The sequence below is a fragment of the Pyrus communis genome, chromosome 4 (assembly GCF_041283825.1).
Source record: "Pyrus communis isolate YQ-2024b chromosome 4, ASM4128382v1, whole genome shotgun sequence".
Lineage (NCBI taxonomy): Eukaryota > Viridiplantae > Streptophyta > Magnoliopsida > Rosales > Rosaceae > Pyrus > Pyrus communis.
Window position 1 is genome coordinate 17,985,701 of NC_142568.1, and position 72,089 is coordinate 18,057,789.

General features: G+C 37.5%; 4 protein-coding genes and 1 long non-coding RNA gene across 6 annotated transcripts in view; 2 read left to right on the top strand and 3 right to left on the bottom strand.

Annotated features, from left to right (window-relative positions):
• The window catches only part of LOC148697569 (uncharacterized), a 1,503-nt gene extending 824 nt beyond the window's left edge, over window positions 1-679 (bottom strand). Inside the window, exon 1 of the long non-coding RNA XR_015961247.1 lies at window positions 492-679. This is a non-coding gene — a long non-coding RNA (uncharacterized LOC148697569). The remainder of the gene's footprint in view (window positions 1-491) is intronic.
• Window positions 680-1,774: 1,095 nt separating this feature from the next.
• On the top strand, window positions 1,775-3,503 carry LOC137721754 (uncharacterized). Its single transcript, XM_068460776.2, has 2 exons — window positions 1,775-3,061; window positions 3,364-3,503. Exons 1-2 carry the CDS (start codon window positions 1,927-1,929, stop codon window positions 3,396-3,398), a joined length of 1,170 nt encoding a protein of 389 aa, XP_068316877.1. The 5' UTR covers window positions 1,775-1,926; the 3' UTR covers window positions 3,399-3,503.
• Window positions 3,504-8,063: 4,560 nt separating this feature from the next.
• On the bottom strand, window positions 8,064-11,422 carry LOC137723037 (glycerol-3-phosphate 2-O-acyltransferase 6-like). Its single transcript, XM_068462190.2, has 2 exons — window positions 10,236-11,422; window positions 8,064-9,102 (listed from the first exon to the last, which is right to left on the bottom strand). The coding sequence occupies exons 1-2, from the start codon at window positions 10,851-10,853 to the stop codon at window positions 8,206-8,208; spliced, it is 1,515 nt and encodes a 504-aa protein (XP_068318291.1). The 5' UTR covers window positions 10,854-11,422; the 3' UTR covers window positions 8,064-8,205.
• A 48,707-nt stretch (window positions 11,423-60,129) lies between these two features.
• LOC137722075 (uncharacterized) lies at window positions 60,130-60,831 on the bottom strand. Its single transcript, XM_068461061.2, has one exon. The coding sequence runs from the start codon at window positions 60,829-60,831 to the stop codon at window positions 60,130-60,132; it is 702 nt and encodes a 233-aa protein (XP_068317162.2).
• A 7,882-nt stretch (window positions 60,832-68,713) lies between these two features.
• Window positions 68,714-72,089, top strand: part of LOC137722366 (auxin transporter-like protein 2) — a 5,215-nt gene continuing 1,839 nt past the window's right edge. Inside the window, exons 1-7 of one of the 2 annotated variants that reach the window (XM_068461352.2) lie at window positions 68,714-69,482; window positions 69,707-69,917; window positions 69,999-70,184; window positions 70,264-70,376; window positions 70,476-70,659; window positions 70,923-71,020; window positions 71,733-71,940. In XM_068461352.2, coding sequence (XP_068317453.2) covers window positions 69,747-69,917; window positions 69,999-70,184; window positions 70,264-70,376; window positions 70,476-70,659; window positions 70,923-71,020; window positions 71,733-71,940 — 960 coding nt within the window. In that variant the 5' untranslated portion in view covers window positions 68,714-69,482; window positions 69,707-69,746. The remainder of the gene's footprint in view (window positions 69,483-69,706; window positions 69,918-69,998; window positions 70,185-70,263; window positions 70,377-70,475; window positions 70,660-70,922; window positions 71,021-71,732; window positions 71,941-72,089) is intronic. The other variant, XM_068461353.2, reaches the window with a different exon arrangement.

Consider the following 72,089-nt stretch of genomic DNA (forward strand, 5'->3'; position numbering starts at 1 on the left):
AAGTGTGAGTGCCTTTGAAATATCAAATACTTAAAAATCCCCCTATTGAACAGCCATTTCCTTCTCTTAATCTAAATTCTCCAATTCATTGCATCTCTTATTTTGTTAGTAACATTCCTAAGTTCATATATAAATAAAATTGGTTTAGCCTAATTAACAATCGAATTTCACAATCCCGTAAGACATCGATCATGATAAGCCTTAATTAAGTTGTAATCATATAACTTGATTCCTAAGCAATCCCAAAAGTATAGAGGCCAAATTAAGGCTGGATAAGGACTTTCTTCCAACATAATTAACCTGATGAACGGCCTGACCAGCATATTTATGCTACAAGTTCTATGTACATGTATATATACTCTCTTGTGATTGGAAATTGGCCAATGAGAGAGCTGCACAAACTGGGGGTAAATGAATGCTAAACAATTAAGTCACCAATACCATATATACATGAATAAAAACAGTAAGTTCTGAACTCACAGAAACCTTACTGTTTTGAGAACCTCTGCCAGATGCTGCCTCTTCTGCAGTAGTGCCACGACTACTTACAGAATTGTAGTTTTTGGAATGCATGGCTTATTAAGTTCAGCAGTAAGTACTTCTTCCTCCCTAATTATGATGAGTTACTACTCCTCTATTATTATCTGGGTCTAATAACTAAGGTATATGTATGAATTATGATGAGGTGCCCATGAATATAGACGGTCACTATATGTTCAGTTCTTGGTCCCTTTCTAAAGTTTATGTATGAATTATGATGAGGTGCCCAACAATATAGTCGGTCACTATATGTTCAGTTCTTGGTATATGGATATGGAAATGCACGTGAAATTTAAGACGCATTAGTGACAAAATGTGGGCAAGGTCCCAGCAGCCATAGCAGGTCAGATATATTATTGGAGGTTCAAAATACATATAAAAGAAGCTAGCTACCACTATGAATTACACCTTGTCAAACCACGTGCTGTCTTATAGCTAGTATGTATTGGGAGAATGACTTATATAGCACATGTATACTGTTACAATAATGTCTTGTGTTATACAAAAATATTTGTAAGTTTAGGTTTACATAACGTTGTATCCTTGACATGAAACAACATGATATTAGTGTACCAATACCATATGTCAATCCGAAAGCCCTAATTTTATTGGACGAACAAGAACGATTGAGCTGGTAAAATTTAAGTATATAAAAGGAGAGACACTAACCCTAAAAGATATGGTCACCATGGCATACATGCGCTTCTGCTCATGCAATGAAGATTAGAAAGGGACCACTGATCGAGCTGGGTGATTCGTCCCACTCACCCTCGTAAAAGCATATATGGAGGCTTATATTAATTAACCGATTTGTTAGTTGAGTAGTACTAGATACCACGTTGAAATATAGGACCAGCTTCTTAATAGAAATTTCTCCCTCATTGCCTGTATGTACTGTTAGACAAATAAGGAATATGGTTGGAGTCCTTGTGTAATTGTATATAATATTATTATTGGAAGAATAAGCCGTCCTACAGCCATCAAGCCGTCCTACAGCCGTCAAGCCGTCCTACAGCCGTCCTACCTTGTCCTACCTACACACTAGCCGTCCTACAGCCGTCCTACCTTGTCCTACCTACACACTAGGACGGCTACCTTGTCCTCTACAGCCGTCCTACCTACACACTAGGACGGCTACCTTGTCCTCTACAGCCGTCCTACCTACACACTTGTATCATGTATATATATCCTTGTAATCTTGTAGAGAAACACAATGAGAAAAAATTAAGCATTCTCTTCCATTTGCATTCTCTTCCATTTTTCCACATTCATGTATCAATAACAAATATAATTTTTAGCCTACATACCTTTTTCTACATGGTATACAGAGCAGGTTTATAACCCTAGCCCTAATTTGTTTTTTCGGCAGCTTTCTCTGCCGTTCCCATGGCTGACTCTTCTTCTTCCGATGGTGTTTTTTCCCTTCATCATTCCGACCACCCGAATCTTGTCCTTGTATCCAAGAAGTTGAATGGTGATAACTACACATCCTGGGCCCGTGGCATGCAGCTTTCCTTGAGTGCCAAGAATAAACTTGGTTTCATCACTGGCGATATCCAAGAACCTTCTTCCTCCGACGACCCTGATGCTCACGCGGCTTGGCGTCGTTGCAATGACATGATTCTCTCTTGGCTTCTGCATTCCTTGGAACCTGACCTTCAAGAATCTGTGCTTTTTTCCACCTCTGTCCAAGCTGTATGGGATGATCTTCGCGAACGCTTCTCTCAGAGTAATGCTCCACGCATCTTCCAACTCAACCGGGAACTTGCTACAATTTCTCAAGGTTCTTCTTCTATCTCCGCCTATTTTACTCGCCTGAAAGCTCTCTGGGATGAGCTTGCTTCTTATAATGATGGCTGCACGTGCTCTTGCAACGCCAAGCATGACCGTCAACAACTCATGCAATTTTTAATGGGCCTCAACGAATCCTTTGCTGCTGTTCGTGACCAGATTCTTTTAATGAATCCCCTTCCCACTGTTCGTCAGGCCTGTTCCTCGGTGTCTCAAGCTGAAAAACAACGCTCCCTGGGCGTCCTCCGCTCTGTCGATCAACCTGCTGCCATGGCTGTTCGTGGCCCGTCCCGTCCCTCCTCTGCTCGTCCTCCCCTCCACTGCACCTACTGCAATTTTGATTATCATACCCGAGACACCTGCCATAAACTTCATGGCTATCCCGTTGGCCATCCCCTCCATGGCCAACCGTGGCGACCACCGCGCCGTGCCACTGCTTCCAGTTCTTCCCGCAGCCATGCACATTCCAGTCCTCCCCGGCAGCCACGGTTTTCTGCTTCCCGGCCCCATAATTTCACCCAGGCCCATCACGTGCAAGGCACCCAGGCCCCCGCCTCCTCTTCTACTCCAGCGACCCACCAAGTGCACGGGGCCCAGCCCACTTTGCATGACTTGCAGCTTGCCATGCCTGACCTCTCTGCCGAGCAGCACTCCCGTGTTCTAGCTGCTCTACGTGACACCACCACCCCTCCTCAGGCCAATGCCGTGCTCACTACTGATTTTGCCCAAGGTTTGTTACCTGTCACCTCTCGTCATGGTCAATGGATTCTTGACAGTGGTGCTACGGATCATATTACTTTTTCCGCTTCATGTTTGGTTAATCGTTCTCCTTCACATTTGCCGCCTGTTTCTTTGCCTAGTGGTGCTTCCGCTCCCATTACTTTTACCGGCACTCTTCCTTTAAATTCATCAGTTACTTTGAAGGATGTTTTATGTGTCCCTAATTTCCGAGTGGACCTTTTATCGGTTAGTAAACTTACAGATGGATTATCGTGTTCCATAACCTTCTTTCCTTCTTGGTGTGTTTTGCAGGACTTGGTTTCGAAGGCGATGATTGGTGTGGGTAAGCGACGTGGCGATCTGTATTACCTTGTGGCCCTTACCTCTTCTCTCCCCACCCGTCAACCTCTCTGCAACATCATTACCATCCCCTTCTCCCTCTGGCATAGGCGTCTAGGTCACCCCTCCTCCACTCGTTTGCAAGCTTTAGCATCTAGCTCTCTTAATTGTACTTTTGATTCTAGTCATATTTATGATGTTTGTCCGTTGGCAAAACAAACTCGTCAACCTTTTCTTTTGAGTTCAATTTCATCAACTTTCCCTTTTGCTTTAATTCATTGTGATATTTGGGGCCCGAATCGTCAATCTTCTCTTTCTGGTGCTCATTATTTCTTAACTATTGTGGATGATTTTTCTCGCTTTACGTGGGTCTTCCTCATGAAACATAAATCTGACACTCAACAATTAATTAAGGATTTTTTTGCTTATGTCACTACCCAATTCCGCACTACCATCCAATGCATTCGTACTGACAATGGTGGTGAATTTTTATCTCTTCGTAGTTTTTTCTCTGATCATGGGGTGCTTTTACAAACTTCTTGTGTTTATACCCCCCAACAAAATGGCGTTGTTGAAAGAAAACATCGTCATCTTCTTGAAACCACTCGCGCCCTTCGTTTTCAATCTCATCTTCCTATCAAGTTTTGGGGGGAATGTGTTCTTACCGCTACTTATCTCATCAATCGTCTCCCTACCCGTCTTCTCCATCATAAATCCCCATTTGAGGTTCTCTTTTCGAAAACCCCATCTTATGACCACTTTCGCGTCTTTGGTTGTCTGGCATATGCCACCTCTGTCACTCCCACCACCAAATTTTCCCCTCGGGCTCATCGTTGCATTTTTCTCGGTTATCCTCATGGACAAAAGGCCTATACCCTTTACGATCTCGACAATCACCGCATTTTCACTAGTCGAGACGTCATCTTTCACGAAACTACTTTCCCTTATGCCGTTTCTCACCCTCCTATCCCTTCCTCTTCGCCTACCCTACCCACCCCACCCCCTCTGGACTTTACATATAACCCACCCCTTCCTGCCCCGACGCCTCACCCTCCTCCACCTTCCTCCCCTTCCACGCCTCCCACAGATTCCATTGCTGCCCCATTACCCGTTCCTCCCCTTCCCCGCACCTCTTCCCGTGCCCATAAACCTCCATCCTATTTAAAAGACTACGTTTGCTCGCAGGTGATTCTGCCATCCCACCCATCTTCGACTTCACAACCCGGTTCTACACAAGGTACGCGATATCCACTTTGTAATTTTCTTTCTTATCACCGTTACTCTCCCAGGCATTTTTCTTACATTAACTCTGTCAGTCGGACTGTGGAGCCTTCCTCCTTTGCCGAGGCTGCCACTGACCCCAATTGGCAACGTGCTATGACTGAGGAGCTTCAAGCTTTACATGCTAATGGTACTTGGACTTTAACTTCCTTGCCCCCTGGCAAAATTCCCATTGGTTGTAAGTGGGTGTACAAACTCAAGCACAATTCCGACGGCTCTATTGACCGCTACAAAGCTCGTTTGGTTGCTAAAGGCTTCACTCAGGCTGAAGGTATTGATTATCATGACACTTTTTCTCCTACTGCTAAGATGATTACGGTGCGTTGTCTTCTTGCTCTTGCTGCTAGTCAGTCTTGGTCTCTTCATCAGCTTGATGTTAATAATGCTTTCTTACATGGTGACTTACATGAAGAAATCTATATGTCTCCTCCTCCTGGTCTTCGGCGACAGGGAGAGAATCTTGTGTGTCGCCTTCACAAGTCACTTTATGGTCTTAAGCAGGCTTCTCGTCAATGGTTTGCCAAATTCACTAGTGCCATCATTTCTGCCGGTTTTCAACAATCCAAAGCTGACTATTCATTGTTCACTAAAAAGTCTGGTATTTCTTTCACAGCTTTGCTCATTTATGTGGATGATATTATGATTACAGGCAATGATGCTAGTGCCATTAATTCTCTGAAGTCTTTTCTCCGTGATAATTTTCGGATAAAAGACCTTGGTGATTTAAAATATTTTTTGGGTATTGAGGTTTCTCGTTCTAAACAAGGGATTTATATTCCTCAACGCAAGTATGCATTAGAGATTCTCAAGGACTATGGTTTTTTGGGAGCACGACCCATTGCTTTTCCTATGGATGACACAAAATTATCTGATAAAGGAGAACTTCTCAAGGATCCTGAAAAGTATCGACGATTAGTAGGTCGGTTAATATATCTCACTATCACTCGGCCGGATATCACCTATTCTGTGCATGTTCTAAGCCGTTTTATGCACGAGCCAAGGATATCTCATATGGATGCTGCGCTTCGTATTGTTCGTTATTTGAAGGCTACTCCAGGTCAAGGTTTATTATTTCGTTCTGATAACCAGACCAAGTTAACTGCGTTTTGTGATTCTGATTGGGCAGGTTGCCCTATCACTCGCCTTTCGACTATTGGGTATTGTGTATTCTTGGGCGGTTCTTTGATTTCTTGGCGGACGAAACGACAGAAAACCGTTTCGCTCTCTTCAGCAGAAGCAGAATATAGGGCCATGGCAGGTGCTTGTTGCGAGATAGTTTGGCTTCGTTTTTTGTTGAAGGATTTGAACATTTCTTTGGATGGTCCTTCCATTTTATTTTGTGATAATCAAGCAGCGTTACATATAGCTGCCAATCCTGTTTTTCATGAACGAACTCGTCACATTGAGATGAATTGTCACTTTATACGAGATAAGATTGTATATGGCACAATAGAGACCAAGCATGTGGGTACGGCACAACAGTTGGCAGACTTGTTTACCAAACCTCTTGGGAAAGAAAAGTTTTCGGGTATGTTACGCAAGTTGGGAGTTCTTGACATCCACTCTCCAACTTGAGGGGGAGTGTTAGACAAATAAGGAATATGGTTGGAGTCCTTGTGTAATTGTATATAATATTATTATTGGAAGAATAAGCCGTCCTACAGCCGTCCTACAGCCGTCCTACCTTGTCCTACCTACACACTAGCCGTCCTACAGCCGTCAAGCCGTCCTACAGCCGTCCTACAGCCGTCAAGCCGTCCTACAGATGTCCTACCTTGTCTTACCTACACACTAGGACGGCTACCTTGTCCTCTACAGCCGTCCTACCTACACACTAGGACGGCTACCTTGTCCTACCTACACACTTGTATCATATATATATATCCTTGTAATCTTGTAGAGAAACACAATGAGAAAAAATTAAGCATTCTCTTCCATTTGCATTCTCTTCCATAAGCATTCTCTTCCATTTGCATTCTCTTCCATTTTTCCACATTCATGTATCAATAACAAATATAATTTTTAGCCTACATACCTTTTTCTACATGTACCAAGAACTGAACATGTAGTGACCGTCTATATTGATATATTGTTGATCCTATGTAGGAAATACATGGTCATATACAGACAATATGAAAGTACTATCGATCCCTACTCTGTGAACAATGGAGTGAGACGATTAAGGAGTATATATATACTGTGGAAATAAGAACTGATCCAAATGATTAATTAGAGTAACCAAAACACAAAACCTAAATGTTCTAAAAACCCTAACCGTTATTGTGGTGAAAGTCATGGAAAACACAGTACTGTAGTCGAATCTCTGCTGCCTAATGGTTGATTTCAGCCTAACCCTCTCCATCATTCTCGTGTCTCGATGAGTTATTCCTCCCTCCAGTGTATTAGTCAAGATGGTAGCTAGGCTAGCGAGTTCCGCAGGGGAGTTGAGCGACAGAAATTAATGACGAAGGTGTTACGACGCCAAAATATAGGTTTTGCATATTTATGCGAATATAGAGGGTTTTGAGTTAAAGATATTAAAGTTTTTAATTTGTTTTTAGTAACAAATTACCGTGTGTGGCAAGTTTTTCGGTCTTTCAACTCATGTTCGCATTTGTAGCATTTGAAACTACAAAAATCATCATACCGTGAAGATATAAAAAGATCAAAAACTCTGCCAAAATTACGCCAAATTCCCTTATAACCTATCCTTATATATTCACTGCCAAAAAAAAAAGAAAAAGAACCTCTTCCATTTCAACCAAACCAACCTTCTCTCAACCCCAGTTGACAAAATGGGATAACGTGAGATACTGCTGAGGGTAAAGTGAGATAGAATAAAATGCAAGAGGTATGAGATTTCGTATTGAGTATTAGGACACATCTGAAAATAAGGCTTCTCAAAATGATCTCCACGATATCAAGGCATATTCAATCAGCTAATGTTTACCTAAATATTCAGGCTAAAAAGTTTTCAACACACGAATCATGTGCTTATTTTTAGATGGTCACCGAATTAATTAATTTGAAACTGCCTTACATGGTCAGAAAATTTTACTCTCAAACTTCCATGGAGAAGACCGGGCCTCCTTCACAATATTTCTGGAATGATGTTAGTTAGATTGCTCTTCCACCAAACATAATTGGGTACTATAAATCGTCAGGAACAAACCTTCTAGTTTTCCAGTTTTCCAGGTGTTCATAATTTTGTCTCTATGTTTTGACGTTGGTTTTTTTTATGAGGCAAGTGCCTTAAATTTCACATTTATACCAGCCAGGCAGTCACCTAATCATCTTAACTAGGTCCTGCCCTTGCCACTACCAACATATATGAAAGTGCTAGTGTAGTGTACACTTGCATAAAAATAATAAGGTATAATATGGTAATATACTTTTTATGGGATTTGTCACAATCAGTTTCATTGTTATGCGAAAAAAAAAAAAAACATTGAAAATATTGGAAAACAATAGAGAATTCATCATCTTCATGATGTAGGTGATTAAAAATAAAAATTAACTTGATCCCATGCTTAATTAAACTTTTTGCTTGTGCTTTTCCCTTTCTTTTTCCTTGTTGGATGATAGAACTCTGCCATCTGTCCCTGCAAGTATGCTATACTTGTCCTTCCTAGTTAAATTTGTGCACTCAAACCCTAAAGTTCCAGCCAACACCCTCTGGATATAATTTGCAACTTCAAAGGCAGATTTCCCGCCTTTGCAAGTGAGCTCCGACGGGAGCTGGTTCAAGAACGTAATCTCGTACGTCGGCATCGGATTCATGAACGCAAAGTAAGGGTCCAACAATTTGTGTCCTCTAACCGTTGTCCCATAAAACACACTTTGTTTTGTGTTGATTGCAACAGGCACAATTCTATCAGTGAGCTCAGCAAATAGCGCACTAAACCTCAACAGAAACGGCTCCCTGCACGTAGTGCCTTCTGGGCAGATCACCAAGTCGCCTTCCTCGAGCAAACGCTTGATGTTTGCCGCGTCCTTCTCTCTCTCCCTCGACAAAGCCACGGCCTTAATCGGAGAAATTAGTTCTGTAAATTTGCTAATACTATATGTGACACAACTGATTTTTCTTCCTAGGGCAACTGCCATGACAACGGGGTCTAGGACCGTACGGTGGTTGCAAATGAATAGGACCCCACTATGACCTTTCTTGGGCGGAGGGGGAGGCGTGCCTTTAACTATAAGGTTAATCCCTAGGAGTTTGTAGTTATATCTTGCAATTCTCTCAGGCAATGGGATGTTGGTGTAGACTCTGAGGACGGCGAGGAGGATACCAATCGGCATCCATAGGAAAGTCAATAGGGCAACTATTGGGGTAGGTCTCTGGACTAATCTGCCCTCATGAAATATGACTGGACTGAGAAGCTTGTTTCTTGGTAGCGGCTCACATCTAGTCCTTTGGACCATGTAACCTTCCTGCAATTAACAAGTCAACACAGTTTAAAACGGGAATTTGGTTTCTGAAAATTTTGACTCATGTGGTTACATCAGAAGAATTTTAAGTCAAATTGTCATTGAACAGAATTTAGTTGGGATAAAAAAAAAAAAGGGTAATGCGATTGTTGTGATCAAACATGGTCCAATAATGTATACTTGCGTTAAAATAATACTTAAAAGAGTTTTACAATATTCCAAAAAAATGTCATCTTACACTGTCTTGTCTTCAGACAAATTGGGCGTCACATATATAGAGCGCTGAAAACAACTTTGTTTAACTGGATATACAACTTGTGGTGAAAAGAAGCTTGGGAAGTCACAAGTATGGCGCTAACTAAATAACTGTTTCATGTGGGACTTAATTGAATTGAATAAAGAGAGTGGGTTGGGGCATGAAGAGCGTATGGCCGGGGTTTGTCAGTTGGACACAATGTGAAATAAATATGATTTTGGTGCTTTACAGGTCACAAATTAGAAATCAAGGTTAAAAGAATCAGAATACCAGTTAAAAAGCATGGGGATAAATGGTATCCAAAAAACTCACAAAAAAACAATGAGAGGCTACAAGAGGTTAAAATCGTTCCTCCAAAATGCAGAGTGCCGGAAACATGGCCATGTACATCAATTGTCATAATACAAGTGGTTGGATACTTAAAAAAAAAAAAACAAAATTACAACTACTTGTATTATAACACATAATGTATCAGACCGTATTTCCAGCACATTCAAACATTTCCCAAAAACTGCATATATATTGTATAGTAACTCACCATATTAGTTGATATCAAGGTTTTCACCAAACTTGTAATAAATCTAGGTGAATGGGCAGTGCCCCTTTTTAATTTGTACCGCTTATTTCAGCTAACAAACAGCTCACAAAGTTCAACCTTAAATGCTCACAACATCAAGAATAGAAACAAAAAAAATAAAAAATAATGTTATTGGCACTCCTAAAATATTATCGTGTATTTTTTAATACAAATTTTTTGCTCTATTTTAATATAGTTGAGTGCAGAATAATTTTTTAGGAATACAAATGACAGCTCTTAATAAAAAAAATAAAAAAAAAAGAAATTAATAGTAAGTACTGAAAATTTCATTTTATAATATACCTTGCAAATGGACATGAAATCATGGTCGGTCTCTCTATCTCCCAGTCCCAAATCAGGCAAGTTTGTACCAAACTCCTTGCGAACTGCCTCTCTTTTGTGCTCTCCAACTAGAACACCTGGTTTACTCACAAACCCAGTTGCCCTCCCAGATTTTGTTGCTTCCAACTCAGTGCCAAGAACTTTATCAGCTCCTAGATAAGTCTTGACAAAAGGTTCAACCAAAATTCTAGGGTTTGCTGTGATTACGTAACGCTTTCCGAATGAGTTGAACACCTTCCAGGTTTGAGGGTGAACGTCTTCGGCGTAAAATTTCGGAAGCACGGAGCGTGACACTATCTCAATGTCCTTCATTTTGAGACCAGCAAAGGAAATGAAGATGAAGGTTTTGATTGCTATGGACTCTGATAAAAACAAGTAGGTGAAATACACAAATGGGACTGATAGTAATAGCACTAGGCCTCTTAGGAGACTACCAGCTTCAATAGCTACAAGCATGAAATATGGGAAGGCACTTCGTGACACAAGAAGTGTGCCATCAAGGTCTGCTGCCACGGTTTGGTTTGATCTTCCCTCGGTGCTACATCTCGAAATCGGCTCGAAACGACGCTGTGGCCCCATGGCAACGAGAGAGAGAGAGAGAGAGAGAGAGAGAGAGAGAGGGGGGGGGGGGGAGGGAGAGAAAGCTTATTAGGTGGGTTTGTGAGTTTTTTTTTTTTTTGGAGGGAGGGGGGTGTTTGAGATTTATGTTATGGAGAGGAAGGTAGGAGAAGGGGTTTAAAAAGGAAGGAGAGAAAGTTGGCCATGATGTTAATTCGTCCTATATTGCCATGAAAATATTATGTGGTTGCAAAATGTTATGCGATTGAGTTGATTGACTTTTTTCTCTCCTCAATTTGGGGAATTCCATGTGGAGTTTTTTTTTCTTCTTTTCAATACAACAACATTTTACAAAAGAATGAGAGAATAATAATGTGATTGTACTTATAAGTGAAGAGAAGGACGATTAGATATTATACTAATAATTAGTGAAGAGGTTAATTAAAGAAAATTATTATTAGCATTTTAAAATTTTCATTTTACACTCCTAACAAGTGTATTTTTTTTTTTTCAATTATAGAAAGTTTGGACTTCAAAATTATTATACATATGCATATAGATGGAGATAGAGATAGAGATTTTTTTGGCGTATAAATTAGGGCAGTTGGTGGGAGTAGTTGGAGGTGGATACCAACCAACATTTTACATTGAATTGGCCTATTTTTCAGTTTATAGGCGCCGGCCTCCTTTCTCATTAAAGCTCGGCTTATGACTCACTTCTCTGGTAAATAAGCTTGCCTCTTTATTTGGGTTGACTTTAATTCGCGGTCAAGTACACACGTATTACAACTAATTTCTATATGCTTTTTTATGCAAATTTCAATTAGTGAATTTCATATATCTCAATTGGATCACTAATAACTAAGATACTAATTAATTAAGAACTGAATATAACCTAAACACTAGTGAATAAGTGACAAAAAAAGAGAGTTAATTGGCTTAGATTTACAAGGCATATTTGCAACAAGTTAATAGCAACTACTTTGCAGCAAATAGCAACAATTACAATTAGAACTGAATATATTACTTCTACTTTTGCACTCTCCTTGTGAGTAAATGCTGGTACCTTTACCCAAAGGTCCACGGTTTAGCTCGTTTTGCTTTGTATCAGGTGATGTTAGAAACCCATTCAAGGAACCTTCTGCTTTAATTCATGACGTTTTGTTCGAAGATACTGGTTAGGAGTAGGAGGAGACGAGAGGTACTTTATTAGAGTTTGATTCTTTCTAATTACTATGAGCAAGAAGAAAGTAGGTTATACTAGTAGCTCGACAACAAACTCTCGAAACTTAGTTTTTTTTAGCCGCCTTAAGCTAGAGAAGAGTAAAACTATAATATTGGTTTGATTCGCCTAATCTTTTATCACCTTCCACTTTTTTTCTTTTTCTGATTCCAGTTTTTACTTTTTACTAGATTGCGTACTTTTTCTTCAATAAGCTAAAAAACAAGCGTTTCTTTGTTAACTTATCCGTTTGTACCTTTTTTTTTTGCTTTTGGTGTGTATGTGTGTGTTGTAGTTTGAATCTGTCTGTGCACACAGAGATGCACGAAGCTGGACTCATGGAATTCTATATTGCATAAGTTTCCATGTGGTAGATATCAACATTAACCAAACTCTCATCTGCTTTCACTGTCAATCACACGTATTATTTGCCAAAAGACAATCTGTCAATTCTCTCTCTCTCAAGAAACAGATGACTTGAAATCAATCATACCCATATGAATGATTCCACAAACGGTTGGGGATTTTGTTGTTGAGATTAGCTAGGAATCCTTTGGCTCTCCAGACTTCAACATTTAATAAACAGCAGCTGGCTGCTGCCAAACCACATTGTTTACCAAGTTTCCATGTGCCCGCAGATATTAAACTTCCTGGACAATTTTGACGCGGCCAAAATTAATTAATTTATTAAACTTGTAAACTTCGAGTTTAAAATGCTCAAAACAAGGAGTAAAAATATACTAAAAATTATTTCACAAACAGTTCATATTTCACCACAAGGCACAAAATACAATATGAATGTTCTCGGGCAATTTTCTCAAGGGAAATGAAACTATATTAGGCATTGGAGATCTGTTGACTTAACCCTCCTCACCTCGTGGGCGCTTGAGGCTTAGGTCTTTAATCAAAGGTGTTGATTGTTTTGCAGGTACATTTTCGTCAAGACTGAAGACGGCGGAAATTTGCATCGACAAATTGATGCTTTCATTGAGAGCTGATTCAAAATACTCGAAGAAGCCTCTCGCATTTGTTTCTTGAATTTTCTTTTACGTTGAATTTCTCACACATCGTATAAATTACTTTTTCCTAGAAAAGTTTCTTGATCAATCCCTAGAGAAAGGATACAATGGTAGGAAATTCAGAAACTACGACGAATGGAACCCCATACATGCAAGGATTTGGATTGAGGAGTGGAGATGAGGACATAGCCCCATGACAAAGATCTTCAAGGCTTAACGCGACGGCAGGAGGAGCCCCATCCCCGCGGAGCCACTCCACTACCACCACCATCATGACCCAGTAGCCACGGCAATGCCACCAGGCCACGACACCACTTCCACTGCCACTGTCGTTGCAGCGCCATTCCCAACCAAACCTTAGCCAGGAAGCCCATGGGCAGGAGGCCCAAAACTTGGCAGCTGCCATAGCAGGCCCAGGGCGACTGCAGGCCCAAACCTGAGTCCAGAACGTGGCAGCTGCTGCCAGCTAAGCAATTTAACAAGTCGAAGCCCAAGCCACCCAGCCAGTAGGCCATGAAGTGGCAGCCTAACGGCTAGGAAAGCCCACGGCCATGTAGGCCTAAGGCGAGCAGACATAGGTCCAGCGCACTCCGTGACCCGCTCCGACGACCCGACCAGCGGCCCAATCCATTCTAAGGCTACCTTCAGCGATCCAAATTCCTACCATCGGTCCCACGATCAATTCAAGGTTACTTTCACCCCACTTTTCTGCAAGAATGCCCACTTTAAGCTCAAGCTTTATGCCTGCAGTCCATTATACTTCCACCACACATGGAGACACTCATTTTCTAGGTTCTTCCAATCCACATGGTAAGCACCACTGCCCCAGCAGGTCGCCAATTTGACGAATGCCCTCGTACAACAGACCACCTTGGTGAACCAACTCCTCGAGCGCATCGAGATGCAGCGTGCCCCAAACGAGGTGTCCTGAAACAGGACAATACGGAATAACATGACTCGTTCCAGCGACGTTCTGGTAAAGAGCCACTCAGCCCACCATGAACCGTGCCTTCGGGTAGTGTGCACTCTCATTTGGGACTTCTGGGAAACGTCTTCTCCCGCCTAGATGCGTAGAGAAGCGTTCATTCCCAACTCGATTAATGAGTCAGTGTGCATTCGAGGTTGGGTCCATACTTCGACGACCACTCAAGACATTCCAGGATAAGCGTCCACACAAGGCTAGGCCCACAAGGAGATTCTCCTACGAGGCAACGAAGTAGGCAGCCGCATGACACCCAAAGAAGAGCACGAAAGCAGTCCAGCTCAAGTTCCACTAGCTGGCATTGGTAAGAGCGACGACGAGCAGCACAAGGCGAACCACGTGCATCGCAGCCGCGGCCCCACCAGGCACAAATCAATGAGGAAATACAAAGGCTCGTAGCAAAGCAGCTGAGCGAATTCCAGCGCATTGACACTATGGACAATGCCCCTTGAAGAAACATGGCTAACTTGAGCAGGTCACGTTTTACAGACGAGATCGAGTAGATGAAACGATTGCAAAAGTTCAGTTCGCCACATTTCACCTTGTTCAAAGGAGATGAAGATTCGGACAATGACCTAATGCACTGCCGAAGTGCCATAACCTTCTATGCCAACAATGACGCTTTCATGTGCAAGATCTTTGCCACGACGCTCCAAGGCGAGAAGCAGGACTAGTCCACACCCTGCCGCTATGTTCAATTTGGAACTTCAGCGAACTTTCCTTGGTTTTCACTAAGGAATATTCATCCTACTGCTCGATCAAGAAAAAGTCTGACCAGCTTTTCAACATGAAGAATGACTTGAGGAGTCACTCCGCATATATGTTAAGAGGTTCAAGGCGGAGAATGAAAGATCGTTAGATGCGATGACAGCATTGCATTCGCACCGCGTTCGCTTTCTCCGAATTCGAAAAATATTTATAATTCGAAGACATCGCCTCAACAGGCTCCTTCATAATGTCACAATCTTGTTGAGCCCTTCTTTCTTCTTTAAACTTTTCCTTTTCTTGCCTAAGTAGTTCTCTTTATTTCTCATTAGCTTGAAATAATCTCTTAGCAGCTACAGCTTTTGCCTCATCTCTAGCCTTATCAGCCTCAAATTTAACCATTTCCCGTGCCAAAGTCAATTCACCTTGGTGAGCAAGTTCTTCCATATATTTTGCATAATCATTCTTGGAAACACTCATTTTTCTCTTTGAAGCCTTCTTACCTTGAGGCCTAATTGGATAACGGGTCGACCCCGTCGCTTGTTCAGGGGGCGTTTTCGGCACTTCTTCTGTGTCAGTTTCATGAACATGCAAGTCATGAACGGGTGTAGAGTGTAGAAGGGTGTTGTTCATGACAACTTCTAGACTGACAGGCACAACTTTGAATTTAGGACAATCTCTGACAATATTCCAACATTCCCACTGGGTGAATGATTTGTTTTTGTTTTTGGTTTTGGCATTATACCAAGCTTGTGCTTGAAGTGTCTACACAATGCGGGAGAAGAAATAATTATAATCAAAGTAGCTAATGTAAATTTGGGTATAGTACAAAAAAATAAATAATATATTGTTACCTGATCCGCTAAATTTTCCCCACTTCGAAGATTAGCACTAGTTTGTGCCAAGGCGTCTTTCCAAAGACTAAACGATTGGTTGAGTATTCTCCAACGATTGGACATCGATTCTTTGGTTCTTTTCCCACCAATTTTCTCACAATATTTGGTATGAATAAGACTCCACATTTCTCGCAACTACATCTCACTACCCGTAATTAGATCATGAGTAACTTCAACCCAGCTAGAACACAACGTAACATCTTCAATAAGCATCCAATTCCTACCTACATCATTAGTCATTTTGTTGAAACCGATTGGATTGAAACTTTGAGAGAAAGAATGGAATGTGGTTGAAAGTATTTCAGAAAATATGAAATTGTAGTGTAAGGTTGAAGATAATGAGAAGGTATTTATAGAAAAGTACAACCATTTTTTTAAAAAAAAAAATTTCGGATTTTTTAATTAATTTTTTATTAACTTAATTAATTTCTACCATTGGATTAGAAAAAAAAGGTGTTTTGATATAGGCGCTTGCTTTTTTAATTTTTTAGACTAAACATCTGTTCACTTTAGAAATTTAATTAAACATTTTCCTACAATTTTGGTGCCACATGATTTTTATTTGCCCATTTTATAGTACTTAAATTACAAAACCTGCCATAGATTTTATCAAAGCAAAACACTGATGCCCAGAATCATAAATTCTTCACGATAACAAAAATAAAGTTTCCTAAATTCTTGCCTAACTTATATCTCAGAGTTTGAATCAAAACAAATACTGCATAATACATATCCTCCCTGCAGATAAGAAGCATTTGAATTTTATAATATATATTAATTATAATTATTTCCTACCAGAAAATTTTTCCACCTGCATGACAACTTATGTCCCCCGAGCATGATTTTGTTTTTCTTATGAAAAAAAAGGTCTTCCACTCTCTTCTAACCCTCTTAATTTGTAGCTGCAATTGAACTATTTGTTAATCATGAGCGCAAAATATAGGTATGCTTTGCCTTGTGCTTTGGTACGTTATTTAATGTACATTGTACATTGTGCATTTTGGTATGTATATATATTTGGTATGGCATGTAAAGCGAGTTTGTAATGTAGCAATTTTTTTGCACGATATGTAATGACAATTTAGTCCGTAACACTTATTTTTTACTTAAAGTAATATTTATTTTGAACGTACCAGTCATTTGGTACATAAAGTAATATTAATTTTAAACGTACCAGTCATTAATTTGGTACATAAATAATATTAATTTTGAACCTACCCGTCGTTTGGTACATAAAGTGATGTTACTTTTGAACGTACCACTTATTTAGTATGTAAAGAAATATTAATTTTGAACGTACTAGTCATTTGGTACATAAAATGATATTAGTTTGAACGTACTAGTCATTTGGTACGTAAAGTAATTATCGTGGCAAATGTGTTTGTTATTGTAATTAAAAACGTACTAAAGATTGTTTGTGCAATGGGAGATCACAAATTTCAAACGTGAAGATTAATTTCCAAACATTATCAACAAGCAGAAAATATTCCCCTAAAAAAAGAGGCCACATAAAAATAAAAAATAAAAAATAAAAAAACTCTTAAAAGGACATATTTGGAAACCGATAATTAGAATTTTAGCTTAAAAAAAATATGTAATTTAAATAAACAACAAATGCTGACGTGGTTGTTGGTTAAAGTGTCTTAATCAAATCTTAAAAAGAAACATATGTTTGGTCTAAAAGTTGTTAAAATATTACAGGGGGATTCTAATTATCCCAAAAAAAAAAAAAAAATTGAAATCCAACCCTTCAGATTGTGCCACGTGGCACAATGGTAACATTTCACAATTTTTTAATGTGATTTTTTTTTTAATTTTTAAAGGCGAATAACGTGGACCGTTGATCTCAAATCCAACGGTTGATATTGCGGAAGGTTTCAAATTTTTTTTTATCGTTGGAAATCCAATGGTCCACAAAAAGTAACCATTGAAATCCAACGGACGAGAACGTGCCACGTGGCCACCAACGGTAACATTTCTACCGTTTGCACCGTCGGCCCCAGCGCTTGAAATGTTGTCGAGGACGCACCCCCACGCGCGCCTGAAGTAAAAATAATTAAATCGTGGCTGTCGTCACCCTGACATCAGCGTTGCATCACTTGGGCCTCAGGTTCTCAGGGCCATCGATTCGAGCTAGGCTTTTCACTCGAGCCCCCCCTCCCCAATCGCCCACATGGGCTGGAGGTTGTACCGTTGTAGTTGGGGCTATTGGGTCTTCAAAATTGCCCGTCTATCGGGCTCCAGCTCCCGTTAGAGTTGCTCTAAGTAGCTCAGGCAATTAGCCATGGCATGGGTCCTTAAGATGTGGGGTAATGATATATATATATGAAATGTTATCTACATGCATATGCACGTAGATGTAGTAGGTGATTTCATCTTTTGACAAAAGAACGAACTATGTACATGTTATCGTCGAATTGAACAATAGAGTGATTTCATTAATTCGAATTGAACAAATACACAAGGGTGTTATATGGGAACATCTTCTTCAATGATCAATTTCTTGGTTTGGAGATTAATTTGTGTAACTAACAAATAAGTTAAATAACTTACAAGGTACTAACATATCTTAGTTGCGCCTTCTTGGTTTGGAGATTAATTTGGAGATTAATTTGCGCAACTAAAAATATGTTAGTTGCGCCTTCTTGGTTTGGAGCTTCATCAAATTCAATTTCTTAGTTTCTCTCTTTGCCTCTCTCTCTCTCTCTCTCTCGATCGCTTGCTCCCCTCTACCTCTCATTTGGGTTGCTCATATAGTGATTTGGTCTTCTGATTCTTCAGTGCAATCGGGCTTTGTACCTTTGTTGATGTCTGTGGCTAGTTGGCCGGGCAAGCTTCCTCCAATGGGGTACGCTTCTGTTATTTTGTTATATGTTCTTTTGCCATTCATTCACTCAAAATTCCAAAAATCGAATATACAAGTAAAATAGTAGGTCAAATTCCTTAATGTCTTAACTTCTGTTTAATAGATTTATATTGTTGCATGTTTCTTTTTTTCTTTTTCTTTTTTTTTTAATTTTTGCATGTTTGATTTTTTGATTTTTTACTGTTTGTTTTTGTTAATTGTAGATTTACAGTGTTGTTTGATTGATTTCGGTGAGGGTGAGTTGTTATGTTTTCCTTTATTTATTCATGTTGTTTTATGAGTGATTGCATGTTCTATATCTAGATTCACTAACTCTTTGGGTGTATTTTTCACAGTGGTTGTTCATCTATTTTTTCTGTTATCAATGCTTACCACCTGTGTGAGAAAAGGTGTTAAATTGGCCCCTTTTTAGATTATTTATATGTTTTGAATGTTTTTTTGTTTGTCATGTGTGTAAGAATGTGAAATAAACTATCTAGGGTAGTTAATTTCAATATAGCAGTAGCAACCGCAGGGATTCTAGATGGATGAAGAGGAGTGGGGTTATATTGAAGTCAGACCCGTAAGCAATTTACTCATATATACTGTATGTTTTGTATTTTCATAGAATTTTTGTTCATGTTTTGATAGTATTGTATTTACACAGAAGCGCATATGTTTTGCTGTTCAAGCCATATGGCCAACCACTCTCTAGCATCAAAGTGGACCAGTGAGTATTACCAAACTATATCAAATCAAATAATATGAACAACTCATCTTCTTTTCAACATATTTTTCCGACATATTTTTTTCATGTATCAATGATTATTTTCCCAAAATTTGAACCCAAGAAACTATATGTGTTACAAAAACAGATCTTTTATGTGTTGTGAGTTCAACAAAAACTTCAAACTCAGTTTTCTCTTTTGGGGTTTTATTAATTTTTATGAACTTAAATTTCTTTTGATCTTTTATTTGCAGTTGCCCTCAAACCTTCAACTCTAAAAGCCATTAAATAAGGAAAGCTAAAACTAGGACTTAAGAGGTAATTAGGATTAAACTACCCAATTTTTAATCAATAACTAATTTGTCTAATGAAAAATACCATCATGCATATTTTGGTTATAGATGCTCTTTTCTATTTATTTTTTATTTCGTGGATTGTAAACGTTAGAAAGCTAAGCCTCTGACAACAGCTTCCCTGAGACACGTTTTTTAGAAGGTAAAAAGAGAGGGATACTGTATCTTCTCTTTTGTGTGTTCTTTTAAAATTTAAGGTTGTGTGAATTGCAAATGTAAATAATCATGCGGAATCAAGAAGCATTGCTCATCTAATTGTGGAAGTTAGAATCTAATCTTGAGGTTGTAATTATGACAGTTAAGTGAAACAAATGTGGTCCAACATTGATCCAAAACATGACTTGCTGGTTTACCACTTTTGTAATTTCGATAATCTTGCAAAGAATTTCTCTGAGATTTTTATAGTGCTTTCTTTTTTTGGTAGGTAAGAGAATGGAAGAGTATTTTCCATGTTACCAACAGTTCAACATAGTAACTAATACTCATGCATATATTTGCCAGTGAAATTACTTTCCATTTTTAACTTATCCTTGGGTAGCAAATTTTGATGAATTTATGTATAATAGTCATTGTTTTTTATGCCCTATCGAAATTAATTTACTGGTTATGCTATGATTTACTCCTGTTAATTTTTACTTTGAGTAGGATTTTTTGGAAGACAAACTGTAGTAAGATTTTCTTAAACGAATACGATATGTCTCAAACTGGATGAAGCTTATTGTCACATCCCAACTCCCAGCCTCCAAGGATATTGTCCGCTCTTGCATTCCCTGCCCGAAGACAGGGCTACCTCGCGGTTTTGTTTCTGTGGACCGGTACTCGCCCGTAGGCAGCGCCTGCCAACCCCGAAGGGCCTGCCCACAAAAGGCCTCCTTGGAACTTAAGAGTTGCGAATGGATATATAAGGCCAGGACTCGACCCTCGTGTGGCCGATGTGGGATAGGTTTACCAAGCCTATCCACCCCCCTTAGGGAGCCCGACGTCCCCGTCGACACACCACCAGCACGAGTCCGGCTCTGATACCAAATTGTCACATCCCAACTCCTAGCCTCCAAGGATATTGTCCGCTCTTGCATTCCCTGCCCGAAGACAGGGCTACCTCGCGGTTTTGTTTCTGTGGACCGGTACTCGCCCGTAGGCAGCGCCTGCCAACCCCGAAGGGCCTGCCCACAAAAGGCCTCCTTGGAACTTAAGAGTTGCGAATAGATATATAAGGCCAGGACTCGACCCTCGTGTGGCCGATGTGGGATAGGTTTACCAAGCCTATCCACCCCCCTTAGGGAGCCCGACGTCCCCGTCGACACACCACCAGCACGAGTCCGGCTCTGATACCAAATATAGGCTTGGTAAACCTATCCCACATCGGCCACACGAGGGTCGAGTCCTGGCCTTATATATCCATTCGCAACTCTTAAGTTCCAAGGAGGCCTTTTGTGGGCAGGCCCTTCGGGGTTGGCAGGCGCTGCCTACGGGCGAGTACCGGTCCACAGAAACAAAACCGCGAGGTAGCCCTGTCTTCGGGCAGGGAATGCAAGAGCGGACAATATCCTTGGAGGCTGGGAGTTGGGATGTGACAATTTGGTATCAGAGCCGGACTCGTGCTGGTGGTGTGCCGACGGGGACGTCGGGCTCCCTAAGGGGGGTGGATAGGCTTGGTAAACCTATCCCACATCGGCCACACGAGGGTCGAGTCCTGGCCTTATATATCCATTCGCAACTCTTAAGTTCCAAGGAGGCCTTTTGTGGGCAGGCCCTTCGGGGTTGGCAGGCGCTGCCTACGGGCGAGTACCGGTCCACAGAAACAAAACCGCGAGGTAGCCCTGTCTTCGGGCAGGGAATGCAAGAGCGGACAATATCCTTGGAGGCTGGGAGTTGGGATGTGACACTTATGGTCTTATATTCTATTTTGACAATGTTGTGGTAAGTTTTTATAACACTCATTAGTTATGTGTTTCAAGTTCTGATGGCTAGAAATGAAAATGTAATGAACTGTGGAACATTGTATTTATGACATCTTACTGATCAAGAAAAAGATTTAAATGTGCAATTATTAAAAGAGATCTAATTGCGCAACAATTACTTTTTCCGGCAAGGGTTTTCGATTTTTCCGATGACTCTACTCTCATTTTCCTTTTCTTTTTTTTTTTTTAAGTTGCATGTAATAATTTATGGTCAATGTGATCCCATATCTATTCCTCTCTATCTCGTCCGATCCTCTCTCTTCTTTCTCTTTCCTTCAATCATCTCTTACTTTTTTTCCTCCTCTCCTGCGACCCCCTCTTTTTAGATCTCTTTGTCTAGTTTAAGTCATAAGATTTAAAAAATTTAAATCGCAAACCAATTAAGTTTTTGAGTCTTAAAGAAAATTATTTTCAAGAAATGTTCTTAAGAAATGTTTTGAGAAATGATAAAAAATTTCAAATAGGATACCAAATAGGCCCTTAAGTTTATGTGCAAATATTAGATCGAAATATAATCGGTAAGCTAAAATCATTCGATTCTTTGTACTTGTATGCTGGGATTTGGTAATCTGAGTGAGTTGGGGTGATTTTGGGGGGCTTCTGGGATGAGTGAGTTGGGGTGGTTTTGGGGGGCTTCTGGGATGAGTGAGTTGGGGTGGTTTTGGGGGGGTTTCTAGGATGGTCCAGATTTCAATTTTAGTTTGTGTAATTAGATTTCAATTAGAAAAACACTTGGTACATCAAAATCAGAATTCAAATTTCAATTAGATTGCTCAGTTAATGGGTCGTTTCCCAAAAGCGAAAATGGACATGGTCATGGAGTTAAACCCCAATTCTTTTCAGTTTCACCCTCTATGATTTGAGCACGCAAAAGATGAAATATGGTCCTCCTCTTTTGGTCCTAGTAAACGATATGGTCCTAGCTAAAACTAGTATTGTAATTGGTCCTTTCCTTTTGAACGGTGGAAAGTGATTTCAGCATACTTCGTACTTTCTATTAGGATGGTTAATGGGTACTCATTTAGTTAAATAAAGGACCATTTAAGTATAGATATGTATTATCTGTGGCAGTGAGTGGTGGCGTTTGTGCTTGTGACGATGATGATAGGATATGGAGTATCCATGGGCACCCATTGACCATCCCTACTTTCTATATATGTACTTTGTTTATTTGTCCATCTTTTGATAATTATAAGAGAATCAGAAGATAAAAAATAACAAGTATGTGCAAAAAAAAAAAAAAGTGTGCTAGCATTTATTTACATGATCTCTGATGAATAATGTTTTTGGTAATTTTTTATGTTGCAGAACGTACAAAAAGAAAGAGAAAAGTTTAACTAGGCAATTGAATTAACTACAAACATGACATGAGCTGTTTGGATGAAATGGTGATCAGCACCCTTATAGAGTGTGGGAGGAAACATGTTTGTGGTCTTACTGACCGTACCAAAGATACACCCTTAATTGATGAGCATTACTTTTTTTTTTTTTTTTTTTTTTTAACATAGAATTACTGAATTAATTTACTTAATTTCTACATGTAAGGTGGCATTTTCTATTTACTTAGCTTGCAAATTCTCATTAATGATATAAAAATAAAAACTGTTATGCACATGTTAAATTGTAATTTATCTACAAAAAGAATGACTCATGAGTCATGACTAGCGCTAAGAATATTTCTTTGATTTTTTATTTGATATGCATTTGCCCAAATTGCTCTTAATTTTTCGTTTATTTTGTGTTAGCGTTTCTTTGTTTAAGCCTCGGGGAGACTTTTGTAGTTGCCTTTTGTTGCTTTGGGATTAGATTACATTGGGTCGAATCACAGATTCACTTCACAATTCTAATATTGGTAATTCTACAGACACCCAAAAGTTCTATCCAAACACCAACTATTGACTATAGAAGTTGATAGCTTTGTTGATATGTATGAGCAAGGCACTTAATTAATTGGCTCGATTATTGGTCCTTGCTCATTATTGAAACACATGTGAATGCTACTGCGTGTGTGCTTTGAGCCATCTGCTCCGTATATTTTGAACAACGAGTACATCAAATATAAATCAAATATGATATTACTTTGGCTGCTAATTGGTGAGTTTCAAATGCAAGAAAGGATTAGTTTCTAATCCCAGGTAGCAGCCCGGGATGCTCGGGAAGCCCAGATTGCAGCCTAGTTTTCGGCCCAGGATGAGAAAATGAGCATGACCTTACATGCCTTACAAATGCCCGGCCTCCAAATCCTAATGCCAGCACCTAATCTTGCTCCACCTTCGACCTCCCAGCCACTTCTCCCAGCCGATACCTAGTAGCCTGATGCATCAAACCCAAACGACTACTTGTAGTTTTTTCTTTTATGTTCGAACATCTTGTATGTACATTTTCATATGTTTTATAATTAAATACTTTTTCTTGGTTTATTAATTATTATTTATAATTTAATTAAAATATTTTTCCAAAAAAAAAAAGGGCTTATGCAATGACGGAAATACACAGTGGAGATTTAATCTCATATAATGTACAATTGAATCGATTCGGGCCGAGGGTCCATTTTCTTATATATTGGGATCCGCCTCGCTCTGCTTATTATAGAGCCCCGTCCCGTTTTGAATTTACAATATTTGGACATGCCCCGAACTGCATAGACCTACCCTGACTCGTGGGTACAAGGCCCGTTTGCCCACCCCTAGGTATGACTGCTTGCCCTAGTGGTGTGGCGGCTCAAGCCTTGTGTCTCTAGCAGGAGTTCATCTCTGCCTCTTCCCTGCCTCCTTCCTCGTCTGTTGAAGCTTCCACAACCTCCTAGGTTAAGCCTTAAGCCGGATGTTTTAAGGTCAATGTTGATGGGGCCCGGATAGAAGACTTAAAGGTCAGTGGGGTAGGCATTATTATCCGAGATGACAAGGGTCTCTTTGTGGCTGCCTTGGCAAAACGTTTTGATTTCATTTTCTTTCCCTTGCAAGCGGAGGCGTTGGCCGCTCGAGAGGGTGTGGGTTTGGCGATGGATATGAGTCTTCATAATTTGATTATTGAGCGTGATTCTCTCCATATCGTGAATGCTTTGAATGATAGTTCTCCTAATATGTATGTATTGACTTGCTTCTATGAAAATATACTACTGTTTCTTAAAAAAAAAAATGAATATTTTATTTTCATAAATTTTTTTTTTTTTAATAATGATAACTAAACTTAAACATAAATAACAAAATACATTATTTAGTCGCACATGACACTATCGCAGTGGCGGAAAACAATCATGTATATGCACCTTGGTGCACATAAGATTCTCACCGATCCTCCTCCCCCATTAACATCTTTATCCACTAATGCTATTGTTTGTAAATAAAATATAAAATAGATAAATTGTTTAGTCAAGTTGGTTAGAGCAGTAGGCTCCGTCCTCTACATTCAAGTTCGAATGCTAACCTCTCCATAATGTGGATTAATTTAGTGTAGAATATCATTAATATTTAAAAGGTTAAACAATACAGTCAAATAGAACATTATTGTTTAAACTAAATTGAACAAATTGCAACAAATCAGTACAAATGAAAATTGAATAAAGTAATGCTCTCCTCTCTTTAGTGTGGACAAATTTAGTGTAGAACATCATTTATTTAAAAAATTGAACAATATACAATTTATTGTATTAAACTAAATTCAGCAAATTGCAACAAATCAATACAAACGAAAGTGAATAAACAATTGATTTGTATGAAAATCGAAACATGAAAATTGAAATGTCCTTGCAAAAATTTGTAATGCACTCGCGCTAGTAGTTATGCAGGCATATGTTCACTAAGATACAATAATCTCATTTACACAATAATCTTATTTAAAGTCCTTGTTCGGACCTAGATCCATCCGCCTGGATGAACTCTTTCTTTGGTGGGGTGGTGTTCATCCAACATCCAAATAAGTATTTTCAGTCCCATAACCACTTGGCTTTTAGGCCGAGGTTCAAGAGAATAGGGAGTAATGTTTTTTTTTGGAAGGAAACGATATATTGAACAGCACCCAACAGCACTAAGGCCGAAGCCACAGAACAACAAAAGCTCAACAAGAGCAAGCCAAAGAGGCCTCCACAGCCCCGAGCAAGGGAGGAGGAAACACAAATCTGACCCAGCCCAGAGGCATGGCCACCCCCTCCCAAGCCAAACAAAGATTAATGGGGACAAGGTAACCCATCCTTATTCAGAACATGAACCAACGAAGATGGAGGGATATTTACCCAAACTACATCGCACATCTCCGGATTACGTCTCGACGCCAACGCGTGCGCCGCCAAATTGGCCGATCTCGGAGTCCAAGACCAGCGACAGTCCTGAAAGTTTCCCCTAATACGCAAGGCCTTTGAAATATCGGGGAAAGCCTCCCAGCTGCCCCGTGAAATATCCTGAGTCAAGCAGTGGATATTCTCCCTTGAATCGGACTCCACAATAATGCAGTCCAGCTCCAGCTCAAAAGCCAATTCGCACCCCAACAAGATCGCCGCTGCCTCGGCAGCAGCCACACTAGGCGCCCCAATCCGGCCCCGTTTAGCAGCCACAAACTTCCCCTCGTGATTTGGACCTAGATTTATCATCCCTCATTCGAGTCAAGGAGCGCGCATTCGAGTCAAGTGGGATGACGGCGCATTCAAGTTAAGTGGAATGAGCGCCTTTTAGTTGAGCGACTTACTTCCAATTGATGAGCTACATATGCAAGCCCACGTAGTTTGTTTCCAAGTCGGCTCACTTGAGGTTGATCATGTCTTAATCCAAGTGAGCCCAATTCACCTTCTTAACGAATTTGCGATTCAAAGGGAGTTCAAATAACTGTAGCAAGATCAATGCTCGTGATGAAGTTGTCAAGAGGGAATAAAACTTCAAATTTTCAACGTGAATTGCGGAGAAACGTATCAAAAGCCAGACCAATATTAAGGTTCATGAAGGCAATAAAGAATCAGATGATTGTGCTGGCGTTGATTGAAATTTCAATAGTATAAATAGAACCCCTTTAGGCCATTTGTTAGGGGTCCTCCATCAACCACACTTTTGCACTCTGTCGTTCTAATCTTCTATTGTACACTACGTAGAATTTATCTTTCTAATTGTTTTTAATTCTTCGCTTAAATTTCATGCTTACCTAGCACTTCAATTCAATAATTTAAAGTTTATTTCAGTATTTTAATTTTGTAATGTTGATTTATTTTCCGCTTCGCACTTTAATCTTGAATTTTTTAGTTTATAGTTGTGTTCCTTATCAAATCAATCACCATGACCGTTGCGTTCAGATTAGTGCGATTCATCGTACACTCTCACATCACCTACCACATCACCGATAACTAAATTCATTACACATCCATCACGTGCGAGTATCTTGATCCAAGAGATTTCTCACCCATCACAAGAACATTCGAATTCACCCATCACGTAACAAGACCCATAGTTCAAGATTAATTACGCCCTTCAACGCCCTTGCACATAAGGCACGGAGAGTCTAGAACCCTGATTTGGTCACAATCGTTTTGAAAGAACCTAACGAAGTGCAAATCACATTATACTCGCTTGGCCCCAGGTTGCTAGTTGGCATGCCCGTAACACAAACTACAAGGATCAACAAATCTCGAAACCCTCAACGTGTGGCCGAGACTGATTGTAAGAGCAACAGTCCTGTGATTCTCTCACTCACTTATATGTGTTCTCATCATGATAAAATGTTCGTAACTATTTAGTTCGTTCTAATTTTCATGTGAAAGTCTAATTGTGGACTTTTAGTGTCCTTTCATAGAACAATCACAACTGTTCTGTGTGAGTGTTAATGAATATTAAAAATTATTTTTGAATTAATAATTATATGATTAAGGAGACCCAAAGTAACAATATAATGCCACAATCTAGGCTAGTGTGCAATTTTTTAGCAGTGAATTAATAGTTAAGTTTTGTTGGTAACATATATAAATAAAGGGGAGACTTTGGATGCAGTTTCTATCTATCAATATTCTTTGACTAAAATCTTGTTGGTTTTCAATTTTTTATCTAAGCCCCTGAAATTAATGTAATAATTTATTTTTATTTATGTTACTATATATTTTAAATTAAAATTTGAAATTTATAGTTGTTTATGTTAATGAGATTTTAAATAAATCCCATAATTTATGGGATTAAAAATATTAAAATATAAATTATACTATTGTGTGTGTGTGTGTGTGTGTGTGTGTGTGTGTAAACATGGGTACATTCATCAAAATTAACAAAAAAAATTATTGTACCAAAATATGGGTACATTCTTCAAAACCACACCAAAAAATATATATATATATATATATATATTAGGCTTAATAACATTAGTAAATTTATTTGATAAAACTTGACATGGATACATTCTCAACAAAAAAAAAAAAAAAAAAAAAAAAAAAAGATGTATCCATATAAGTTTGAAAATGGATTAGAAAAAAATTGAATAGATTTCATATTAAAAAAAATGGTTTTTTTTGCTAGCAAAAAATGGTACATTTTACATATAACAAATTGGTATATTTAAGAATGGGTACATTTTATGATTAAAAATTTGAAAAAATTACATGAATGGGTACATATAAGATTAAAAAATTGACAACACTTTTTAAAAAGCTAATGAGTACAAACTTATTCTAATTTTTTATTTATTTTGGAAATTTTTTGGATTAAAAATTAGTTAGGAGTTTAATAAAGGTGTGAGTATTAAAATACTAAATCAATTATTAATTTTTATTTTAAAAAATTATGTAACTGACATGTAAATTCATTATTACATTAATGTTAGGGACTTTGATCAAAATTTAAAAACTAATAAAGTTTTAGTCAACGTGTGACAGCCCGTTCCGAAAAATTTAAAACGTACGCGTGAAAAGACGATTTTGCCCCTAGTGTGAAATTTCGTTGCGTGGTTGTTTTTGAGCTTGGTGTGGCTGATTGTGGACCACACACACACTCTCCCATATTTTCCCTCACCCTTTCCCCTATCCCTGCACCTGTCCCGTGCCATTTCCCTTCCCATTTTCATATCCATATGTACGGACACACTCCAAAACCCTTGTAATCTTCACAGATCGAAGATACAAAGTACATATCCATGCTCGTGAGGTCCGTAGGAGTTCAACCATACCCATTTCAGGTAAGGATACCTTCGTTTTCACGTCGAATTCGAGATACCCGATTTTTGGCACTGTTCATGCACACGTAAATCCTTATGTTTTTGGGAATTTCAAGCTTGTAGGAAGCTTGGTGAGGTCCTTAGGAGGCTCAGGGTGGTTCGTTTGAAGGTTTTGGACGTCGGGATCGTGAGTTTCGAGGTTGGCCGGAGTTGGGGGTATTTTCCCGGTGAGATTTCGTCGATTTTAGCCCTTGAAAGTGGTATGATTTTGTTCCTCTCGTTGTAAGCTTTAATTTGGTACCAAATTTGTGAAATTTGGTTGAAAAACGAAGAAGATATCACGATTTGAAAATTTCCTGATTTTCCGGCGCCGTCACCGACACCGGAGCCTCGTCGGAGAAGACGACGGAATATTCCGTCAGTTTGGACGAAATATTCCTAACGCCTTTGACGGAATCCGTTAAAGTTAACGAAATATTCTTGAGGCCGTCAGCATGCCAGGCACGTGCTTGCGCGTGGCCGGCGCGTGGGGGCGTGTGCGGCGGTGAAAATTTTTTCTAAAAATATGGGGATGTTCCTGAGGTTGAGTAGATCACGTTAGTGTATTCATACACCCCATTTGAGCATTGTATGAGAAGTTATTTCATAAGGTTGGTTATGTGCTTTAAAATTAACGTTTTTGTAGTTGTTTCGCATATAGGTGATACTTATCCCGAGGATGAGCGTGGTCACTCGAGGCAGGGGGGTTACGACCCTTCCACATACCAGTGAGTGGGCTTTTGGTTTTCCGTGTATACCTATATACTTATACTTTTCCCAGAAATTTATTTAGAACGTTTATTCGTTTATATGCCATGCATTATATTACTGTTGTTTATGCATCGTTAGTTGCATATATATATATATATATATATATATATATATATATATATATTCTATTTTCTGGGAAGTATACAGGTTTTACAGCGAGGGGTTAGAACTTATTTATTAAATGGTTTTCGAAAAGCTTTGTTTTTGCCCACTCACGCTTTTGTTTTGCGCCCCTCTAGGTTCTAGTTGGCTAGCGCGTTTGGTGGCTTCCCCGAGGATTTCCTCGGCATATCTGACAGACCACCACCAGTGTAGGACCACCTTCGGGTGACCTTCGGGTGTGCTTTTGTTGTGTCGTTTTCTTCTGGACTGCATTAGGCTTTCATGCTCTGAGCCTAGTGTTCACACTTGCGCTTGCACTTGTTTATTATTACCTTGTGTAAAGCTAGTTTTTATTTATTCGTACTATTTATATTATTATTTTATTAGCTTCCGCACTGTGCACATGGTTACGTCACTTCCACGTGACGGCCAGCATGCCCTGATCTCGATCAGGGTGTGTCACAATGAACAGTAACTAGGGACCGGATACTAATTTTTCCTAAATAAATTTCCAATTGAATCATAGGCAAGTGCATATGTGGCTAATGTCCGATTTTTTTAATAAAACATTATTTTATTTCAATGCCAAATATTTGGGCTAAGTTATAAAATGGTCAACCATATACAATAATTAACTTAGACTATAATATTTGTGAGCCGAACTTGAAACATTTCACTTACAAGTAAAGAATAATATTACTAGATCGTAATGTTTGTTGTTGAACCAAATTTTCGCACCATCATGCATAGAAAAGTACAAGGACGACCACCCACAAAAGAGAACAAACAACTGTGAAATCCCTAATGTAATAGTGTGTACCAACCAAAGGTTCTCTAACAATCAAATTAGTAAAAGTTTAGAACTCAAGCAGTGGCAAGAAAGCGAGAAAGCGATATATATGCAAAGTGCATAATATCATAACACCTTTGATGAACCCTAGAAGGGTGTATTTATATTAGTCGGGAGAATAGTGACGTGTAAAGTCGAGAGAATCCTAAATAATATCTAGAATAAGATCTTATTTCGTTTTAGGATTGTGATTACTTGTGGCTCAAGTCAATCTCTAGATTGTAGAAATCTCCAAAAATATAGGAAATATCCTTAGTCGAATCTGATTTCCCTGTCTTACGAGCAAGCATGGTCATTCTCAAGAATACTTGCGGTCATTCTAGAGTCTAACAGGGCGTGGTGGCATCGTTGGTCAGTTTGTACGATCTAGCCCAATCAGTGCTACCTAGTCCATGATTGAACTATGGAGGCACTTATATTCCAACTTGTCTTACAACGATTGAAGAAAATTCATGGTCCTACATTTGTGGTAATTATATATCGCTAAATTAAATGGTCATTAGCATTAGCACAACATTTAATTTTTTATTTATTTTGGGACACAATTATTAACTCTCTGAATCGTCTCATCTCATTTTTTTTTAACAAACGATAAACTGATTACACTAAATTCATCTAATCTACAAAGAGAGAGACTTAAACCAGAATACAAAACATAAAACACACCACTCTAATCAACTTGATTAAACTATTATGCATTCCATCGGTTAAAAGTTCAAGACCATGAAACGAATGGGCCAATGATGAACTTCTTTTTAAGGTGAAATTAGAATCTGGAGCCCAAAAATATAAAATAAAATAATCTGCAAAACTCTCTTAACTTCAGACTGGGCTTATAGAAAGTAGCCCAAAACATGTGTAATCCTAAGCTTGGCCATCCCATTAACAGCATAGTTCGTTGCAGGTAGTTAGTGGACTTTAAAATGGTTATAATCAGCCCATTACAATCCAAAATTATACTAAGAGCTTGTAAAATTGTAAAGAACATGATATTAGCTTGTTTTGAATTTCTATCGGTCATACTTTTTATACAGGAAACACTTTTAATTATAGGTACTTTTATTAGAAATTTTTTTTTTATTAGAATCACGTCAAATTATTGAACAGATATTCAAGTGCATTTTTTAAATGCTTCTTGAATAAGTATCTAAGTACTTTTTAAAAAACACTTTTATAGTAAATACTTTTAAATTTTTTGTCAAACATAATCATAAAGTAGTTTTGATTGTTAGAAAGCGTTTTTATCTCTTTAAAAAACAATTCCAAACATACCATAATATACAGATACACTACAAAGAATCAGTAACTCAATAATGTAAAAGAAGCTGAATGTGGGGGGAGAATCCACTACGTAGTTCTCCTATTGATATGCTAGGAATCTCCTTTTTGTTCCCATATTTTCAAGGTGACCTTCGTGTGGGTCGTCTTGGTGTCTGCCACAATGTGTTGTTGCAATAGAATTTAAGAGGCAAATACTAGTGGGAAGACAATTAAAAACATGGCCGGGTTGGAAGAACGCTTTGATTTTGGCAATTCATTTCTCTAAAACACAAACCTATGCCCCCCGGTTTCTTAGCACAATTCAAAGGTATCTTACAATACTAATTGTGTGACATATGATCATCGTACCTCAAAAACTCAAAGTGGGTAAAATTCATTGTGAATGTCAATGGGTTGTTGATCAAGTCACTTGATTATTGAGTAACTTGATATCCAAACTGCTTGAAACTCCAGTGATCTAACACTCTAAAAGAGCAAGAATTGTAGAGTCTTAATGCTAATTTTGTGAAACCAATTTTGTATAACTTAGATAATATATGTCATGGTGGGACATTGATTGATTGGATTATCATTTGGTAAATCTCTCCTTATAAAAGGATGGATGGAGAGAAACTCTAGTCATTTAAAAGGTTTGTTCCTGCTCTCACAATGATTATTCTCATACACAATACCAAAACCCTAGTCACTTGATCGAGAACACTTTTGGTTGCTGAGAGTTAAAAACTCATTTGTCATCTGCAAGAGAGATATGGCTTCCTCATCTGCAGGTTGGTTATTTTGCAGTCACTAGGCTTCTAGATTGACATCGTACACATGTGCTAATAACCATAACTTTGTTTTTAAAACCATGACTTAACTGTTATACAATTAACGTCTGTATGATGAATGTTATATCTACATATTTGTATTTGTGATCCTAGTAACTTGTGTTTAAATAATATCTTACAATTAAAAACAAGTGAACACAATATAATAAGTTAAACACTCTTTTTATGTTCAATGACATCATGTTCGTTAATTTTAAACTTAAGCCGGTAGATAAAATTGTGTAATGCAAGTGATGTATTTCTTTTGTGAGTATGACATTCTTCTTCTATCAACGGCATCTCATATTTATATTTTCCCTTTATTTATTATAATTTAAAGTCGTAATATCACTTGTAAAAAAATAAAATATATAAAAAAGTGATGTGTAAAACATCAACCAAGCGAAAGAAGTTAAAATGCGTGGCCAAACCAAAAACCAAGGGAAAAGGGAAAAGTTAAAGGTTAGATATAGTTCTCACACGTAAAGAGAAAGAAAAGTTGTTTTTTCTTTAATCCCCTTCTTTCTCCTTTTGTAACAACACACAGAAAACTTTCAACGTTAGCCATTAATCCCACATTGAAGTTCCATATATACAAACCAGTAACTTCTCAAGGAAATTTGGAAAAGTGTTGCAATTAAGGGCCTTCTAATAAAGCTGGTGGCTCTCAACCTTTTTCCTCTTCTATATTTCACGTGTGGAAACATTCTGAGTGCCTAATCTTACAGCAACTCTTTCAGTGAAAGATCTACTCATGTTTCATGGAATCTCCCAAGTCAAAAGGATTATTACAAATTGGACGGTTCCTATTACTACTTGAAGGGACAAATGCTTTTAGTTATCATCGTTAGCTTTATTTATTTATTCTTATTTTAATTACATTTTGGTTTTTATAGGTCGAGCTCGATTTGATTGGTTAGCTGGAACTGCATAACCAAGGCCAGGTCTGCATAATTTTGTGATGTTTTCTGTACAACCAGCCATAGATTAAAACTTTTTTCCAAGTTTGGGGGAACATAAATTGTAGTTCCTCTTTCTTTTTATTTTCCTCCCCATTTCTTTTTAGGTCAATTTCTCCATTAAGAGGTAGCTATTGAACTTAACGAGAGTCGTTTGATAAACATTGTGTTTTAAGGTTTTTGTTTTTGTTTTCACTATTTTATAAAAATTAAAAACATAAAAATTGGTTAATAATTGTTAAAAAAGAGATTATTTCAAACCCAACCAAAAATAAAAGGAAAAACACCGCCTCCCTTCAAATTTGCAGGCCCTAGTAGAGTCCCTACTACTACACTACAATTCTCAACTTCAAGTCTTCAAGTACCTTCACTTCCAGAATCGTGGATAAATGATCTGATGTCCCCACATGCATATGAGTGGAAACCCTAACCCTAGGGGAATTGTGCTCCAGGGTGCACCTGATTCCTTCTGCACTTGGACACCACTTATTCAACTGAATACAACATCACGTGGAGGGACTCAACTATGTTGACGTGGCATCACAGGACAGGTGGAGAGGGGTAGAGAGCCGAGGTGGCGGAGGTGTGTAAGAAGAGGATTGTTTGTTGGGCAGCTGTCTTTTGTCTTAGGGCCAGGAGCACGTGACCACCACGAGGGTCCCCCTCGAATGTCTGTCTTCGACCCGTCCAAACAATTAACCCAATTAAAACCTCTCTCCACATATATAAGCTTCCTTAAGATCGTCTTATTATCATCAGTTAATCCATTGATATCTTATACATAAATGCTTGACAAGCTAAACTTCTATGTATGTGTATTGGTGGATCCCATTCCCCTTTCAACGCCCATCTATCAAACATAATAACTAAATATCAGTTTTAGCAATTATATATATATATATATATATATCAGTTTTAGCAATTATATATTAGAGTTACTTACCATTATCTTTCATTTTTAGTTTTTTTTTTTTAAATGATTTAATGTTAATGAAAAGAGAAGACTACATGATTCAGCCATGACACCAAATATGGGTAAACACTTTCCAATGACCAATGTCAACATAATAGTGGTTGATGCATATTAGCTACACATTTGTATAATAACACAACAATTCTATAGTGAAGGTACACTTAAGAAACCAAACTCGCCCAAAGTGAGACTGCAAACACACACACACACACACACACTCTCTCTCTCTCTCTCTTTGTGAAAAATGCCACAAATTCTGGTCATCTAGTTCGTTTGGTTTGCCGACACAAGACACGAATCCCATAAAACTGGGACGCAAACACATTGTGTTTTGGGCGAATGAAATTCAATGGGATCCAGAGAGACCATGTCTTTGTTCATAGGATCCCAAGTACCGGGATCAATCGAAAGTTCAATTCTATCAAAACTACTCATTTTTGTCACACTAATTTGTAGGAGGCGAGGAATCCGGTAACTATAGCCATGTTGAAAATTCATTAATGAATATTGTTCACTCATGTTTTAATTAAAAATAAAAAATAAAAAACTAGTTTTTGAAAGCAACTCTCAGTTGCTTTCGCATTTTTGCTTTGAATCATCATGATTTTGAAAAGAAAAGAAAAACTAGGTTTACTTGAGTTACCAAATACAAATTGGAGCCTACCTTTTTCATCACCACTTCTTATAAAATAAAATAAAATAAAAAAGCAGTCTTAAACCAATACTTAGGTTTGCTCTCACTTAGGGTTTTCTTAGAGAGAGAACACTTCGAATGAAAATTTTAATTTTAAGTTAGGGAACTGTTATAAGCACTTCAAATTTCTCATTTTACAGTCAAAACTTTTTATATTTAGAAAGAAAAATACAATTGTAAAGTGTCACATGAAATTTTTGGAGATAACAGTTTCTTTAGTTATTACTAGCATGATACTTGATACTTGACATATATATAGTAGTTTCTTGCTTACTATAGATACTCATGCCTACAAAATGAGTAAGTAAATGTATAAATAAAAAATATAATCACATATTAGTTGAGAGAACTAGTAAGTTGGAACAACAGTCGATATTTCTTCTAGTATTAGTCCCTTCAAACTTTGTTAGTAAACGGTAAAATGGAAAACTCATGTCAAGGAAAACTTAGACGCAATTGTTTCATTCATCTCCGTTCTATATCTTTCTCACAGTCATGTGATGAGAGAATATATGAAATCAGAATAGGTAAGTTTTTCTGGTATGATCAGACCCCTTCACACAGCAAAGTGCCGAAACTTTTGAGCTAGGACTTGAGGGAGAATCAAGTTGGAGGGCTGGTATGTGCATTAACTCAAAATATCCATTATGTTTGATATCTTAGTGGATCCCTACGTGCCCTACACAATATTTTCTCTACATCAATGGCCATGCTTTGACAATATCCTTTCTTCCTTTGACCATAAACTTAAGAATCTAAGTGTTCACCAAAAAAAAAAAAAACCTTAAGAATCTAATTTCGGTTTTATCTGCTAATTATGGTGCATGACAAGGTCAATGGACACTAAACAAAATGAGATGATTTTTTAGAAGTCTTTTACGCACTTTTTTTTATTGTCAACCATTAAATTGAAAAATTCTAACGAAAATAACGATCACAATTAAATAAAGATATGTGAGCACTAAAAAAGTCTGTGCATGCCAATTTCCCAAACTACACGTTATATATGCACGCTGGGCTTCAAAGAGGGAAAAAAAAAATTAAAGGGTAGGTATAGGTTCAATTCGATAGCCACGTCAATCTAAAATGGTAATGTTAAGAAGATTAAATTTGTAAACTAAATGATGTGTCATCAATAGGAATAAGCACATTTATAAACGTTAATAAACCAATCAACTTTCGTGTTCTTTAGTTTTCAAAACTTTGTCTACAAATTTAATCTCCCTAGTATTACCCAATCCAAAATATTCAAAGTGTATCCATGCTCTCGTGTCATGATCCACAATATATCACTGGACTAGTAGATATGGTAGCAGGTAGCGGCATTGAAAGGATTGATAGGAACTAAATTAAAACTGAGTGATATTCGCATATTTAGGTGATTTCCCATTAAGCTTGGAGATACAATCTTCAAGGTTCTTATACCACCACTGGTTGTTTCTTCACTGGGACAACGATGTGTGATGAAATTTCTTGTAATGAAGCAGACAGGTGAGAGACGCTCGCAAGTGCCATTGCAATACGTAAAAGATGGTCCAACGGTGGTGATGATGTGCTAAGATTAATTGCGTATACATGCGATAATTTGACTGTAACATCATTGGTCAGTATCAGCTCATTCATCGTATTTGTCGTAGCATTCTTCTAAATAAAAGCTGCTGGTTTTCACTATCAAATTCCAACTATTTTAGGGCTAGCTATTTAGTGTGACATAAAATGTAGACGAATGTTGTGCCGTTTGCAAATATTTTCCTAGCTTGTCTTATCCACAACATAATTGATTGTTCCCTCTGATATTAGGGGATGAAAACTGGAATTGAATAATGTGACAAGATGGCAAGTTCGGTACACGTTACGATCTATTGCGATCATTAATACCTAAATGATCGGCCCCATCTAATGCGAAACGAAAGGGGAAAATACAGAGGAATTGTGAGGGAAATAAAGTAGATAAAATTAATAAATTAGTGTTGATTAACTGTGTGCATTGCGTTTGTTCAAACAAAAATGTAACTACTTGAGCACAGACTGGAATTCCAATAATTAGGTACTAAGCAAAACAGTTAGGTACTAAGTGTACTTAGGTGCATATACTTCTTAGGCTTCTCCTTCTGCGGCTTAAACTTTTGAAAGCCACCAAATGTTGGTCACCTTCGCCGGAACTTCACCCAAATTAAAGAGGTGTTAGAGTATTGAATTACTATTCATATATATATATATATATGTGTGTATATATATATATATATATGTGTGTGTGTGTGTGTGTTGGTTATACTAGGGTTTGCTGTTTGATAATTATTTTGTTTTTAATTTTTATTTTCCTATTTATGTGATGGGGGTATAAAAGTATGCTAAAAGATAAATGAAAGGTCGACAAGAATGTTGAAAAAAATATGAAAGCTATAACACACAAAATGAAAACTAAAAGGGTTAATTTCAGTTTACTACCCTTAAGTTTCGTGGTTTTCAACATTTAGTACATGGAGTTTTTTTTGTCCCAGAGTCATACCTAAAGTGTTAATTTTGGGACAGTCTCATACATCTGTTAGTCTAACTGTTAAGTCTCTCGTTAAATGATGACATGGCGCACACGTGGACAATGACTAGACGCCACGTGTCAATATGGGGCCCACAGAATATTAAAAAATCGAAAATTAAAAAAAATAAAATTATGGGCGTTCCTGACCCTCTCCCTCATTCTCCATCTCTTCCTTGCACCCATCCTCCCCGCACACCCGCTTATCTGCCCCACTCCCTTCCTTCTCTCATATGCACCCACCCAACCTCTATACCATACCCACCCCCACCTTCTTCACCTCCCCTCCCTTCTCTCTCCTCCACCCTCTTCACCCAATTCCTCCCATCAAATCGTCGTTGTAACATCCCACATCGTCCAATGGAGTGGATCTTGTAAGCCTTATATGTATATTCTCATCTCTACCTAGCACGAGGCCTTTTGGGAGCTCATTGGCTTCAAGTTCCATTGGAACTCCGAAGTTAAGCGAGTTCATGCGAGAGCATTCCCAGGATGGGTGACCCATTGGGAAGTTCTCGTGTGAGTTCCCAGAAACAAAACCGTCAGGGTGTGGTAGGGGCCCAAAGCGGACAATATCGTGCTACGATGGAGTCGAGCCCGGGATGTGGTGAGGGTCCGGGCCGGGATGTGATAGTCGCCATATTCGAAATCCCCAAACTTGTCGCCGTCACCAAGGCCTCCAAGATCAAGACCATTCAGTGATCGAGACGACGATTTGCTATCTCCAAAATGATGATCTGCTATTGGCTCCGTTAATCCACCACCACTCGTGGCAAATCTTCAATAACACTGACCCATTTGTGCGGTAGCGAGGCCTGCGTCATACCCAGATAGGTGGAAAAGGAGCAAGCAGAAGGGTGGGTGTGAGGGGATGGTAAGTGTAGATGAGAAAAGGGAGGGAGAAATAGGGGAATGGGTGGGTGTGCGGGGAAGATGGGTGCAGGGAAGAGAATACAGGGGTGAGGTAGGATGTCCAGTTTTTTATTTTTTTTATTTTTTATTTTTTAAAATTTTTAATATTCACGTGGACCCTATATTGACATGTGGCATCCAGTCATTGTCCACGTGAGCGCCACTTCATCAATTAACGGGCGACTTAACAGTCAAACTAACGGATGTATGAGACTGTCCCAAAATTAACACTTTAGCTATGACTCTGGGACAAAAAAAACTTCATGTACTAAATGGTGAAAACCACGAAATTTGAGGGTAGTAAACTGAGATTTACCTAAACTAAAAACTTTGAAAGTGAACAATTTAAACAACTTCTTTGTTCTAATGTCGATATATCCCACCACCTCCCGCATTCTTTTTCATTTCTCATTTCTCTCCTATACACTTTTTATTATCTACATAAAGGTCTAGTTTGATATTGCATTTTTTCACCAAAAGCTACTTTACTTTGAAGTTAAGTAGTAAAAAGTGTTTGGTAAATATAAAATATCCTACTTATTTTGAAATCAGCTTTTAAAGCAGCATGTTGGTTGTTTTTAAAAGCTACTTAAAAGACGAGTTGAGCCTTTAATTAATATTTTTAATTTTCGTACTACGCTCATTAATTTTAAAAAATGATATTATCTATCTTTCTAGACATATTTTATCCTACAAGAACAAAGTGACCACCGCCACCTACCACTATAAATCCTAGCATCTTACACCACAATATATTGTTACCACCACACCACAATCGCGTTACAACCACCACCACAACCATGCCTGCCACCACAACTACCACTACCATCGTTGCCGCAACCACTACAAACACAACCACCACCAGTGCCACCACAATCGCCACCGTCGTCGTTGTCGCCAACCGTACCACCATTGTTACCTTTGCAGCCCTACAGCCCAACCTCCAGACCCCTTTATTGATACGACTACCATCACAACTATTGCATATGCCACCGTTGTTATTGTCATAGCTTACACTATCATGTCCATTTTTATCATTATATATACAGTTATGTCACTTTTATATTAAAATTTATCATACGCTTTACACTGTTTTTTATGCTCATAACAATTTTTTTTTAAATGAAGTTTACCAAACACCAAACTGCTTTATTTTACAGCTGGTTATTCTTAAAGCACATCAAAAACCGTTTTTCTTTTAAAGCACAACAATCCAGAACTAACCCTAAATGGGCCATAAACTTGTAATGTAAGGCCATCTTCAACAGAAAAGTCCAGAGGGCTAGAGGGCCGAAAATAGCCCGAAAACAGTCTCCAACCGAGGGACAGGCCAAATGGCTCATGGACCCCATTGGACAAAAAAGGGCCAAAGGGCCAACCGGCCAGCCCAAATGAGCCAGCCAGCCCTGGGCCGAGTTACTAGCTAACGTCAGTTACCGTTGGTTTTTGAAATTTTTTTTTTTTGGGCCAAATTTTTTTTAAAAAAATTCTAAAAAATTCTCATTTTTTCGTATAAATACCTAAACCATTCATTCACCATTCCTCACAAATTTTTCACCATTCCTACACCATTTCAATTCTCATATTTTCTTACCTCTTCCAAAAATATTTCCTTCAATCTCTTCAATAATTTTCAAATGGCCTCATCTGCAATGAAAAGTAAGGCTTGGACCCGAAAAGAAGATGAAGCTTTTTGCAAGGCTTATAGATGAGTGTCAGAAGATAGTGTGAGGAGGAGTTCTCAAACAAGTGAAGGTGTTTGAACTCATGTTTCTAAAAAATACTTAGAGTTTTACGAAGACACCACTCCACCGAATATCCGAAACCACAAGAGTTGTTCTTCAAGATTGAAGAAACATCTTCAGTCAAGTTTGAACAAATGGCATCAAGCACTGTTAGCAACCGCAAGTAGACATGAAAGCGGCGTTAATTACTACGACGAAGTAAGTGTTTTCACAATTTATTTTAAATATTTAATTATATTACATTTAATTTCATAAATTAATTTCTTTTAATTTTTGTAATTATATTTTCTAGGTACGCCAAGCGGAGGAATTGTATATGGAGGGCAACTCGAAACCCTTTCAGTTTCACAGTTGTTGGGAAATTTGTAAAGGGTGGGTGTTATTTGAAGATCCACCTCAACATAAAGTAGGTCCTATGTCAATGTTCAGAACTGCATCCTTAGCTGTAGATATGGATGAAGATGGATCTCCTACCATTCAACAAACAAGGGTAGAAAATCCGTCTTCGAGTGAAGGTTCCAAACCTAGGGCTATGAGACGAAACAAAGCCCAGAGGTTGAAGGAAAAGGGCAAGAAAAATGATGATTACGCCGCTCAATAGGACATGGCGGCCTCATTGCAATTAATGGCGGAGCAAAATGCCATTGCCGAGAAAGAAAGGAACCGTAGATATGAAGAACGGGCCAAAAAAATACAAGAAGAGATGGATGATAAGAATATGGAAATGAACACTTCGAATTACAATCCAATGAGTAATGCCTATTTTGATAGGAAAAAAAAAAAGATATTATGACCCGGCGGCAGTTGTTTACCTCTGACTATACTCCTACAATGGCAGATGATGAAGATGATGTTGACTATAGATATTAAATTTAAGTTGTTGTAGTTTTTAAATTTAAGTTGTTGTAGTTTTTAAATTTAAGTTAATGTAGTTTTTAAATTTACTTTTTAGTTTTTAAATTTAATTTGTAGCTTTTAAATATAAGTTGTAGTTTTTAAATTTAAGTTGTTGTAGTTTTTAAAATTAAGTTATTGTAGTTTTTAAATTTAAATAATAAATTATGTTTGGCCCTATAACCTTTTGGCCCTCGGTTGGAGACGGTTTTTTGTAACAGGACTAAAATAAGCCCTATGGTCCTTTGGTCCTCGGTTGAATATGGTAAGAAATATAGCTATGCACTGTTCATTAAAATATTGATTTCTTAGAAGGTCAGATGGCTAAAACGAACCCTCTGGTCAGTCGTCGATTGGAGATGGCCTAACTACGAGCCATAAGATAAAATGTGTATATATATTTACACGCGCACACACACTAATTAGCCAATTTAGCCTGATCCCTTAAACTTTTTGCATTGGATACTAAAGAGAGTGGGATATTATTTGTCTAGAATTGTCAACTAGAGGTAGTTATGGCAGGAATATTCCTAATTATAATCAGTGAAGCATGCGACGGGTGGATGTAGCACAATTTTTGCCACGGAAATAGATCATCTTTGGATTTCTTCTTTCAAAGTTTATGGATCAAGTGATTCAGATTCTTGAAATTTGATCTAACGGCACAAAAAAATAACTTAGTAAAAACTTTTAAAAGTTATAATAATTTTTTACCGTTGAATTAAATTTTAAGAATGCAGATCATTTGATCCGTAGATTTTGAAAGAAGAGATCCGGATAAAATCTATTTCCTTTTCCACAACTATAGTGAGCTGCACATGTCAGAGAAAAGTATGGTACACATGGAGAAACAAGGTGGCGTCTGCATTAGTCACTTGCAAATATATATTAGTCAAAGTAAGTACATAGATAATTCTTCATTAAATCTAGAAGATTAACGGGATTTCTGTATGCAAGTGGATATTTAGGAATGAGAATTCTCTTCAGATTCTTTTTGTGAGGATTCTCAAAATCCTTCAATTACGTATGTTGATCGTACGATGTACGATCAGAAATTATTGTAAATTTTTTTATGTAAAACTGAATATAAATAGTACTTGACGAAAACTGACCACACGATGTACGATAAACGAACGTGATTGAATGATCATCAGGATCCTCAAGAATCCAAAGAAGATCCTTGTTCGATATTTAGACCAAGCAGTCTACGTATCCCATCATGTGCATTGTAGAACAATTGCATATAATAATTCTTTAATTCGAAAAATTAATTATGTGTTCTGTAAAATAGCTTGCTTGTTTGCGTTATGAAGTTACAATTCTAAGTGCCAAAATCACAATTAAATAGAATTATTTTGTTGCAAATCACGATGTATTTCTGGGATTTTCCTAAATAAATAAACTAAGTTATCCATGCATGTTAGATACATCATTGATTTAAACAAGTCTCTTCGGTGGGTACGTAACTTGTTTTTAGTCCAAGTTTCTCACTCGGAATTATTAATCTTTCATATGAGCTAGCCAGATCATAACTACTCAAAGTATTTTATTAACAACTCGATCAGATCTCCAAAAAAATATTAAAAACAAATTTTAAAAAAAAAAAAACACCAAGAGGCTGTTGCATATTTTTATACCCTTTCAACGGTTTTTCTGTTATAGTCAGAGAGTGGGTTTTATCATGAACAATATAGTTTGGAACTTACTGCTATAAAATTTAAGATCAAATTTCTTGAGTATCATGAACAATATTTGAACCAATAATTATGTTAGGTTAAATTTAACGATGAAATATATGTCGATACTGATTTCTCGTAGGTACTAGTTAAAGAAAAATCGCAGATTAAGTGGGAAGGGAGGCTAAGCAGAAACAGAGAAATTAAAAGCAAGTGGATTAGCTATCGAGTCCCACATGGTCTCAGAACAAGAAACACTGAACCTCTGGAAAACTCTGACCATAATCTCTCCCTCTCTCTCTCTCTCTCTCTCTCTCTCTCCCTCCCTCCATCCCACACCCACACAAAATTTGAGTGCACCCAAGTGAACAAAGAGTAAACACTCGAAGCTTGCCCAGTTGCTGCAGCTTCTTTTTCGGCGTGCAACGAGGGCCGAGCCTTATAAGCTGCTCCATCTCTCTCTCTCTCTCTCTTTAAAACAATTCATGTGCTATGTATCTCTGTAATTCTATCTTCCAGAGGTCCAGATGTCACGCTCTCCTAGACCATCACTCACATGCCAATGTATGCATAAAGCAAGGCACTTCAGACTTCTCCTTAATCCAAACGCCTTCTTATTACCTTCTTCCAGAATATTTCATGTCTCTCCGGTCCACTTGCAAAATTAATTTACTTCTTTTCTTCTTGCCTCTCCAAACACCCAAACCCATAAACTAATAGCTAGTAAACCTTGTCCGTGCATTGTCAATAGAGAAATACTATTGACACTCCAAAAATATCACTTTTACTCTAAATATTCTATAATTAGAAAGAAAAATATACTTGCGAAGAGTGTAGAATGAGATTTTTGGAGTACTAATAACAATTTCCTATCTATATGTGTATATATTATAAATTATATGATTGATTGTGGCTCAATCAAAAGAGACCTCTGTATTTATCCTTTTTCAGATTTTCATTATTCCAAATTTGAAATATTTGAAGTCGCACAAGTAATTTTGTGCACACTGCACTCATTGAAACCCTAAATTAGTAGCAGCCGCACACGTCCACATTATAAGCCTAACCCTAGAGAGCAAGTTTCAAAGTTCTACGAGTATTATAACTTACAATCATCATGGATTGCAATAGCTCTTAGCAGTCGTAGTCCAAATATATAATAGATCAATTCCACGTAAATCATTTTTCGTGGCTGAGATTGTGTAGGATGCCAGACTCCAGAATGAATCCGCGTTGTGCCGAGTGGAAGATCAAGGGTGGCCCTACACCAACACAGGCTGCTGCATGGTTGAATTTCAAAGTGTTTAAATCAGACTAATCAGTGACAGCCCTGTTTGGCAGATCAGATAAAGGATCGGATATGATTAGTTATACAGACTCGAATATTTGGTGTTCACTCGTACTAAATAAGCGTCGGATTAATTTAACCGGTCAAATAGGATAACACGGTATACACCCGCTTAATAAAACCAACCAAAACGTCCGGATTATTTAGTCGGGGAAGAAGAATATGGGAGAGAAAGGGAGGGAGTTTGGGGGGTGTGGCGGAGAGAGCTGGGGAACAATTATTTGGGATTCTTCTGCAGTCGGAGAAGAAGAAGGGAGAGATAGGGAGGGTGTTTGGGGGGTGCGGAGAGATCTGGGAACAAAAAAATGATTTCACTTTTTAAAATTTTTTTTTTTTTACGTTTGATTCCTCTTATCTAGTATAATACCAAACACAATATAAATAATACGGTCACTAGTCCGATACTGCACCAAACACCCGACTAATTTAGTCAGTACTATCCGGTGCCTATTTATCCTATCCGACAGAAATAATCAGTACAGTCCGAGCTATCAAACGAGGCCTATTTTGTTATGCGGAAGCAATGGTTGCATGGTTTGAATAGAAGCACCATCTGTAGATATCACCAGCCTCAATGGCTCAATGCTTCACAGCTGCTTTCAGCCTTCACAACCACACAAGGTTTTCTCATGAATTCGTAGCGACTCCCGGTGGCCTGGTCTCTATTTGGGGTTACACCGATGGACCCCCAATAGAGTTAAGTGACTGTGATGACCTAACTGTGCTGTAGCGGCTAAAGTTTATTAAGGTTTAATGTATGTAGGCCAACTTGTAGGCTGGGATATATATGGTGGTCACATATATACTGACAGTTCTTTGATAAAAACCAACATTAATTGATCTACTTGTCCTGCACAATATTAGTACGGTAAAGTTCTTCACCATTACTTGTTAACCAAACAAGGGACGAGGACAAACAATAATTACAAACTGTAAATCCTATTCTAATTTAAAACATCAAATTGCTAACTTTTCCAGCATTTGTATAAAAGATATTTAGATTAAGGGGATTTTAGAGATAAGGGCTTATCAAAGATGATTTTTAGAATATAACCGAAAGGTTTTCAGTATCTAAAAAAAAATCCTTCATTTTAATGCATCATGATATGTCATTTATAATAAAACCACAAGTTTTACTACTATTTACAAGAATGCCATCATTATTGTCTACAATGTAACCTTCACCATTAAAATTTTTAAAAAAAAATGTAACAGTTATATCATTATCACCCATATAAATAACCTCCATCTTCATTGTCCAAAAAATGTCATCTTTATTGTCTATAACTACCTACTTTTTGTTTTTTATTTATTTATATTTATTCAAATTTCATACTGTGTGAAGAATGTACTAATTTATGTCTGATAGTTTCAGTACAGTCAATTAGGTACGTTATATAATTTAGGTCCGATAGATACGGTACGATCAATTTATTACGATTTGTATTTTTTATGTTTTAGTTCACTAGGTCTGATAAATTAGGTACGTTATATAGTTTAGGCTCAATCAATTCAGTACGGTCAATTAGGTTGTGATTTCACATTCCATTTTCTCTACATACAAAATTGTTCTTTTCACTTATCTTAGGATTCATTTTTAATTTATTGAATCCAAAACTATAAAAACAAAAATGAATGCATCGAGAATATAGGTACAATGTATTGTTCTACATACAAAATTGTTCATTTGGGTACTGTCAATTAGGTCCTATCCATTCGATACGGTTGGTTAGGTACTATATAGTGTTGGTCCGATCAATTCGGTACAGTCAATTAGGTTGTGATTTCACATTCTATTTTGTCTATTTGTATTGTTTTTTTTTTCATTTTCCTCTAGATTCACCGTCAATTTGGCATCCAAAAGCCGCTTTTTCCTTCTTTCTTCCAAAGACAACGAGATTTTTGGTTTCTGAGTTTTCTGGCTTTTTTTTGTTTGATCATGGTTTCTGAGTTTTCTAAATTCTTTAATTGGAATAACACATGGAGGTTTATGGTAATGTTATTGTTATTACGAACATGTTAATTATGGATCTAGTTACTTAAGCGTTCTTGGAAAGTTAATTATATATTTGTTTCTCTAATTGGTTTTGAGAGAGTAATAAGGGTAAATAGGGAAACTAAAAATTCAATAAATTTATAAAAAAAAAATCATTAAATGTGATATGAAATATTATAATCTGATATGGAGGACTATTTTTCTATTTTTTATTTTACATACAGTATTATTAAAAAGGTAATCTTATTTAGAGATTAAATTGGAATTTTCTGAAATAAAAATTGAATTTAAATGTAATTAATACATTAAGATAAGAATACAAAGATAAATAAAACATCAAAATATAACTAATAAATTAATCGCCCCCTGTGTCAATTTTCGCATGCCGCATGCGCATGTATCTACTTTTAGGGTTTAACACATGAACGACTAAAAATTACTCTCACATTACTCAAGTATAGATTGACGCTAGAATAAAATTACATATATAGGCGTGAGGGTAAATGCTCTTCTTAGGATAACCTGAAAGGAAGAAGAAGAAGAAGAAAGAATAAATAAATAAATAAAAAGATGAGACGAGGATTTAGGTGGTTGACCAGTAGTCGGAACTCTAGAGGTAGAGGAAAAAGGTATCGTCTTCCACGTTCCAATAAAGTACAACTTTAGTTTCTAAAATTACGGCTTCTAAAGTTGTTCTCCATTAGCTGCACGTACGTTACACTACTGGCACATTTACGTAAAGGTAACGAAAATAGAAGGAAATGAATTCATGAGGAATTGAATTGAAAATGAGTTAAAATAAAGAGAAGTCAGAATCGGATTCCTATTGAAGCTGTTTACTTAAATGTTCTGGAATCAGAATAGAATTCCATAAAAGCTGTTTACTAATTCAGCAGAATTGGAATATAAACCAGTATGATTACTAAAATACCATTGTCCTAAATCAAATATTTTATATACTTTAATAGGTTTATAAAGAATAGTCCTGGAAATAAAAAAAAAGAGTAAGTGAGGGCATAAAAGAAACAAAAGTGTCATTCCGATTGCACAAATAAGCAGGAATTGGATTACCACCTATATCTAGGGAATCCAATTCCACCAATACAAGGAATTGAATTGCAAAATTTGTGTGGACCCCATTATTTTTTTTATTCCTCCATATTTAGTGAACACCGGAATACTCCGTAATCAGAATTCAATTCCACATTTTCATTCCGATTACGGATACGTAAACATGCCCTACATGTGTTACAGCTAACAGCAATCCAGAAGAGTATAGATTACTAGAAGATCGTGACTTCAAGGAATCGAATGTGGTATCAAATTACTCTTTTTGCAGGTTTGGATCTTGAATCAAAATTATAGTGAACTTAGATAGAAAGCAAGCATGAAGCTGGTGAACTTAAGTACTCCACTGGTACGAGGTCGAAAATCGAGAGATAATTAAGGAGAAAGTCAAATGTTATTATGATTTTACTCGAAATTTTGAATTAATCTGGTGTCGTTAAATTATATTCTATTTGTTGTACTTGTAATTCGTAAACAACTCTTGCTTCAAATTGATGAAATCCACAACAGGTTTTGTCGGTGTAATATTGACATTGAAATGCACAATGGTGACACAACTGACGCCACCACCACCGTTCGTGGAGCAATCCAAGCAATTCAAGCACTGGCGGCTGGCACCACTATTAGCTAGTTGTCTAATGTTTATGTTATAATTAATAACGTAGAGATATTATTGTCTCCATCCGGCACTTGCTAGGTTATTGATGAAGATCAGATACCATAATGAATTGAAAATTAAGTTGATAGAAGCAAATTGGGCAGTAAGAATAAATCTTTGCAGATTTGAGTTCTAGTGTTTGAGTTGAGCTTATAACCTGTCATTTCTAAGAGAACAACGATATGAATCAAACTGATTCGTTTTGCTGTGATATATGGTTCCTTTTGACCAATGAATGTAATTTTTTTATCGTTTATAGTGTTTTACTGGGGTTTTAAGTTTTAAGAAAATTTTCAATATTTTTTTAGTTGTTTAATTCTATTTCTATTTGGACTCCTATTGCATTTAGGAAATTATTAAAAATAAAAAAAAATAAAAATAAAAAAAGCTTCAGGCTTTAGGTTTTTTTTTTCCGACCAAAATGTCACATCCCAGCCCAGGCCCCCACCACATTTCGGGTTCTACTCCACTGTAACATGATATTGTCTGCTTTGAGCCCAACCACACCCTCACAGTTTCTGACAGACATCCACCAGTGTAGGGTTTCTTTTATGATCTGTATAATTATTACTTAGTCTTCTGGACTGCACTTCAATACTTATGCTCTGGTTGTGTCTGTCTTTATTCTAATCACTTTCACTCGTACTTATAGGCTAGTCTAAGGTAAGATAACTAGTGGTTTTTATTTATCCGTATTTTCATATCACGTTCACTTCCGCACAGCGCACATGGCTACGTCACCCTCACGTGACGACCAGCATGCCTCGATTGAGGTCGAGGTGTGTCAAAAAATTAATATGGTCAAGGAAATTTTTTTGTAAAGTCATATGAACTTGTACACCTTTTTCAATTTATCATATAAACTAATTTTAAGCAATTTGTCATACCAAATTTTCGAAATCATCAATTTGTCATCTCACCCTTACTCCGTTAAGTTTACTATCCAAAATAAGACATGTGCGAGGCACATGACTTGTGTTCAAGGTTATTTCTATCATTTAAGATATTTTTACAAGTTATTTACTTTTCTTTAGACCCTTAAATTTTGTGTTTGAGAGTATTCATGCGGATCATTGTGTTCGAGCAACGTATATGCATCTACAACTCCATTTCTGGCACCAAACCTCAACTCGTTTCTCATATTACAGAGCCCATATAAAATTTGATTTTATGACATGCTAAACTGCACACCCTAGAATTGTTTTGATCGAATGCAACTTAATAGAAGGAAGTGAGATGTTAAATTAAGTGACAGAAATAACCTTGAACACAAGTCATGTGCGAGGCATATGATTTATTTTAGATGGAAAACTTAACGGAGTTAGGGTGAGATGACAAATTGATGATTTCGGAAAGTTGGTATGAGAAAGACAAATTGAAAAATGGGTACACGTTCATATGACATTTCAAAAAATCTCCCTATTATCAATTAACAAACTTTGAGGTTTTTCTAAACTTTATAGTGAATTTCAATTTACTTATTCTTTGAGATCATCGTTGAATAAAATTTTCTATATTACGCAACTTTAATTATTTATATTTCCTCAAATGCAGGGATGAAAGTTGATCAAATTCGTCTCTCTTGACGAGCATAGATTTTGTTAGCAGATGTGATTATTTTGTAGTATTATTGGTCGGAACACGAACAAGATTTGCTATGATTTATATGAATCACGCACTAACCTTTTAGTCCAGTTGACCCATTTGTATGAGCTTCTTGTCCACCCAAGGACAATGAGCACATAAATATCACACACCAAAAATGCTTCTTCTACTAATTACATGTCATAATTGAAATATTCATTTTGTCATTAAATTGCATTACCATGTCTTTTAAAAGTAGTCTTTTCGTGGCAACAGCCAGCCAGCAGGCGTTGGAGATAAATCATGTCCTCCTAGGGTTCTTCCTACCCCCACCAGTCCAAAAGATTCTAAAAGATGGTTGTTTGGAAAATAAATAAAAGGAAAGGCTTTAAAGGAGAGAAGAGAAGCCATCCTACCTGCCACTTTCACTTTATGTATTTTCTTACTTATCCAAACAAAGTTCCTCTGACAAATTGTTCTAACAAAACCTAAGTAACACCTTTTTGGATACCTAAGTAACAAAACCCACAAGCTTCGCCCTTTCCGTTCCACTGAGCCAGCAGCAGCACTAGTGTGTTGAGCGTGCCCTTTCTAATCAATCTTTTCTTTGTTTGTGTGTTCATAATTTGTTCATATCATCATATGATTTTGCACATCTTGTTGTGGTTTGATCGATTAAGATGATATTCCACTGAATAATCGTACGTCATGCGGATGCATACATACGAGAGAGCGTGGCATATATTTTTGAAGAATTTGGACCCCATTGATGATGCGTGATAGACAAGGATATTGAAGTTGTCCAGTTGGAATTTTCTTTAGCTTGATGGAAAATATAGGGTGCTTTTTGGCTCACCCGTATTAATTGTGGCGTATGCTTACCACACACTTTCTAGGCCGTCATGTGTCCTCCCACTCAACAATAGTTAACTTTTGTAATTTATTTTAAAAAAAAAAATTCAAAAATTAAAAACTAAACATAAATCTCTACTAATTAATGAAACTTTTTTTGTCAACCAAAAGAAGGTGAAAAGACAAATTAGTCTTATATCATAAAAAAAAATGATGGGCAATAATGTAATTTTACATGTCCAAATTTTAATGTTTTTAGTGAACCCTCATCTACAAGTGATGTTAAAATACCTCCAATATTATTAAACAAAAAAAAACAAAAAAAAAAAACAAAAACAAAAACAAAACCGAAAACCTCCCTCTCTTCTTCTCATTTTCTAAAAAAAACATGTTTATATACACAAAGTGTGTAGGCAAATGATAGTAAAATATAAAAAACTCAACCATCACCAAAGCAACCGCCTATCCCCTAGGTGCCAACCAACCCTTCATCTCTCTCGCTCCCCTTTTCACTGTGTCCCCTTTTTCTTCTCCATTGTTGTTTATTGCATCTTCACCAACGATAGCTCCGCTTGGAGCCATCATGATCAAGTTGTATAGAGAGATGATAGGATCACAAATCTCAGGACCCTATTCAACTTGCAAGTAGCAATAGAAATGGCTATGGAAGAAGATGAAGTAGAAGCACATCGTCTGGTGGGTGGGCCCACGCACCACTTACCATCTCCTCCGTCATCGTGTTCAAGAACCGCCGTGAATCCTGCCTCTCTTCCCGCCTCCACGACATCATTTGGGGCTTGGTGGGCAAACCTTCCCTCAATTTTGTTTTTTTATTTTCTGGGTTTTGTGGCTGAGGGAAGGTGGAACAATGTCAATGCGGCGAAGGGACAAGGAGAGATGGGAGGAAGGAGGAAGATAGGGATGAAACTGTTGAGATAAAAATATTAATTAAAAATTAAAAGGAAAATGCTAAAATGATGATTAAAGCATTATAATAATAAATGAAAATTTTAATCAGGGTCAAGTAAGAGGACACATGGCAGTGTTAGAGATATGTGGTGAGCATACACCACATTTAATGTGGGTGAGCAAAAATGCACCCGAAAATATAAAGCAACCTAAACACAACATTCCAATTTGCATATACAAAGTCTTAATGTAATGAATGTCTTTAAGAATGCTGCAATCAAATTAATTATCTGCTAGTTCCTCTTAGTATTCCCTGTACAATTATTTTATCATATATCAAACATAAATGACGTGATGTTCTTTTTTTTCTCTGGCCAATAAAACGAAAGAAAGCCATGAAAAGAGATCCAATTTGACCTAAATGACTCCTAATTTGAGTTTTTAGTCTAATACTAAGTTATTTTTTAAGGTTGGAATAGGGTTTAAGTTTCTTCATTAAACACAGATTTTTAGTTCGTTGAGCAACTTATTATGGTCAATTAGGATACAATAAAAAGAGTGCTGGGAGGTTAATCATGTTGGATGAATGCTTTTGTGAGAAATGATCAGCGCATCGTTTTTCTCTTTATCCACACTCTTTTTGGTTTCTAGCAATCACATTGAATAAATCGTACGAAAATAACGAATAAAATTAAATAAAAATATGTAGCATAAGAAAAAGAGTGCGTAGTTGTCATTTTCTCGTTTCAGTAATAATATTAGATTCCTCTTGAATTTTTTGTCTAAGTGACTTGATTGATTTATAATATTGCTGTCTTATGCTAATTTGTCTTAATTAGCTACTATATGCATGCATTTTCATGTAACACCAAACACAACTTTGCTTGCTAATGGAAAAAAGGGTTCATATTGCATATCAAGAAGAGAAGTCTCACTACTTTTAAGTACACCCAACATTTGCTTGCAAGTTACACATGCATTGCAGCTAGTGGAGGATCTTGACCGTTTAACGTTAAATTTGTTTAAATATCAACATAATTAAGAATAACAATGTTTAGCAATTGTGGTCATGTCAATCCTATGATCCATAGCATGACAATATCACAGACATATAACAAATTGGTATAGTTTATGTTCTTAATTAGGACTATATTTGTGTATGTTAAAATAATTTTGGAGCTTGCAGTAAGATGGTCAACAAGATTCGCCACCTTTAATTAGAAATGAGTCCATTTCACATGGGAGGAGTATCAAGCGTTTCTTTTGGGCTCTCAGTAATCATTTCAAATGTTTTAGAAAAAAAATGAAACAACCAAATATTAGTTCACTGATGAGAACATGAATTAAAATAAATTATAAACCTAGCAAGGTTATAGTTTAAATCTGATTCTGTAAATTAATATTCTCCCAATTCTTGTGGAATAGGCCCTGTACTAGAGGCTTTAGAGCATATCCATGCATGTGGTTTATGTTGAGAATGAGTCCCACATTGATGGGCGGAGGAACCTTGCATGAACTTATAATAAGAGGTTGGGCTACTCCCCATATTGCTAATTGATTTTACGGTGGAACCTCAACTTTCTTCATGGTATCAGAGCAGGTTGTCCCACATGTGAAGTCAAATGGCCACACGCGCTTCACGTCATCCTATTGTGTTGTCCACGTGTTAGACTTGAAAATTAGCCACACATGAGGGGACGTGTTGAGAATGAGTCCCACATTGATGGGAGGAGGGACCTTGCATGAGCTTATAAGAGGTTTGGCTACTCCTCATATTGCCAATTAGTTTTATGGTGGAACCTTAACCTTTTTTGCTAATTAGTTTTATGGTGGAACCTCAACTTTCTTCAGTTTAGACTGTACGTATTATTAGCATAATCATACAAGAAATGCTGGTGTAAAATTAAAATAGCCCAGAAAATTAATTAAGGAAAACAAAGGACAATGATGTTTATTTATTTTTAACCTACTTTCCATTTAAAAGATGTACAAATACTAGGTTAGGCAAATCCATTATCCCCTTATTAAGAAATTGGGAAAGAGAACTTATACACACCATCTAATTGTCTGTTTTATCTGACTCTCAAGATTACCTTAAAAATTTTGCTAGCGACTATTGTCATGCGCGTGAGTGACTCTAGTATCTAGGCATTATAGAATCCAAGACCACACTTGCATGAAGAGATAGAAGTGAGAGTCACCAACTTGCCTGGACCGGTGTCCCAACCCCTCTTTATGATAATGGATATGAAATTTGAAACTCACTTCATAGATTAAATTTGATTTATCTTCTTCAACTTAATTTTGAATTGGGCACATGAACGTGAATTCGATCAAATTCTAAATTGGAATTGACGCTCAGTCATAACCAAAAGGGTGAAATTTGGGGGCACCAAGTAGGGATTATCTTGGTAGGTAGTCATTTATGGTGTTGAAGTTGATGGTATTGGTATGAGTCTTATAGATATGTGAGGAACGAGGGACCAAAGACTTGACAATTTGGCACAAATAATATATGGTGGCCTCAATACTTTCTTGAGAGGTCTGTTTCCTTAGAGGGGTCCATACTTATATATATAGGTCTGGTTATCCGAATTCGCTTTATTCGTGTGGTCATTCATCATCAATTATTAAAGCGTAATATTCTTCTTAAACTTTGGATCCCAAACCTTACCCACGTACACTACTTCATAAACCACATCTTAGCTCGACTATATATCACTTGCTCAATTAATACATTCCAAGCCGTGCTTACTTATTCAGCATATTTGTTTTGGTAGAAAACAAATTCATTCAATAGTTCTTGTTTATGAGACCTTTGATCTCAGAAATTCCCTCGTCCCGGCATTCAAACTAAAAAATGTGTCACTAAACCGAGTAAACAATGACGCTTGATTGATAATTTGATTACATCTAAGTAAGAGTTCGTGACCAATAAAAACATAATTCAGTGAGTAATTATGATATATAAACATTATCTGGAAAAGTTGAATTAGTCAATCCAGCAATGATGTGGAAGTGCTATCACTTTAAAAGCAAGCTATCATGGTAGAAATTTCATTAATATAGTCGATCAATCACGTAGTCTCCTAATTATTTTTTTGAACAATCACAAAGTCTTCGTGCAATATAGGTTGTTAAGGAAGTGTCTCATCTAAAGTTATTCCACAAATGTTTCGAGAAATATGTGAAATCATAGATTGGACAAAGATAAATTCATGTATGCATGCATGCCAAGGTACATATGATCCATATTGCTTTAAAATGGACATAAATTCATGTTGTACTTATTTAATTTGGTCTGTCAGCATATGATGATTGGGGAGATTAAATTAGAAAATAAAATGGACATAAATTAGCACTGTAATTTTCGTTTAATTACTCCATTTGTTTAATGCTCAAATTAATAAACCATTATTAACCTGCTTTTAGGTGCAGTGGACTGTGGGATCCGCTAATTATAACTTCTATGAATAGCACAACAAATGGAATGTTAAAAAAAGGAGTCACTTCTTAATACATTAATAGAGAGATCCATGAATAAAATACAAGGATCATATACAAACTACAAAAATGAGTTATCCATTTTTGAACTCTCCAAAATACACAATGTTTTTCTTTTTCATAAGAACAGATTGCGTTAAGGGTAGCAATTTTTACACTCTTTAATTATTTTAACTGTTTGAACTTCAAATTAAATATCTTTTAAACTTTTATGAACTTGCGTACAAAATTCTAAAATAGTGCACCAGCCTTTTACTAAAACGCTAGGAGGTGAGTTCTTACTGACTTATTATTATTATTATTATTATTATATAAGAAAGGACGGCATATATTTCATTGAAGCCATGAAAAGGCTAATTAGTACAAGGTAGATGAACATCCTCCTCAAGAAAGTCACAAATTATAGATGGAGGAGCATCTAACCAAGTACAATCATTACCACAATGGAGAGCAAAACGAGTTAATTGATGAGCAACTGAGTTAGCTTGGAGACGGATGTGGGCAACATAAGCTTCAGCGACTGTAGACAACATGTGCTTTACATCTTCTATAATAGGTCCGATGTGCGACATATTAGTAGAAGAGTCCTGCAACGCCAAGACGATATGAAGCAAATCACTCTCAAAGTCGATCATATTTAAACCCTATTCAATCGTAGTCTCAAGCCCAACTCTAATTGCCAGCGCCTCCGCTTGGATAGGAGAGAAAACATCTTCAAATATTCTAGAGACAGCACCCAAACATTTCCCCTCTGAGTCCCTAAAAACCACCCCTACACCACCCACCTTGTTTTCCTTATCCCATGCCCCATCCACATTAACCTTGATCTTGCTAGAAGGAGGGCACAACCACCTAGGTGTGGTAGACTAATCGTTAGATCGTGATGCACTGGTTGTAACTTTTCGAAAATCATGCCACCAATCCATCGCACTACCAACAACACTAGATGGGTTTGGGTTGAGATATTCTCCCCAGCACTTCACATTTCTAGTTGTCCAAATAGCCCAACATAGCATAAGAACACATTCAAAGTCAGATGGCTTAAGTTCCAGAGCCATTTGCAATGCCCATTCCTTCATCAAAGATTCTTTACAGTGAGTTGGTCACAGCCCCAAGGGAGAAGCCATCCAAATATATCACGCAAAAGGACATTGGAGCATAATATGCCTCGAAGATTCAACATTATTACCACATAAAATGCACAATGGGTCAACTGAGATTATTCTCCTGAGAAGGTTAACCCCCGTAGGGATTATATCAGAAAATACTCTCTAAGCAATCATTCTTACTTTGGGTGGCATTTTTGCCTTCCACAACTTACCTCATAATGCAGCGAAGGGGCTGCAATCAGAAGATGATGAGGAATTGAGAGAAGGAGGAGTAACCCACATACGAGCCACATGATAAGCACTATTGACAGTGAAAATTCCTTTTTTTATCATAGTCCATATCGGTCGATCCCTAGCATTTTGTCTGCTCAAAGGAAGGGTGCGTACAAGTTCAACCTTTTCAACCGATAAAAAAAAAATTTAATATCACCAAATCTCATTTAGCTTCACTAGTAATGAGATTGCTGACCATGGAAACATTACAATCTGCAAGTTTGGGGGAAAAGACCTGGAACGTAGATGGTTGATGGTTGAGGGATCCAACGGTCACCCCACACCTTGACAGAACTTACATTCCCTATCTGCCATCTTGACCCACGTTTGATCACTTCCCTTGATGCACAAATACTCATCAACACATAAGAAGCATTCGACCAGACCACAACTTCCATAAATGAAGATTGAGGAAAGTATTTTCCTTTTAAAGTCATTGCTATCAAGGATGACAGATCATGTATAATCCTCCACCCTTGCTTGGCGAGGAGAGCGAGATTAAAAGCAAAGAGATTACGAAACCCAAGGCCACCCTCAAGTTTAGGTAGACAAAGGTTGTTCCAGGCCATCTAATGAATTCTCCTTGTATTCTTAGATTCATTCCACCAATATGATGCCACTAACTGATTCAATTCATCACAAAAATATTTTGGGAGTAAAAAGCAATTAATGGTGTATAGTGGGATGGTTTGAGCTACAACCTTTACTAAAAGCTCTTTACCGGCAGCACTCAAAATTTTCCCTTTCTTGCCTTGAAGTTTCTTCCAAAGTCTCTCTTTGATATGATTAAAACACACCCCACGATTTCTTCCTACAAATGTTGGAAGCCCCAAGTATTTCTCATGTCTGTCAACTCTTTCCACTCCAATCAAAGCTGCTAGTAGGTTTTGGTCATTCCCCCTAATATTACAACTAAAACATATTGCACTTTTTTGTAGGTTAACCTGTTGGCCCGAAGCTCTCTCATAGCAAGCTAGAATTTTTTGAACCATCTCATAGTCCTCATTTCTAGCTCTACCAAAGATGAAGCTATCATCGGCGAAAAGTAAAAGGTTTATAAAATGGGCATTTTGGCACACTGAAATTCCTTGAATAGCCTCAACCCACTTTATATTTGCAATAAGGGCAGAGAAACCCTCTGTACAAAACAAAAACAGGTAAGGGGAAATGGGATCTCCCTTCTGTAAACAGAGACGAGATTACATAGCATCCTGGTGAATCGTTGATCAGAAATGAGTATGATGCAAATGAGACACACATCATTATCAAATTTACCCATCTTGAATTGAAACCCAATTTAACCATAACCTTCTCCAAATAGCTCCATTCAATCTTATCGTACTCTTTACTCATATCGAGTTTGAGCACAAAGAATCCCTTCTTCCCTATTCTTCTTTTATACATGAAAGTGGCAATTTCCGAAGCTAAAATTATGTTATCGGAAATGGCACAGCTGGGACAAAAGCATTTTGTTGTTGAGAAATAAGCTAGGGCTAGATCTTCTTTAACCGATTAGCTAACACATTTGAGATGATCTTATAAACAATGTTGCATAAGCTAATGGGTCTTAACTGACTCATGTCTCAAGCATATTTTTGCTTTGGGATAAAGACACATCAGTACCAACAATTGACCAACACTTTTGAAAAAATAGAGGGGACATAGCATCTGGGCCAAAAGATTTCGAGGGGTGCATTTGAAAAAGAGCAATCTGGACTTCGTCAGCAGTGAAATCACGATTGAGCTCAACATTCATTTATGATATTACCTTGCTTTTTGATGGCATCAATTATTTCATTGTCCAGATTCAGGCTGTGAGACCGCAATTCTATTATTTTGAAGTCTGAAATTAGCTTTTTGATGGAAGAAGCGGGTGTTACGATCCCCCAATTTGAACCATTGAACCTTTTATATATGTCTCCAATACGATTCCTTAGCAAGAATGAGAGAATTTAGCTGGTGCATCAATCCATGTCGCTCAGCAATAGAAACATCCGTATAGGGTTGGGAATCAATCGTTGTTAACTTGTCTCTAAACTTTCTCAATTTCTACAGGTCTTGCCTTGAATGTCTTATGTTACTAAGGATTAAGAGCCATACACGTAGCTTTAATCTTCTCACACACTTGGTACATTGGATACCCGACTACATTTGTCTCTTACGCCGACCGGATAACATCTTCGCACTCCTCATGCTGCGTCCACAACTCCTCAAATCGAAAAAGACGATGATTTCGTTTGAGGGCAATATGACTGAGCTCAAGAAGTAAATGAATATGATTTGACTTGCATGATTTAAGGTGAGTAACCTTAGAAATAGAAAACATATTTTTCCAGAAGGCAGTCATGCAAGCCCTATCAAGATGCTCCTTAATCCCTTACCTATGGTTATCTTCCATGTGAACGAATTACCAATGAACCCTAAGTCAAGGAGACGACAATCTGCTAACACCTTTTAGAAGGCCATAATTTGTCCCATTGGTCGTGTAGGGCCTCCATTTTTCTCCGTTGGCTTTAGGATCTCATTGAAGTCTCTAACACATACCCAATGAAGTATATTAACATCAGCAAGGTTTTGAAAAAGAGACTAGGATTATGCACAATCTGAAGTGTTTGGATATCCGTAAAAGCCAGTGAAACACCAATGTTCCTTATCACCTATATTGCCAATTTCAACATCAATGTGGTGAAGAGAAGATGACAATATATGCACTTCGATTTCCTCATTCCAAAGCAAACCAAGACCTCCAGATTTACCTCTGGAACTCACCCCCTAACAATGCGAGAAACCCTAACGCAATTGAACTTTTTTAATACGTTCGACACTACATTTGGTTTCACATAGGAAAACCAAATTGGGACATTTCTGCTTAATGAAACTCAACAGATCTTGAACTTTCCGAGGGTTCCCAAGCCCTTGGTAATTCCATACTATGATTTTCATTGTTTTCAGTGGGGCTGGAACTCGCTAGCCTCCACCAATTGTGCTTGAGTTTTGACCATTACATTGTTTTTACCCAACCATCCCATTCTCTCAGCTTCTTGCATTTCTTTGGAAGGGCTAACAAGCACCTCCATGAGATCACATTCTTGCCCAACCTTAGTATACTTCTGGAGTCTCGACACCTTTCTCCCATGTCCTCCACGCCCACGCTTACCACCACCACTACTGTTGATTATGGCGGAGTGTGAGAATTTACCAATAAAATTCACTACTTTCTGTCTTTTCTTAGGTTTGTGGAATTCATCTCGATTTTTCCTTTTAGAGGTGGCATCATTAACACAAACAGCTCTCTCATCAGTAGTAAGGATATCAGCTTCCACTTAGGAATGTAGAGAATCCTCCACCGTTTGAAAGGTATAAGGTAGGCTTTCCCCATTTTCTAATTCCATTATTCTTAACAGCCCACTAGGCACGTCCACCTTGCTTTTCTCAATATCTTTATTTTCAAATAGGCTTGCTAACATATCAGTAGCATTTGTGAAGGCCTAAGGTGGGAATTTTCTTGGATCAAACCAATTTTTCTCCAGAAACAATCCATTGACAGCAAGGGTAAGGGTCCCATTATGATAATGTGTCCTAAAACTGTTTAGATGGTCCATATTGCCCCAATCTAGTAAAGATACCTTTTGTGGCATACCCATCGATGCCTTAACACTTCTCGTACCATCCTTTAAGGCTATACCTATAGAGTTGGTCGCGTTGCACCCAGAAACGACAGAATGGGGTATAGCCTGAATATCAGAATTCCTACTACTCCTACTGATTTTTCCAGGCGCACAAACATGTACCTCCTTATCCACATCAGCATCATTGTGTGATGACTCCAATTCCCACCTCATCCTCCGCTGAACGTCATTGGCATCACCGGACACAAGATGAGGTATCTGGTTAGGGAAAATGCCTGTCGTAGCTTTTGGGATCCCCACTGCTCACAATTCTGAGTTGTATCGGTTCTCCCCATCTTTACTGATAAGGGCCTTCCACCGGCAGTTGGGGACATGGTTGAGCTGCCCACAGTTATAACAAAAATCTTTCAACTCCTCATATTTCAGGCGGAAGGTACGACTACCGTTAGTAGGACATGGCATAGTGAAATTCGTAAGGAGAGGCCTAGTAGTATTGAGATCCACTCTGATGCGAAGGAACCCACAAAACCCATTTACTGTTGGGTCCTCAACCTCCAGCACCGAATCGATTTTAGCCCCCAACATACGAGCATTCTTAACAGTACAATTATTCCTTGAGATTCCATGAACTTGAACCCAAAAAATGGCACAATTCCCACTAATTGCATCTAGCGATTGATAATGAGGCCAGAATGTAACAGTAAAGGGTGCACCTTTGATAAACCAGGGATTACCTTCCAAGATTCTTCTAGCCATTTTCTCGTCCCCCACCTGAATAAAGTAGACATTTGGTTTGGCTCTAGAAACCTTGATGTTACCCATTTTCCTCCATAGACTTCTAAGTATATCCTTCACTATCAGTTGGGAGGGCTCCACATTAGTGATGAGTAGACTCACCAGATGAACTGATTCTATAATTCTCTCTTCAAGATCCAAACTATCCTCAAAGGTGACTAAGAGATAGTCTATATACTTATCATTGATAGGGATATATGAAGAATCCATTCTCCCAAGCTTGGAACTCAAACCTTAATCATGGAAAAATTGAAATTAAATCGTACAAAAACCACACAGGGTCACAAATCTCGTAAAAAAAAATGCACTCAAGGAACCATATAAGGTCACCAACAACCGACACCTAATATAAGGTAGTCTTTCCTCAAAGCATATTTGTCATTTGTTTTGTTGATTTCTCGGTCGAAGACTCAGGCGTGAGAAAGAGATACATTTGTTTGTGAGTCACTAAAAGGTGGGGGGATGCAACACAAGGACTTCCCAGGGGGTCACCATCCTAGTACTACTCTCGCTCAAACGTGCTTAACTTTGGAGTACTGATGGGATCTGATGCATGTGAGTTGGACTTCCACCCCTCCTAATTGCCAATTGGGTGATTGAATCCCCCAATACCCTTAAATACTCTCTACCCCAAGCGCAATTAGTCAGGCTACAGTGAAAGAAAACAGAGCCTAGTTGCTTAATTGAGCCACAATTGCCTAACCCAGTGCCTGAGGTTGTATGATGTTAGGGTGACGTCAGCCTGTGTAGCCTCGTTCTCTCTCATTCAATCCCCCAAAAATGAAACCGGAGTGCGATGTGGTGTGAACTCCAGAATCCGCAGTGCAATGCGATGTTTTTTATGACGGTGACAATAGAATCGGACGACCGAGAGGTGAGGCCATCGGATCAGGGCCTCTTGTACCAAGTCCCGTTGCAGGCAAGCACAAAGTCGTCGACGGAAGAAAAGTCATTCTTCATCAAAGGGGGAGGAGGATGAGTAGATAATTTGCTGACAGCTGGTGATGCAGGTCTGCCTAAGCCAAAGGCAATGAATTCGAGTGACGCGTTGTGGTGGAAGGGCATAGTGGCCCTTTGTTTACAAATGTCACTCTGTTTGGAGCTCCTGCTTGATACATCAAGATAGAGGGGTTTCGAGAGAGAGAGGAAGACAGAGGGAATAGAGAAAACTAAAGACGAAGGAAAAGAGGGACAAAAGAGAGGGAAAATGTGGGGAGTTTCCAAAAGTGGAGATGCTCTCAGGCAATTACTATTCATAAAAAAATAGTAATTGCCTTTGTTTAATTGATGGAACAATTATTATCTTAATGGGGTGAACTTGCTATTATAGGATCACTTTGATAATTGTTCGCATGGTTTCTCTTCTGCCTTCGACATGATTCTTACTGCAAATCTACAATGCAAGTTAGTGGTCAATACTTGAACGGAGCTTTTTTTCTTGAGAGCACAAAAATTCCGCATGTATAATTGTTTTTTATAAGATAACATTTTTTTTTATTTACTTCCGATATTTAGGCAGACATTTTATATGTTATAAGATAAATGAATTAGCACATAAAAAAAAATCATTTATATTATAACAGATAAATTCGATGACGTGACTTAGAAAAAATATCTTGTTAGATAACAGTGAATATCATAGAAACCCAAATCGGGGGCCGCATGTGAGGGGGCAACAGTGGAAGATGCTTATTGGGGTCGGGACACCACAAATCGCGGGCCCCATGTGAGGGGTATCAATTGAACATGGTTCGAATTTTGATAATTTGATCCCCTATGAGGTGAGTGGCGTCAAAATCCATTCCCTAATCATTACTTCACCCACTAACCCTCAAAGTTAAAATTAAAAAAGTGAAATTCTTACATTAATTAACCAATTCATGGGCTTAAGTTGACATGTATACATGCCTCTGTCTCTTATTCGTTGGAAACACCTCACCATGTCACACTTGAAAACAAATATTCAAATAGTCAAATGCTTAAGTACATAATTAGTTAGCTAATGGATAAATCGTAGTAATGGTCTTCAATTATACTACGAGTTTAGTTTTCGTCCATCAAATGATTTAAGTACATAATTAGTTGGCTAATGGCTAAATCGTACTAAAGGTCTCTAAACTATACCACGAGTTTGATTTTCATCCATGAACTCTATTAATAGTTTCTCCTGTCCTCAAATTATGTCATTTGTTGCTCTAATAGTCATTTTTATTAATTTCGTCAACTTTTTCGTTAAGTTGAGGGCTAGAATAAAAATTTCATAAATAAAAAAATGAAATTTTCAAAAGAAAGACTTGGCTTCTCAAGGACTAAGGAGAAACGCCTCCTTAAATAACTCATGACTTATTCACAGAACTTAGTGCTTATGATCGGAATTTCTTAAGGATCGACTAAACGATCTTAGTTTTAATTGATATTTTGTAGATGCGATTTTTACATAGTGATTTATAATATGAACGGCTCCGATCATGATGAAATTATGTGAGTAGGCCATGAAGTATTTTGAGGAGGAACTACTTTTTAACCTTAAGTAGAGCTCTTCTCTTTTCAAATAAATTAAATTGTTTTTCTATATCCACTCATGCAATATAGAATTAAGTTGAAAGATGGAAGAAACTAATATGAGAGTTCAACGACGAAAACTAAACATGTGGTAAAGTTTAGGGACCTTTGCTGCCACGCACTTGCGATGCCTATAATATCTATTTTGTTTAAACCTTAAGGATAGTTCATGCTCAACATATACATATGCGAGGACGATAGTAAGTTCAATATCAGGCTGTGCTTTGTTGTGAGTAAATTAATGACAATTTATAAAAGTATATTGATGATATCTTATAGTTTTTTAATCTTATAAATTGATATTCTATTTTTTAGGGGAATTGTGTTAGGTCACAGGATGAGCCAATTGTAATAATTAAATATCGAACTCGACATTTGTGTGAGTAACACGTGAGATCAACAACTTATAAGTGGAGAGAAATATCGTTAAATTGTAATGTTAATGATAATAATACCCAATATGATGTTTGTCAACGAATATGTTGAGGTTTAGGCTGCAGGGGCATGGGTGGATGGAAATAGGGACCCAGGTGGCTTTAGGACCACCTAGAGGCCATAAAATATACTTGTGAAGGTCTTTTGAGAACCCTCTGAATGTTTGGTACGGGTCCCTTTTGTGCCTACTAAATGTTTGAAGTAATGCATGCTAAGCATATCTCAGCACTTTGCATCGACATCACTCAACAAAGTCTCTCTATATCAATTTCTCCCATGTTTAGTTTACCACATGTTTCGTGAGTAGTAGAATATATTTCGATCTGACAACACTACCACATGCTTAGTTTTAATTTTGATAGCATTCGACAAATTCTCTCTATATCAGTTTCTCCCATATGGTAAAGTGTTGAAACGAGATTGATTCGACATATGTCGATGTTTGCTCACATGTGGGTAACATGATTTTGGTGATGACAACAAGCCTAACAAATGTCGACAAAATGCAACAGTGAATAAATTTTGTACACTTTGCGCTCTATTTCTATTTGTATTAACACTAGAACCCCCAGAGATTCAAATTCGGAATTCGTAACTGTGCATAAGGTAGTATGGAAATTAACAAAATGAAATATATAAGTGGGCACTAAAATATTAATCCGAGTGCGTGTTGTGTATGGCCTCAAAGCGGGGCAAGAGATGAACCATGACCCGCACCCTTCCGACAAATCCCCGTTTCAACGGTTCCAGGTGGGGGACGTGTACGGGATATGACTAACACTTTCAAACTTTCTCCGTTTTACATGGATTTTCAGTCCCTCCATGGACACAAAACTATGCAGGTATAGTGGTGGTGCCCTTGGGGCTCCACCGCCACCAACACTGCCACTTTTGCTGCGGCCGCCACCATCGTTTTGGGTTGCTTTTCTTTATTATTATTTTTTTTGTTTCGGCACCCTTTGTTCATATTATCTTCTCCTTTTCTTTTTTCCTTTTTGACTTGTGATTAGCTCAAAGTAATAGTTAAGAATGTAAGGCCAAATGAAGAAAAGCAATTAAGAATGATTATTTGGACATAAAACATGCTAAAGCAAATAGTTTTTCATATATACGCTTGCTATTGTCAACTTGTGGACAACTTAATCCTTTTTTGTTTTGGAAATTAGTTGTTAAAATATTGCTAATCATCATTTCCTCCCCCAATTTTTCATGGATGCAATTTTTGTAAGTATTTTTTCTGTGATACTGTTTTTGTTTTATTTGAAGGGTCTATCGTAATTTAAATTCTTCTAGCATTGACCATTTGGATTTACTCCTCCAAGGATTTGTTGCATGATGGTGCTAACCCTACCTTACGGAAACAGTCCAATGGTAATTTCATAAATTTGTTTATATAATGCGACTTGTCGGCAAAAAAATTATCCACTAATCAAAGTTTTAAAAGACGTTAGACGCTATTTAAGTGGTGGTCTAGGGCTTAGAACCTAGGCGGCGGCGGGTTGAAGCCTAGCGCCTAGACATCTAGCGAGGCTTAGGCGGAGGGCTAGGTGGGTTAGACGGACTTGGCGGATTTAATTAAATTTATTATATATTGTATAAATAAGTGTCTTCTCATACTTAAAAAATAAATAATTGCATTAGGATACACAAATTACAAAATAGAATTACATATAGATTATAAAGTATTAGAACATAATGAAAATATGGGAAACATGCATGTAATGTGTGTTAATCTAAGTTTTCATTAAGTCTATTACAATTTATTGAAAAAAAAAATAAAATGCAAAATGAAAATTATTTATTTTCTGTTTAAGAGAGTCGCGATTTAGACGGGTGTCTAGACAGATCTTGGTGTGTTAGACGTAAGCAAGTCCAAGCGCATTTTCCTAATTTTTCAAAAGCCTAAAAATTAATATTGTAAGGGTGTTCAAAGGAGAATTAGATATAGGGGACAGTATTGAGGTACTTTTGACCCAACGTTTTTTTCAAGAAGACTGAAAAAAGAAATCGTGATTAACGTGAAGAATAATGAATATATGACTCGAAAGATTTTTCTATTTAGTAATACAAAATATGAATATTACGACGAATGAGATGTAAGGAGAAAGATTGTAGCATAAAATTTGAGATAACAAGTAGATCGGCTGGGAAGGAATAAAAGCATGTCCAAAATATACAAGAACCGAAGATTTCACAGGTGAATATAATCCTATATTTATACACATATACATATACACACACACATATACATATAATATGATTATATCTAATCAATCATGAAATTCAATAAAGTAAATGGAAAACGGGGTTAGTGGTGAGGTGGGACCAAGTAGCAATAGTGGGCCGCTCTCAGCCGTCCGATCAAAAGGTGCAGGCGATATGTTTCGATCATGAGCCGGCGGGTGGTGTGGTTTGGAGTTCTTCACTTCATGCGCGCGTGTTTCCTTTAAAAGCATGCGGGAAGCCGATCGAGTGAGCCGAGTTGGTCCTCAAGACTTGCCTGCGATACGGCAGCGTTTTACAGAGTAAACGAAAAGCAAAAATATCATAATTCAATGGGCCTCCATTTTATCACTGGTTGGATAGATTGGGCGGCCCACGGTAAATAAAAACTTCCTTATCTTTGTCGGAGACTATTTATTGCTCAGTATCAATTGCGTATCTGGAGAGTGAAGCTCACGCGCCTGTGATTGAAGATTTGGGTTGACAATGTGGGGTAGAAGAGTGAGAGTGAGAGTGGCAGTGGGAGGAAAGAAGCACCGAGAAATACAATTTCCAAATCGGAAAATTTGAAGTGAAAAATTCGTGAAAAATTGTACGGATTAAATATCTGTATTTTATAATTCGCTTATTTATTAAATAACTGATAACGACTAAACGATGTGAGTATAAGAATAAGAGTCAAGAAAGTAGAACATGAATGTAAAAATGAAAAGGTAGCTAAAATTCTTCTTTGTAATTCGTCATTTGACAACTTTATTCATGAACTATTTAGAGAGCTATTATCAGTAGAAAGTCATTCTGCACTCATCTCTAGTGTTATTTTTCTATTTTAGTGTGCCAATAACACACCATTTTATATACATTTTTGTTTTATTTATCAATTATTTCAATTGGTACTATTTGCATCCTAGAAACGTAAGTATTTATGCGATAATCCTCTAATGCTTCAAAAAGATATTGATGGATTGGAAAGTGAAATTACGCATCTCAGAATTCGAAATAGCCTGTTTTCCATTGGAGCTACTAAAGCCCCTGGTCTTGATGGGTGTCCAAGAAGACTTGCTGCTTAGAAAGCTCACACTCTCACTATCAGGGTGGACTAATTTGGTTCAAGCTGTTGCTTCTTCTCTTTCGGGAAATGCTATGCAAACCGTCAAGTTTCCAGTTGCCTCCACATGTGATCAACTTGACCAGCTTAATAGAAATTTTTTGTGGGGCTCCATTCAATTCAAATAAAAAGTTCGCCTAAATCAGTGGGTGGATTAGGCCTCAAGAATATGCGTAGTATGAACTCTGTCTTGCTTGCTAAGAATTCTTGGAGGGTGATTCAACAGGATGATGGACTTGGGGTGCATACGTTATGGGATAAATATCTAGCACGAGGGAATAAACATTTGTTTCGTATTGCTTTGTGGAAGTGCGCTTCTAGTACTCAGAAAGGCTTCATTGATGTTGCTCGGTTGTTGAAAAAATGTTTTCTTTCGCGTATTGGATCTAGTGAGAATATGAAATTTTGGAATGACCATTGGTCAAATTGTGGGTCTCTTCTAAAATTTTCTCTTCCACGACTGTTGCCAACTGTGCTTACGTCGACTGTGGTTGATTTTTGCTATGGTGAGAATTGGGATACATAAAGTTTGCTCCATTTCCTTCCCAAAATAATTGTGTATAAAACTGTCAATATTCTTGTGGATGGTATTGGTGGCTCATCAAACAAGTGTACATGAAATAAACTAGTGATGGTAACTTTCCTGTGAAGTTTGCCTATGTGTTGGACCTAGGCGCTAATATGAATATCAAGTGGCGACGAAGCTTTATCTGGGGGTTGCATTTTTCTCCTAAAGTGCTTTTCTTTGGCTTGTGTTGCTAGACAAATTATTGACCATGCTCAATGAGATAGACGGGGTTACCTACAGATTCTTCATGTGGCAAATATGATGGTTTGTTATTTTGAATCAATTATTCACATCTTTATAGATTGCTCATTTGCTGCTAAAGTTTGGAGAGGTTTCCCTGTTCTTGATCAAATTTTGATTGATGCATGTACTATTAATAGTATCTTCAAATGAGATGTTAAATTGTCTAAATCAGCAATAATGGTAACAAAAGATAACATTTATGTTTTCTAACTGAGAAGTCAAATCTGATATGGCATGACATGGATTCACATATCTCCAATTTCCTGCCAAATTTGACAGCACCTTCAGATTTTTTTAATTAATTATTAAATGCTTTTTATTATTTTTTTATTAGTTTAAAGCATTATCCTTTTGTTTCTTTTCATTCCCAATGATAAGAAAATACATATGAATTATTATTTTATGTTTAAAATTTGACATATTGGTTGAAGAACAAAAGTTTAAAAGATGTCAAAGTGCTATGTAAGTCTTCGATAGTTTGGAATGGAGACTTAATTTTTGAATCACTTGCTAGTTTTTGTAGCATTGGCGAAATAAAAGTATTTTTGAACAAGATATTGCTCTCCATAATGATCCCAAATCTGTTATTGTTAAAGATTGGCTTTGGGGCAAGATGGTTTCCTCCATAAAGCCCTTGCGAACACATGCTTTTCTTCATTAGGAACCTCCTTTTTATCGTCAGTTGTTAGTTGCAATTATAATTTGGATGTCATGGTCTTGTGATATTCTTATATGATTTTTCATTTCCTTTTCGGTTTTTGCCCCATTGTCAAAAAAAAAAGTAAAAAAAAAAAAAAAAAAAGGAATTGCAATAAGGGAAAGTACACGTGACATTCTTTTGTGATTTTTCATTTCCTTTTCGGTTTTTGCCCCATTGTCAAAAAACAAAAAAAAAAGAAAAAAAAAGAAGAGGAATTGCAATAAGTGAAAGTACACCGAGTTTAAATTTTCTTGTATTATTTTTGGTGTGAAAGTGATTAGAATATCTCAGCCGTTGAAGAGGCTATAAAAGGAGAGGTGCATTGTTTAATGGAGTCCCTCAGTCCTCTCTGATCGGATCAACGTCTCACTCGCTTCTTCGCTTTGATCTCCCAATTCTCTGTCACCCCAAGAATCGAATCGTTATTGGAATACAGGGAATTGGGGAGCTTCGTCTCTTTCACCTCTGCCCTTTTACACACTTCCTCTCTCCTCTGCCTTCTCCATCTCCTTCTCTCTCTAAATCCAACGGAGAAAGAAAAAGAGGAATTCCAAAGCAAAATATATATTTATTGCTTAGTTTATATGCATTTACTAGAATAAGAGCGAAAAGGGTCTTTTCTTCTTCAACCTCTGCCAGCACCTCTGAAGCACTTTCTCCATAAGTGATTGTGATTTTTTTTGCTTTTTTCCTGCTTTTGAGGGCTCCTCGCCGTCTTCGTGTTCGGCACTCTGACCAAATTGGTGGCGCATTAAAGTCTGGCTTTCTTCACAAGTTACACAGCAGCAGCGGCTACCTAGAGAGAGAGAGAGTAAGAGAGAGATCTTTAGCTGCAGATTTTGTTGTTAAATCATTTCAAAAGCATTTAAGGCCACTCAATCTCTCTGCCAATTCTTGGAATGGAGAATTCTTAAAAAACCCAACTCCCTTATCCACCTGCAAATAAATTACAAGTCCCTCTCTATTTCCACTGCCTAAAAGAGCAGAGTCATAGATCGAGAGAAAGTGACATTTCAAGCAAGGTATGGGATTTTAACCAAAATTTTGTAATCCGGGTTTTCTTTTTTGTACTTGAATTATGTGAAAGTTCCGATCTTTTTTAAATTTTGGAAGGAATTTACTTCTGGGTTTTTGGATCTGGGGTTCTTATTGGCTTTCGTTTTCTGGGGGTGCGTTTTGATTTTAGTATTTTTTTTCTTTTGAACTCTTTTGTTTGTCTTATTTACTATCTTTATGCATGTTTCAGATCTACCAGGATTTAGTTCAGACGTTGCGTTTCGAGAACAATGTTGGCTCAGAAGCAAGCAGAGGAAGCAATAGTCTCCAATGACCATGAAGGAAAAGAAGAACATGTCCAAGAAAACGATGAGGAAAATACCTCCATGTTTAATGTTAAGAACTTCCTCTGGCATGGCGGCTCTGTCTGGGACGCCTGGTTCAGCTGCGCTTCCAATCAAGTAAACCCATGTCCAAAAAAGTACTTTCTCGATTTGTTGTTTCACAAAGTTTCTGATTCTAACAACTTCTGGCTTTGGCAGGTGGCACAAGTGCTTTTGACACTGCCCTACTCGTTCTCTCAGCTGGGGTTACTATCCGGAATCTTACTGCAAATTTTCTACGGAATCGTCGGAAGTTGGACGGCTTATCTGATCAGTGTGCTCTACATGGAGTACAGAAGCCGGAAGGAGAAAGAGAACGTTAACTTCAAGAACCATGTCATCCAGGTTCGTCGTGGTATCCACTAAAGCGAAAGTATGCGAGATAAAATGAACCAAAATTAAAATTCCATGTTTTTTGTTGCAGTGGTTTGAAGTTCTTGATGGGTTACTTGGCCCTTACTGGAAGGCCTTGGGGCTTGCTTTCAACTGCACTTTCCTCCTTTTTGGATCTGTCATCCAGCTTATTGCTTGTGCCAGGTGATTTTTTTTACTTACTTAACTATATTTTTTACTTTCAAATCCTGCAAATCTCACCTGGGTTTCGTCTGATTTTTACTGCTTTTTGATTGGGAGCAGTAACATATATTACATCAATGACAATTTGGACAAGAGGACCTGGACCTACATCTTCGGAGCTTGCTGTGCCACCACAGTTTTTATACCTTCTTTCCATAACTATCGGATTTGGTCTTTTCTCGGACTTGGAATGACCACTTACACAGCCTGGTACTTGACCATTGCAGCTGCTGTTCATGGCCAGGTAATAAATCCCTCTACTAAACTTACGACATCTGTGATGTCACGTTAGTGGTAAAACATATCACGCACTACTCAAGCATAACTCAAGCATATTACGAACTATCATGTGTATAATTAATGATTGATTAGAGATACCGTCACGTTAGTTTGAGATGTCCGAATAACGGTATCTCAACTAACTTTACAAAATGCTTGTTTTCTTTTTACGTTTTTAGTAAAAATAAAAGGGAAGGTTATATGCTTTTTGGTGAAATTGCTGTGCAGGATGAAGGTGTGACACACACAGCTCCAACAAAGCTAGTGCTGTATTTCACCGGAGCCACCAACATACTATACACGTTCGGTGGGCATGCTGTTACTGTGTAAGCTTTCTCCTATTTTTTTACCCTTTCCTCCTGCTGTTTCACTTGTTTCTACACGGCTTCTCTCTGCAGCTTTTGCCGGCATCTCGGTTTTCGAGATCCACAGACAAAATCATCCTATCTAATCTTTTGGTTTGCTCTTGGATAAACAACTTTTTTATTTACCCCCCACTCCAAATCCCCATTTTCTCTAGGAAAATTGCAACGTAAATTAATTGGTCCCTACCTATCTCCCATGTTTTATTTTACCAATAGAGAATCCATGCTCCATTGTTCAACAAGGAGGTGTTTTAAACTGTTGTAATTAACGGAAAGGGATATTCAAATTTGAGTACGCTAAAATGTTCTAATTAAAGAAAATGAAAATTTGAACTTAAGTACAACACCAATCACACTGTTTTACTAGCTCAAGTGATCACTCATTTTTCAGAGTTTTGTGGTTATTTGTCATGTAGTATTATTTTAAGATAGAGATGAGGAAATTTGATTATTTAGTTGCATAACAGCTATAGAAAGAAAGATGTGACCTTGGGGGGGCCTTTGGTCAATTTTCTTGGTTTTTATTTTTTAAAATTATGTTCACCTCTATGCATGTTGACCTTTTAATATTAATAAAATTAGAGTAAAAGTATTAGTGAAATCTAAATCCTTTTTAATGTGAAGGGAATCTGATCAGTGAATTGTGGGGGGATTTTTACTTTTATTTTTGCAGGGAAATTATGCATGCCATGTGGAAGCCACAGAAATTCAAGTACATTTACTTGTATGCCACACTGTACGTTTTCACACTAACAATTCCTTCTGCTACCTCTGTCTACTGGGCTTTTGGTGATGAGCTCCTCAACCACTCCAACGCTTTCTCTCTCCTCCCCAAGAACGGCTGGCGTGACGCCGCCGTCATACTCATGCTCATCCACCAGGTTCGACCTCAATCATTCCATACACTAATTCTTCAAAGAAAATGATTTCCGCACATGCATGTTTGTTACAATCCTTTGGTTTCAATTCAAAGGCCAGAAAAAGGCGTGTGCGGGGATATAAAAAAGGTGTACGGAAATAACTTGCCTTA

Excerpts from the sequence above, each read along its gene's own strand:
- LOC137722075 (XM_068461061.2), bottom strand. The coding sequence starts at position 60,831 with ATGGATTCTTCATATATCCCTATCAATGATAAGTATATAGACTATCTC.
- LOC137721754 (XM_068460776.2), top strand. The coding sequence starts at position 1,927 with ATGGCTGACTCTTCTTCTTCCGATGGTGTTTTTTCCCTTCATCATTCC. Across the intron at positions 3,062-3,363 it reads CACTACTGATTTTGCCCAAG|GACTTGGTTTCGAAGGCGAT; the intron begins GTTTGTTACCTG and ends TGTGTTTTGCAG.
- LOC137723037 (XM_068462190.2), bottom strand. The coding sequence starts at position 10,853 with ATGGGGCCACAGCGTCGTTTCGAGCCGATTTCGAGATGTAGCACCGAG. Across the intron at positions 9,103-10,235 it reads ATTTCATGTCCATTTGCAAG|GAAGGTTACATGGTCCAAAG; the intron begins GTATATTATAAA and ends TGTTAATTGCAG.